Below are 69,733 nucleotides of genomic sequence, written 5' to 3' on the forward strand. Positions count from 1 at the left end.
AGTAATATACTCAGCTTAATAAAGCAATTCAATTAATACTATTTTTATTATTAATAAAAATATTTTGAAATAGTTGAAAATAACTTAGCTGGTTTGAAAAAAAATCTTCCTAATTGAACTATATTATTATTACAAATCTAATCAATTTGAAGTTGATTCATATAATAATATCAATTGAGCTCTTTCAAATATACTAATTAGTTTTTTAATAAATAATAATTGAAAAAGTAATATATATTATTGAAATGCTCTTATCAAACGAATTCAGTTCCTCACCAAAAACACACTCAAATACTCTCAGACTCTCGAGGAGATAAACGTCCCCCCGATCCCTGATTGGCCGAAAAAATTTCGATCATTAGTAAGCCACAACACCACCATGAAAAAGATCAAGATATTATTCAAAATTCAATGAAATACGTTCTATCGACGAAGAGGGTCTGAATATTGAGATAAGTTCTGGGCTAAGAGCTCTCTTAAGCGACGATTATGTGATTTGATCATGTGATCCTGTGATTCGCTCCTAGTATACTATATGAATATAGAACTATATATATAAAGATATATTATTATATTATTTTTTATATAAAAACAATACTTTCAAATCTTTCAAATCTTTCAAATCTTTCAAATCTTTCAAATCTTTCAAATCTTTCAAATCTTTCAAATCTTTCAAATCTTTCAAAAATATAATACTTTTTCTTCTAATTTCCTTTTAAATTTTTATCAGTAGTTACTTCTAATATTAACATTCTTTTTTATTTTATTTTTTACAATAAGCTATATCAAAATATCAGTTAGTGAATTTTAGATTCATAACCATTTTGAGTTGAAAAATCCGTATGAAGTGCTATACATCTCTCTCGCTTGAAAAAGGTCTTTCATATCATATTCCCATCCTCGAAATGTCTTTTGATGGCTACGGTTGCAAATCAACCGCGAGAGAGTACAACAAAATAAGAACGAATAACTTCCGGGTATCCAATCATGAACTCTTCTCTTCTCAACATTTCAAAGCTTGAGATTCTATATATCCTGTTTTCCCTCTTCTCATATCTCAACATCTGACGACAGGGGGGGAAATTCATGGAAAAAGCTTTCGTCATACGAGAAGTATAGCCTATCTTCTATCAGTAGATTATAAATAAATCCTTCAATACATATCATTCCAATTCCCATCTCCCTCGACTAAACCTTCTATAAAACATTCACCTCATAGCAACTCCATCTACCCACCTCTCATACCTCTCCCCAAGCTACTTTTCCATGTAAGATTACATACTAGGTGCACAAGTAACATACCTACACTATTTACATAATAAATACAAAATAATCCCACAAACTCTCCTTCTTATATCTCCAACTTCGTCCACGTGAGAAAGACGGAAATTGGATAGGGGTATACTTATTAAATAGTAGGTAGTGTGCGGTAGAATGGGAAAATATGTTATATATATATATGTCAATATTTTGTGGGGAGTGGTGAGGAGGTTTATTGGATTATTGGGTTATGATTATGGGATGGTAGTGGATAGTAGTGGATGGGACGGGAGCGGTGTGTGGTTTGTGATGTGTGATGAAGGGGTTTGGGGAGAGGGAAGGAGATGGAAGAGGGAAAGAGATGGTTGGTTGGGATAGAGGGATAAAGTGAGGTGGATGGATGGATGGATGGATGGATGGATGGGCATGAGAGTTTGAATGGAGGATGAGTGGAAAGTGCGTAGAGTGGAATTTAGGTTGAGGGTTTATATACTGGGCGAGACAGGTTGAGTTGTTCGCTTCGACATGTGTGGAATCGTGTTCTTGTATTATCGAGAATGAATAGAAAGTCATGTGAAACCGAAAATCAAATTCTCCACGTATATAAATCTTAAATTGGATCATAAATAAGTCCCAGTAATCATTGTAACTAACTCCATAAAGGGTATCAATCCCAATACACTAACACCTTCGCTATGCTGCAATATCCATCACATTTCCATTCTTTCCCTCTTTCTGTAGCCGTGCAATTTTAGCCAGGATATTCCTTTTCCACGCCTTGTATTCAGCTCTCTTCTTCTCTGTCAAGTAGTCTACTTTCGCTTGTCGCATTGTTCCGAGTCCATATCTCATTTCGTCTTCGCGAACTCGCACTCTTTGGATTTCATCTAGAGCATCCTCTCGTTCTTGATCATCTTCCGTATCATCTGAACCGTCTGCTCTAACCATATTTTGATACCAATCCATTTCCAGGCATCCTTTATTGCAAATCTCGGCCATCCAGCCATTGACATCTTTCGCATTACTCCTCTCCTCTTCATCATCCTCATCCTCCTCCGGTAAATCCCAACCCTCCCATCCTCCACTCCCAACCTTCCTCTCCACCTCTATATCTCCTCTCGCCAATCTCAACACCCTCAATGTCTCCAACCTCTTTTCCTTAAACTCCTCATCGCTCAACACCTCCTCCCCCGTCCTCAACTTCCCCCAAACAATACTCCAAACCGCCATCATCATCGCCGGCCACCTTCCATCATCTCCTCCCCCTTCCTCGGCTTTTCTTCTTCCCAGAATATCAGACTCTCCACTCCAGCCAAAACATGCGGCGTCGCTTCCTTCATCCCCAATTTCGCACATAGTTCTCTACCTATCACACCCACCCACCTTGGTATCTTCGTCTCATCTCTCTTCTCATACCGTAATCCTTTTTTCGGAGTGCGAAAACTAGCGAGACTTTTTGATTTTGATGGCGTGCTTCTTTGCGGGAGCGTAGTTTTTATAGGTGTATCATTATGACCTGGTGTGCGTTTTTTGGGAGTTTGTGCTAATGATGATTTTCTGCTCGGCGTCGCATTTCCACTTTCAATTCCACTTCCTTCGACTCTCGCGCGTTTCTTCGGTGTGGTGCTAGCTAGCGTATCCTCGATATATGCGTATAATTTTTTATAAACTCTAGGAGGAAGTGGGGGTCGAGGTTCGATTTTGGGGAGATTGAGGGTTGTTTTTAGACTAGAATTTGGTCAGTAAATAAATAAGCAAATTTTGATCAATTATTTAGGAAACAAACCGTTCGCAAGCAAGATTAGCACAAGCATACGTCCTCCCGATCTCCTGCTCTTGGCTTAATGAACATCTCAGGCGCGATTGTGAAACGAGAGAACTGGTTAGAGCGAGGAGCTCGGGGGGGAGGGTGCCAGAATGTCGGGGGATGAGATTGGAGAGGACCTGAGAGGTAGCTTGATTCATTTTCTGAGTGCTACAATTATCGCGAGAGATTCAATTGCTGTTGTGAAGGAGAAATATTGGGTGTAGTTAAAAACTTATGGCATTGATAAAGATGTCGATATATCGTATACCTGAGCTTAATCGTTATGAGTGATTATACGGCAGCTCAAAAAATAAAGGTCCAGCCCAGCCTCGAGTACACACCCTGTCGAATCCTTGTACTGACGTCGGGCCCGGAGCTTACCCCTGAATTCTACATCCAAGCGTCTCGTCTCGAAGATGCGATTCCCATTTCAAATAATCCGATACCGACTTTGTAGTTTTGCGACAAAAAACACCTTTCATCATAATTACCTTTAACGACCTACGATAATGACTTTGGGACTTGGAAGGATAGGCGGGCTTTTGGCTTGTGTCGGATTGGTCGTTGCACATGGAGGTGTAGCTCATCAGAAACCTTTAGCCGTGGATCCAGACGCGGATTGGGGTACTAGACATATGGCTGGTGAGATTCCTTCCAATTGCTTTGCTTTGGACTTCGAAGCCGATGTTATGTATCAATTGACTAATGTATAAACAGAGGAACATCATATAGAAAATTTCGATGCGGGAGCCTTCTTCACACTGCATGATTTCGATAATAACGGTGTATGGGACCAAGCGGAAATCCTCAAATTCTACGGCATGGAAGACGAAACCGCAAAAGATGTGCCGCAGGATAAGAAGGATAATATATTGAAGGAGATATTGAAGTTGATGGATAATAATAATAATGGACAAGTGGAAAGGGAAGAATGGGATAGATATTCGGGGACTGGAGGACTGTTACCGGATTTTAGATTGGGACCTGGTCATCATTGGGATATTGAGATGGAGTATGAGATTCATCATTGGCAGAAGTACGTATCACTTCCTTGGGAGAAAATAGATGGAGGGAATGTTATCATGAAGAATGCCGGGCTAATTTGATGCAGATACCACGACGAGAATACAAAAGAAGAGGATCTAATACACCCGGAGGATATTGAACATTTCAAGAAACACGATGAATTGGAAGATGAAGCCGACAGAGTTGCAGCTTTGGATAAGATGTCCATTGTTGAACAAAATATTCCTGATAAGTTCAGAAAGGATAAACAATGATTGGTTATGTTTAAAAGTATAGACATAATGTTAAGACGTTAAGATGAATAGACCTAATAGATAAGTATCAATACATACAGAGTTACCTTCCCCATTGCCCTAGGTTTACATGCAAACACTCTTCCGAGCCATCTCAACAATCGAAAATGCCATGCGCGTGCAGTCATCATCTATTCATGCCTGGCCAGTGGCAGATTATCTCCTCTATCATTTATGTACTTGTTTCAACTTCAAAAACTGCTGGAGCTTTCCTCCCAATATCATACTTTTCACTCGAGCCAAAATAAGGTTTATCCAACCACCCTCTTTTTCTCATACAAAGTAAAAATAAATTCAGCCATTCAAAACGGCAAAAAATCGTCTAGAGGGAAACCTCTCCGAGATGAAGTTAATTTCCAGCTGCTCTCTTCGATATGAGGGCATCACTGTCGCTTCGCTGCTCAGACACTCCACCCACCCGAAGGTGGTTACAACGCAGCGGTCGACCAACTGCGCCAAGGCGACCCGAATGGAGTGCTGATGACCGAAAGAAGCGACGTTTTTTTTGAATATATATCTGAGGATATAGCCGAATTTGGTGGTGGTGTTGGAGAGGCGATGGGTAAGTTTGTGTTGACGAAATGACTTGTTGGGTATATCTTTTATTCCCCCTCTTGTAATCGGTAAGGAGTGATTAGACCTTTGGATTTTTGGGATTTAGGTATGAAATCAAGTTCTTATATTGGGCTTATGGTAAATCTTTCGACGTCTCCATTTGGGAGATGAAGAGGGTTTGCGAAAGCTCGCTTGTCTATGGTAAAGGATATACCTATGAGTTGTGTATATGGTACATCAACTCCTCCACTCTCTCGTGGTTTGAATATTCACTCTTTAATCTCATCAACACGGAAGGCCGAGTCATTCCTCTATATTTGAATATGTGTTCTAACCATTCTCTAGAAATAACCTTGGTGAAAAAGATGGGCTCGTCGCCCTTTATGCGATATTGTTGGATAAGAAATCGATGCCGACTTCCATGGTGCTGCCGGTGTGATTTAAAGACATTTGGGGGAGTTGAACATCTTTTCTATTCGATTATGGAAGCATTACGGTGAAGTCACTGATACATTGCCATCGTTCTTGGTATATATCCATGATAAGCTTTAGCCAAAGATTAGTCTGACCGTATGAATAATATAGTGACCATAAAAGGCAGAAAACTCGCAAACGATTTGGATGGGCTCATTAAGAGGATTTTTCGTGACGACGATCATTCTGGAATTTAAGCTCATTTTGCGCTTGTGATGGTTGGGGTGAAATGGGTTTATGATTGAGGTTATCTCGAGTTTGACTATGAGTCTAACGGAAGGAAGGGAATGGAGAGTTTGACGTATTGAGGGGTTTGAAGTATTCTTTGGTGGATCATGTGATGAGATGCGCTGAGGAAATTCCTTTCATATTACAGAAATCGATTGCGTATTGCAAGTGCAGCTCCCGCAGATTGGCTTACTCAATAACTAATCACATTATCCTGTTTTTGGGCTTGAAGATCTGCATCAGTTGGATATCATGACGTCCATAGTTTATCTACCGATATAGACGTCAAAAACACAATGCCAAACATCGGGAGCAAAAGTCTTAACAAATTCGACATGCTCAACCTTCACACTCCTTCCATCGGCTTGTTCCTTGAGCCAGGTTTGGAACATCGCCTCAATCTCCCCCTTCCTTCTTTCCACATCTGCAATCCCGACATTCTCATGTAAATGTAACCATCCATCCTCTCCTAGAATATTCATGGCCGGTTTCCATGTAGGTTCACTCGTAGGCAAGAAACCACAATTTACATGTTTCACTAAACCAAGGCCCTTTATAGTTTCCAACTTTCTTTCAGCCTCCACATTACTCTCCAAGAACACCACAATCTTCTCGTCTTCAACTTCTTCAACCACTTCCCCCTTCTTCACAACCCTTATCTCCCACCCATTAGCTATCGCTCCCCTCCTCAATCCCTCAACACTCCATCCATTCAATTCCCACCCCACTACCCTTCCCACCCCCATCTTCACATAGCTAAAAACAAAATATCCAATTCCCGCATACAAATCCACCGCCGTCCAATCCCTCCTCTCTTCCTTCCCTATCTCCCTCTTCCCATTTCCACTCTCCATCGAACCAGCATCGTGAAACCCCAACAACCGAGCCTTCTCCTTGACATTCCCCCTACTAAACATAGTCCACCTAGGCGCCCAAACCTGTTCAATCCCATTCTGTTTCGTACTCACCCAAAACGCCTTTTCGAAATCCTCTTCCGTAGGTTCATCACCTTTGAAATCGGGCCCAAAATCTCCATGTAACATAAGTAATCCACTAGGACTTCTCAAAATATTCTCTTCTTCGGATTCTCCCTCCTTATCTTTCTCATGAAGAGGTATTCCAGCATTAATAGCAAGATGCGTGAGTTTCTTGCCTTCTTTCTTCGATACACTTTGCAGAATTTGTGTAAAAAATGCTTCTTTTTGGGAAGGGGAAATGAGAGAGAGGAGAGAAATCCAATGTGGCGAGGAAAATGATCCAGAGGGGAGAAGAAGCATGGGTGAGTATATGACCCAGCGCTTGGGGGAGGTGGATACAAGTAAATCGAGAGAAGCCGAGATTTCTGAAAATGATGTGGAATGGAGTGTTTGGAAAAATGATCGGATGGTGGATTCGATAGGATTTTGAGGATTAGGTTTTGGGGGACGTTTGGCTTTGGGCGGGGATGTCATATGTGATTCCATGATGAATAGTCTGAGAAGTACGAGACTTTGTGGAGTTATGTTTATATTCGAAAATTGTGATCGAGGAAAGAGATAATCTATTTACCTCACGTTTTGCTTCAGTTCAATTTCTAGTGATTTTCAAGGTGTGAGTTTATTGGTACTCGATCACGATCACATGATACGGCAGCCTTCGACATCGCTAAGTTTACTAAAGCCGCACCGCATCTTGCGAGGTCTAACACCACATCTCATTATGTAAGCCGTGGTTTTGGGACTTCATGTCTATCAAACTCGAAGACTAAGAAGGCTGCTGGTCGCAAAGGAGTTACCCAGCAAGTATCTTACAATGGATTAAACTCTTCATTTGCTGGTGTACCTTTTATCAACTCTTCAGTTCCACGAAGAATATTGTGACAAGCCTGAAGTTTAGCAGCTTTACAGAAAGGTTGAAATCTTGTGTACTCGTCTCGGAGAGAATTCAAGATACATCAAAGAAGCGCAACATAATGGTACTGTATGATCAAAGTTGTACAAGCTGTATAAGTCCAGTCAAAAGTCCGTGATACTGCAAATCCCAATGAAGCTATTGATCTCAAAACGCTATAGGTTTCGGGAGCTAGAACAGTTTCCAATGTCTACTGTTTCTTTCCCGGCTTATACATATCTCTTGTTGAACCCCCAGTGAGCTTCTGGCAACCTCTCTTCTTTCTACTAACTGTACTTTATGCCCAGCTTCCGATCAGCTTCGTAGGAAAATGTTGTGAGCATTAAGTATCCTCCTTTCAGAACATTTTTCTTTCCATTTTGAGCACCAATTGAATTTGATTGATATGCTATGGATTTCAGATTTTCAACATCAGCCTCTGACAATGATCTGTATACTAGAGTTTTCCAGATACATGCCAGAGATCTGAAGATCAAAAATCTTTACCGCACATCTCACATCTTTAAGCTTTCGAGATATTATTCAATCAGCACTCAAGACTAAAATTGGGAAGCCATAAGCTCCAGTGTACCATTTCAGTCTTGAATTGTCTAGAGGGATTTTGACTTTATCTTCTTGAAATGGTTGTTTCCTGTCTTGGACCTCAACTTATATCAGTTTCTTAAAAGGGGAATTTGATCTAGTACCTAGGTAATATTGTTTCCACAATAAATACTCCCATCGAAGTTCGAACGTCGCAATGCAAAAGGACGAAATACTAACATCGTGTATCAATTTTCGTCTTCTCAAGTCAGTTGGCTACCATGTACTAGCTAAGCTCCTAGCTAATTAACTTCACTCAAGTCAAGAAGAGAACGAGGGAAACTCCAACTCGTCGTAGAAGCGAACTGTAGCAGCCGCTCGAGAGAGACGATTCGGAACTTTTACAACTTCACTTTAGCTTCTCTTAAGAATACATCTGCATATACACCAATAAGATCCTCTCACTCCCCCCCCCCCCCAAGAAAGATCTCGAACTACTCGCTTTCGAAGGACACTATCGCCACATAGATAGTTTTCCCTGAGAAGTACAAGATCACTCCACTCTCCGTTCAATATCGTTCAATATTCAAACAAAAACAAACTCCCATAAAAATCTCCTTATTAAATAAACTATACTCTCAAGCCATATTCGATCTCTCCCCCGTTGCGTCACAAATATATACACACACACTAGAAAATTCAATGAAAAATCAATATCACAAATAGTCTAGAGCGTCTGTATCTAGGAGTTCGCAAAAACATCAAGACTTATTTATATATTATAGTTAACCCGTATCCTGGGATCTCTACTGTGAAATTGTGAAGCTTAGAGTAAGATGCAAAACTTGCTACCTAGATACCTAGGCTCGTTTTATGGATTCTTGAAATATATCTCTATTCAATCTCATCCCATCAATCCATCCATCCTAAACAAATTTGATATAAAAACGCAATACATAGCCCCCTTCCCCTTCCCCTTCCCCAATCCCCATTCCCCATTCCCCTTCTCACTTTCATCATCACCAATCCTCAATCCTAACTCCTCACTCCCCAAGAATCCCACAACCTCCTACTACCTACCCACCCACCTACACACCTACCTACCTATCTTCCTGCCTACCTCCCTCCTACCTACCATCCACCCCATCCACCCCCATCCTCCCACCCAATCAGCAATCACAAGCTCTCAAAGAATCTACCACATCCATTCCTACTGCGCCGCATGCTGTACTTGTACTGCCTACATACAGGTAGTAGAAATATTCACTTCTTTCAACTCCCTTCAACTCCCATCAATCAGGATCAATCTTCAAGTGCTACTACACAAACCGTCCCATCACACCCATCACAACAAACATTTCAAAACCATCACAAAATTAGCAACTAGATTTTAATATTTAAAAGACTTTCATTCAATTCTTTCTCTTCTACTCTTTCTATCCACTCTCCTCTCCTAAATGCCATTGCTTAATCTGTGTTACATACAACTAACTGTTCACATCGGGTATTATTCTCAAGTCGCTCGCTCCACCTAACAAAAAAAAAAGTAGTATCACAATACATATCATTCCCATTCGCATGGCCATCCATCCACCACTCCCAATTTCCCTTCTTACCCAACCTCAGAGTTGATACCTCTCTATCAACTCCGTCTTTCATCCACAAATCCAGTGAAGAAACCTCTTTTGAGAGAATCTTGTAAGAAAACTTAATAAAAAAAGTAAAAAGGTGATATAAAAGTGTGATGGAGAGTGCTTAGCTAGCTAAACCCAGCAAAAAATCGACAGATATTGCCTCACCATCCAACGCCTCCTCCGAAAACACGCTTGAGTGAAATGAAAAGGTGAGATTGAAAAATAAAAGGTAGAGGCGTTGTTCTAGAAAGTTTAATGCTTTCAAAAAGATTCGTCCATTCCGAGTTTCTTCAAAAGCATTAAAGGCTGTAGTGGCTAATGACCACCAAGAGCGCTTATCCTAGCTCCTGCAGGGCGGCCGAGTAATCCTCCTGGCTTTCCACTCATGCTGTGTCGTAGGCTTCCAGTGTCGCTTCTGCCACCAAGTTCCTCATCGCTGTCTTCGATGATTCTCGTTGGTAAGTCATCCCGGACATGGTATTGCTGGCTATGTCTTTCGGGTGTAGTGACAGAGGAGCTAGCGATAGACATGGCGGTGCTGGATCTGTGGCTGAGATCTGGAGTTGGAGGAATGCTGGAACCGCGACCGCTTGGATGAAGCATGCTGTCTTCCCCTGACTGTTCACCATCACTGGCCATTGTTGAAAGATTGCTTTCACGATGTCTTCGTTGCTCCCTCATGGCAAGTTCCTCAGCTTCGGCATCCGCATCATGAGCCATCATCAGACCCTCAACAGCAGCTGCACATTGATCGCTAATGTTTCGGATGATGTGAGCGATGGCATCAGTCTTGTCTCGAAGGTGACGATCGGCAACATCGGCAATGCTGATTGCACTGTAGCGTTTACTATTTCGTACGCTACCAACTAGTCTGGACTCCATCTCAGGAGTCATATCATCGCCGGATCGGCTGATTCGGTGGGAACGTGAGGGTGTACGAGACGAAGCACGCGATGATCCACGCTCGGAAGGTCCTCTGGATGCGGGTCTCTTGCCTTCGGCCTTGCCCTCCTCGGCAATCTCGCTCATCATTTCTCCCTCTTCTTGGTCGAATTCAGCATCGAGATACTCAGTGATATCTGGACTCTTCTGGATAGTGCGGACCAAGTGCTCCAAGTGGTGAGATTGGCCACCGATAAGACTGCGGAGATGTAGCACAACTCGCTGTGCCTCATCTCGTTGTCGCAGTAGGGTGGAGTTGGTGCGTTGAAGATCTGCAAGCTCTTTCTTGTTGCGCTTGCGTTCACGCTCGAGTTCTTCAGCAATCTCTTGTTGGAGAACAAGCGCTTCGAGGGCATCATCACGCTGCTTTTCTGTACCAGAGAGACGGGTGTTGAGACGAGCTGCGTCGTCTTTTTGTTGGTCAATAAGGCCGGTAAGACGTCTGTTTTCCCGTTTGTGGGTTTCAATCTTGACCTTAAGATCTTGAGTCTCCTTAGTAAGTTGCTCAGCAAAGGCTTGGAACTTGAGGAATTGTTGTTTCCAGCTTTCCAGTTCTTCAACCAAGAAATTGTTTCTCTTGGTGACTTTGCCGAGCTCTGTATCCATGCGACCCTTGAGGTTGATGAAATCTTGCCATGCCTCAAGCGCATCTCTGGAGTATTGATTTCTCTCGCGTACAATCTCATTCAGATGTCTCATAGAAACCTTAGTCATTAAGGGTTTCTTTTGAGCTCCTCCAAATACAGCCTTGATTCCGGTATTTCGTCCCTGAAAAGAGTTAGTGCATTCCAGAAAAAGCATGTTCAAATTTTACTCACCATCTTCTCACAAACATGATCCATCACGGCCATAGTAGCATCTTGATTCCACCATTCTGGGTCTTGAATAGACTCGACTTCACCGCGCATAACAATTATTTGACCAGCTGGAATTAATTTACCACCGCCATAAGCTGAGCGTAGATGCTGTGGTACACCAGAAGGTGTGACATCCCCGTTGAGAGCTTGAGTAATGCGATTGACCATCTTTGTGCGTTGACCAGCAGTCAAAGCGGTAGGTGGGCTAGAGGTTAGAACGAAGTTGCGATCCAAATCCACAACCAAAGCATCAGTGGGTGCGGTGAATAAGGATCGACATTCTGCTGTGATTCCAAGAATGTATGGCCCAGGCTCCTGAACAAGTTCTTGCGCGTGTCTTGCATGAACAACTGGAACATAAAGACCACTCCATTCGTAAACTCGAACAAAGTATCGAATAGTCTCTGAAGCCACTGTGAGCATGGCAGGGTAATGGGAGACGAAGATGATCCGACGGGTGGGTGATAAAGCTGCTTCAATTACTCCTACAATGTTAGGAATAGATAAGCAAGAGAACAATGGCCACATGGCGAAGTTCTGGAAGCCCGTTGGAGAGGATGGGAATTGATAACAAAGCGCGTAGTCCTTCATGTCAATTCGTACGAGATCATTGAGTCTGGGAGCTGGAAAGCTCAATATTCTCGAGACCTCTTCCGCGTGGAAAAGATTGGTAGCTTTGTTCCAATGAATCCACATTCCTCGGAGGTAGTCACCTAGCAGATTATACAATGGGTATCTGGAAAGGAAAGACAAGCAGTATGGAATCCAGTAAGTTTCGTCTGCCGAGTCGTAGAAGTCCGATTCTGTCCTCCTTCTCAAATCACGAATCGTCTCTGCACGCTTCTCATCTGCTCGGGACCAAACTCGTAATGCGATACCGTACAAAGTATGCGAAGAATCTTGCTGAAGAACGAAGGAATGGTGAACGCAATGAGGTTGACTACGTCCTGTACAGATTTCGACATCGTGAGGGAAGCATGCCTACTGTCAATTAGTAAAATCTTACCAAGGACTCATTTCAATCCTTACCCTCATTGCAGAGTGGAGAGCTCTGGCGATTTCATTATCTTGCTCCAGTCGAGGACTGCTACCGAGAATCTCAGGAAGCCAAAATTGACCCACGGCGCCTTTCATATGTTGAATCTTTCCTTGCGCTGGAGCTGGAGCCTTCACCCATTGTGCTGGTTCTCGACCAACACCGCATACCATGTAGGCATGAGTGAGGGTTTTTGGTGTGCGAGCTTGAGGTTTTGCGTTGAGTGAAGAAGGAATGGGTTGTGTAATTCTCGAGTGGAGAGATGAAGTTCGGCTAGGAATTATGAGATTGTGATCCTGGTTATTTTCCCGAGTACTAGGGCGCTCATCACCGCGGTCTCTGGTTCTGGGTCGAAGGTAATTGGATGAACTTGTAAGAGATGGAGCCATGGTTGGAGATTTCAAGAGAAGTTACGACTTCTCTGATTGAATAATCCGAGTATGATGCTCCTCTGAAAGAATAGAAGACAATTGGAAAGAATGCTGAAGATATGTCGCGAAGCCGATAGATGCCGACAAGAATAGTATGGTCGTAGAAGCGTTGAAGAATCAAAGGAGTGTAGTATATTGAGTATATTGCGTGAATTGATTATATCGTTCGATCATGGAAATTCACTTTTTTTCTTTGGAAACGAAGTCTCGAGCTCTTGACGTTTTGCAGTGGCCCCCTTTTTGGTACAATGTGTGTTTCTTGTTCCCTTCGTAGTCCAGGTTGGTAGAATTGACGATGGAACCTTTGATATCTTGATCCTACCTTTCTGCTGCTTTCTGCAAATTGCAGATTGTGGTGCAGTCACGAAACTTAAAGATTGAAAGAATGAAAGATAGGAAAACGAGTGAATGTAGGGAAAGGAAAGGAAGAAATCCAGATGATGAATAGATATGGTAGACCAGCAAGCAAGCAATCAATCAAGCAGGCAAAGGGCAGGTAAGGGAAAGCAGGCAAAGTAGGTAGGTAGGCAAAGGACCCAAAAGAGGAGCATGCACGGAAGGTTAAAATTGACCAGGGGGAGGGAGAGAGGAAAGCATTCAAAGCGAAGCTCATGATATTATTTATTATTTATTATCTCGGTCTTGTTCATTGATTATTTATCCCAAGTCCCAAAAGGGATTTAGCGTGGTTTTAGTTTAGGGTGTGAGGTGAGGGTCTAATATAATTGGGTTAAGATTTAGGAAGATTCGAAGAGTGGGTCGATGTTCAGGAGATTGTATGGAAAAAGAAAAGCTAATGTGTAGTCAACCGTCAAAATGAATGAGTGATTGATTGAAAGGTCGTATACTTTTGATGCCGATGATAAGTCATCCGTCTAGATATCTACCGAGTGGGCAATTGGGTAGTAGTACCTAGGTATTTACATATATAATATATAATCACAATTATGTATACTTATTTAGTATATCTTTTCAAGTCGTTTTCTTTGATAGTAGGTAATCATGAGTAGTGAGTATAGTGATGGAGAGAGAAAGGTCAGGAAATTCCAAGGACAGTGAAGAGAAGAAAGGAAAAGAACGACCACCAAAAGAAATTCCCGGAAAAGTAAATCCCCTCTCCCAAAATAAAATAACACCCAAACATTTCCAACACCCTATTCCACATCAAGGCATTGTTATTGTGCAATTGGAAGATTCAATTGGAGAATGGCGAATGGACCCAAATGCAGTGACACTGTGACGGGTAGCAAAATCGAGGGGTGCTTTGATGTTTCTTGATGTTTCTTCTCCATTTCCCGTACCATTTATTCATACCATACATTAGTGTGATGTGTACTTACATTAGTCTCATGCGCGATATTGCAGCTGTTTGTATCTTTGCTCCATCAATTGGAGATCAAACAAGAGAAGCAGAAGAAGAAAATGTATCTAATACCCAATCCCCATATCTCCTCCCACTTTCTACCTCTCTCATCCAATCGATTCATCATATCATAATCATCAAAAGGAACGAAATCTCGAACGGTTCGGTTTCATTTATCCATCAACCCTGCCCTCGCTCACGGGATGTTTCCCTTCCAAGCTTCTTCCCCCTTACTCTAGTCCACAACAGGGTCGACACAACTTTACCAAATATCGTAACGATTATCTGCGATTATACGAAGGAGAGACGTACCAACGGATACAGATCCAACACAGACATACATTATTGGGAAAAGGAAAGATTCAGCTCATGGCCGTTTCTAGGTTTGCCTCAGAAGGTATTTATCCATCAAATCTCCCCTCAATTTCTGATATATGACACAAAAATTTTAACTCATGCGCAAGCACGCCCGGACGCGTAGTACTACTACTACCACCACCATCACCACCACCACTACCACTAACGTACCGTCCGTCTACAAAACATCAACCTATATCGTGGTCAACATGTGGTTTTCCGCCTTCAAATTTGATTACTCCGGACTTCGTATGGATGTGCGAATGTAACCAATGATCCAAAAGGAACTCTAACTCTTTTCCAACTGGTCAAGGGTCGAATCCAGGCACGGATAGCAAACTTAGGTACGCCCATCCCATCATACAGGGCCGCCACACAAGCCCATTCACAGTGCACAGTGCACACAAGCACACGCACATGAGTCTTACTTGAAGCACAATTGATATGAATCGAAGCTCCGTAGTGTCTCCGCACATGTGGCTTTTGTTATTATTGTCATCGGCAGTCAATCAAATTTCCCCGACACGAGTGGACTTCTGGAATTCTCCTTTGGGTCATTTAAGATTTTGGTATTCAAACTAACCATTTGGAAAATGAAAACTGCTGCCAAAGTTGATCTGTGCTCATTATTGGGATCCATTGGATATCTACCAAGTATCTACTGGGCCCTTGCATGTGTTTGATTTTGATCGCAAATTACTATACAAATCGAGGCTGGAACACCGGAACAAGACTCCCTCTCCTATACATTTTCAAGAGGAAAGACAATTGACGTTGGGCAATGGGCAATGGGCAATGGGCAATGGGCAATGGGCAATGAGCAATGAGCAATGAGCAATGAGCAATCCAAGAGCCCACTGTTGGTTATTCGGAACAAAATAAAAAATCTTCCCAAAGCAGCAACCGTTGAACCATGGATCATTGATACGGCTCCGGTCGGCACCAAACTCGAGACTTGACACTGACCTCGATTCGTCACCATCCCGAAGTTCTTTTATATTAATATTTGATCGAGTCAATAACTTTAATTCATTACAAATTAACATACTTCTTGCATGAGTCTTTCGTCTCCAGATTTTGCAACCAAGCATGAAATTCTCTCCCTCATCTACCAGTCTCAGTGACAGCAATACCGGTCGGTCAGCACGATCAAAAACATTCGTATCACGGTATCACGACACAGATATCACGCACGCATTGACCCAACCAACCCAAATAGTTCTTTTTATCCGCGTCCATGCAAAGCCCACAGATGGCATGGAGATTGCCACCACCGATTCACCTATGTACATATTTATCGAACCTTATTGCCTTAATACTTTGTCGCGGCAGTTTCCAAGAGAGAGTGGCAGCTCGGCATTTCAACAAGACGCGAAATGCATCAAGGATGAAATCATGTAGGATTCAGTTTTTCATGCGCTATAACCATGTGTTTGAGGGTTCGAAATTTACGGTACAGAGTGAAAGTCTCCCAAGTACAATTTTTTGGTCGATTTTTTGGCCCGATATTGCCCCAAGATCGCTTAGATACCTTGGTGAGATAAAAAAATCGAGTCTAGCGTCAAGGAATCTCCCCAAGTTCCCGCATCTAAGCATGCGGGCGACAAGTCTAGCCGGCGACGGCGAATAATGGCACATTTCATGATGGTAGAACCATGTGCGCCGAGGCTGCGCGACTTCTTCATTTGAGAGCTAATAGCTGAGTAGTGGGTACTCCCTCGATGATGTGTGGAGAGTATCAAGTAAAAAGCTCCTTCGCGATCTTTTCATTCCTAAGTAAGGATATGCTTGCTCTTGACCAGTGGCACCTCCAATTACTACTACAACAAACTTTTAATCAGCAATCTCATTGGCCAAGCTAAATCACAGATCTGAACATCCAAGAGTCATGGGTATCGAATAAACAAGCTACCAGCCTGCAAATTGGTCACATTTTGAACATCAGATGAAATGGATGGTGACAGTATGACTTCTGACAGCTTGTGGCGGCATGCAATTCTTAACAGTATATTATCGTAGGATGTTTTTGTCTGGTTCATTTATATTGAGTCGTATTCGTATCAATCGTCCCAACTTCCAGACGACTGGATTTCCCCCTCGCGGTCGTCCACAATATCGATTTATGCTCCGAGGTAGATTCGTCTACCCCACGACGGTACCTTTATTCCTGTGCTCTAGATAGGGTTTCCTTGTTGAGCCGCAGTCTAGCAACAGCAATATTGAGTAAGAGGGAGGAATACATTAGCATACTAATACAAAAATCCCTGAATCAGGACGGTTAAGATCCGCACGACATAAGGATTAGAACACGACTAGACTACGCAGCCTTGTCTTTAATATATGTAGTAAAAACTTTATCTCGATCGATTCATGACGGATGAAAGTTTCTTTCTTTGATAGGTATGTAAAGACGATTGATTTTCGTTTTTATATTGGGGCGGGATTGAGGTCTGACATCTCTAGCCGAGAGACTCATCAGCTCAGATATCGTTTGTTTGCATCTCGAATATTCAACTGATATGTCGTTGATGTCTTTGCTATACTCTGTAGATGCCAGTACTGGACTCGTACAAATTCGAGTATGGGAATCTCAGGACCTGGATTTATATGGATACGATTATTCGAAAGAGTAAACCATTGGCATCATCCTTAGCTATGTTTCAAAGTTCATTCTTAACTTCAAGAAGTCACTCCAGCAAACAGATAGGTAATATATTAATTGTTTGATCTGGAGTATTGATGAGTACTAGGAAGGATTGTGAGGGTATACAATTGAATCTATACTCTTGACAATGGAGAGGTATAAATAAATGTTTCGCATTTTATTGCCTATAATTTTTTGGAGACAATAGTGAACACAGTGATAATATTTAGATCTTTTCAATCGCATTATACGGATATACATGTTGAGCTATTATAAAGATTATTTTTTCTTATAGAATTATCATTGTTGTCTTTGAAAGCTATCTAATAAACACGATATCTAAAACCAATTAGACTAAAATGCCTCATCGAAAGGCACATGAACTACTACTAATAAAACATTGATTCCATGTCAGACAGCAAAATATCACAGAATCATGGTGACAATTTCGCGATGTGCAACATTCGTTCCTCTTCATTGATTGCATCACATCCCTTATCTCACGTGCTTCAATCAGCCTAATTTCTAATTGTCCTCAGGACTTTGAAATATAACATTTGATGAAACGCAGCTTTCAGATCAATAGGACCGCTGGCGCAACGGTAGCGCGTTCGACTCCAGATCGAAAGGTTATCCGTTCAAATCGGGTGTGGTTCAATACCTCCTACATTGATTGTTTTTTGTACTTTTTTTTTTTTTTTTTTTTTTTTTTTTTTGGCTCCATGATTGATAGTGATGTATGTGTTGAGTGAGAATTTAACTCGAAGGGTGATTGACTCGAGGGTTGATGTGTGCGATGTGTTTGCCTTTTTTGGATGATGATGGTGGTGGACTTGTTTTGGTGTGGGTTCGGGGGATTGTCGGGTAGCGTCGGTAGGCGTGAGTAGGTATTAAGTGAAGTGGTTTTGCTCAGGTTTTGTCAAACCACAACGAATGGTTTGAAATACCATGAATATCTACCATCTATTTCCTTGCAAAAAGGCATCACAATTGTCCAATCTTCACTTGGGTGTTGTAATTGGTATATCCAGATTTTTCCCCGATGACATTGTAATATGCAAATGTCTAGGAATTATATACTGTCTTAAGTAAGCGCAACCAATCTTGTACGATGTAAATGTCACTCATACCTCAAGTACAAGTATGAACTCATATCACATTTTGCTTTTGATATATAAACCTAGAGAGGCTTCGTCAGCTCTCTAGATCATCCCATATCTTTCTACTCATCCTTTCCTTCTCCAGGAAATCCTGCATCTGCCGGCAGTTTTTCCTCTGCGCGGCTAATCACAAGCAATTCGAAAGTCATTTCATATGTGTCTGTATATGTGCGTAATTAATGTTGGGGTAAGTTCCATCCTTCGGTATTGCAGTTGCCAAGTACTATCCATCGCAATAATATCTTCTAAGGGCAATCACCAAGCAAATATTCCTCTTACCTTCCCGTTGAGAAATATTTCTCCGACGGTGGAATGTCATTATTGAAAAGGATGTTCCAATCAACTTTCTGGCATTAGTGTTCTTGTATGACGAATTGCATATGTCTTTGATCCTCCCCTATATCGCCAAGATGGCGCTCCTGTAGGACGGGCATGGAGAATCTCAATTCTACATGGTTTCGACAGGTATCCCAGGCGCTTTGATATAGAATCACGCCTGTGGTTGTGGAAATATATCCTCAAAACCAATCCAAATCATTTGGACGCGTGTACCTTTGTCTTGGGATGATCCTCAATATCCTCCAAAATCAATCACCTACTCGATTCCGTCGACGTCGTTCGCGGGAAAAGTATATCCTGTCTGGATGAATTGGAATTTGCCTTGCTGGGAAGATCGTGAAAGCCTTGGCGCTGTCGACATCAAGATGTCACTTCGTTTTGCACGCTGGCATCTGAAAGACGTGATTTAGAATGTTTTTTGTTTTTTTTTGCTATGGAGCTCTTAATACGGGTCAAAATTATGTGTATATATGAAGAACATCGTCCTGTAGAAATAGAAGAATCCATCAGCTCATCAACTTCTTTTCTCCTGAGTACTTTATTCACCATGCATTTCACACGTCTCGCCATCCCCACGGTGGCCTCCTTGGTTGCCGTGCAAGCACATCCAGGGCACGACATTAAGGAAGAAATTGCTCATATTGCAAGAGCTCATGAATTCCACAAGAGAGATATCAGTAGCTGCTACTCTAAGCTCAAGGCTCGAGGTCATCATCAACGCACTACAGATAGAAGACACGAGATCCTCCAAAACGAGCGAGCCAAGCGCGGTCTTCCCACTGGTAACCTCTCATTCACACGCCAATTCTCTATCTCTCAACCCAAGCTAACTATTCCAGACACCTCCATCATCAAACTCCGCGATCTCCCCGAACTCTCCGCCCGCGACTCCGGCACCGTCCTAAACACCAGCCACCTCTCCACCACCAGCTACTCCCCCACCGACAGCTACAGCGACATCTTCACCGGCAACAATTCCTGCATTCTCGTCCCGGAAGTAACCGAAGGCCCCTTCTACGTCAGCGGGGAATACATCCGGGCCGACGTGCGCGAAAGCGCCGTGCAATCGGGCATTGATCTCATTCTCGATATCCAAGTCATCGATACGGCTACCTGCGAGCCCGTCCCCGACGTGTACATCGATTTCTGGTATGCGAATAGCACGGGAACGTATAGTGGGGTGACGGATGCGTCGGTGGCTGGGAATATTAATGCGACGTTTGCGAGGGGCATTCAGGCGACGGGGGAGGAGGGCGCGACTCAGTTTACGGCGTTTTATCCAGGGCATTATCAGGGGAGGACCCAGCATATTCATGTTGCTACTCATGTTGGTGGAACGTATGGTTTTTCTCTCTCTCTTTCTCTCTCAATCTCAATCTCGGAAAAAAATCTTGGTATATGGGAAGATTGAATGATGCTGAAGATATAACACACAGAGCTTTCCCAAATGGTACATATCAAGGCTCAACAGTCTCGCACATTGGCCAACTCTTCTTCGATACCTCGCTCTCGAATCAGATCGAGGCGTTGACTCCTTACTCAACAAATCCTAATCCAGGATCGACTACTAATGCTAACGATGGAATTTTTCGTACGTCATCTATTTCTCTCCTCATTCACATTCCAAGTCCCAATTTCATTCACTCCCTTTCCCATCTCCCTCCCCTGTTTCTCACAAAAAAACATCTCCTCAGCTAACACCCTCCCTCCCTCTAGTCCAAGAAGCCGCCCTCGGCGACCCCGTCGTCAAATATTCTCTCCTAGGCTCCACTCTCTCCGAAGGCCTCTTCGGCTGGATTGCCTTCGGTATCGATCCTACTCGCGCTGGGTCTATTCAAGCTGCGGCCGCGTTGACGGCGAATGGGGGTGTACCTGTTGCTGGTGGTGGTGGTGGGGGACCGGAAGGACCTCCTCCTAATGGTACGTTTCCTGGTGGACCGAACGGGACGTTTCCCGGAGGACCGACACCGTCGACTAGTGGAGCGGCGACGCTGACGAGTAGTAGTGGTGTAGGGACGACGACGACTGTTTGAGGAGGATGAGGGATGAGGGGAGGGGAGAGAGGAATGGAACGGACGGGTGGGCAGGGGTTTGAAATGGGATGGAATGGTGAAGGTGAAGGTGAAAGTGGAGACTCGAGCCAGCGAAGCAAAAGGGGAAATGTTGATGGAAGCGGAAATGGGAATGAGAGATTTTTCGCTAAAGTAGGAGAAGTGTTTTTCCATTCATTTCCACACAGGCTGTGAGATACCTATCCTCTGGAATATCCCATTTGGACTATTCTCGATCATCTCACATTCAATTTTAAACACATGTTTTTGTGATATTTTGAAAAGGGGATGGGGTGTGTTAGTTGAGGTTTCGAAGTCACTCGTTTGTTTGAGGTTATGTAGGTAGGTAGCTTGTTTTAGGTAGTTTTTGAAATTATAGTCGATGTCTCGATTACGTGTATGTTTTTATTGTGTATATGATTTTGGAATGGAATATTGTTATTATAGCTTTAAATATTAGGAATTTATCTTTGGAGGTTTGTATATAGATTATCTATGTTGAATTATTTAAAAAGGGGTTGAATTGTTAAATATACCTAGGTATTTATTAAAAAAAATCTCTTTCTTTCTTTATGTATTTAAAATCAGTTATGTCACGGTGTGAGCTCACGTGATATGCTGGTCCTATCGGAGAGGACCGAAAGGAGCGCTCGCACCGGAGCGCAAGCGAGCTAGGGCCCGATCGGGCTAGCTCGCTGTGAAAATTCCGTATATCTTCAACTCAGAAGATCCTGTATTGTAGCTCTTTGAGCTACGTCTTAATCCTCAATCTGAACCTATTACCCGAATCAGTATAACTTTGCCAGATTAGGGTAAAGTTATTAGAACCCTATCCCGCCCGCCTGCCCCCGTGATAAGTTATCGGGGAATAAGAAACCTTTAACTACTAGTATAAATTTGTAGAATTTCTTTTTTTCTTATTAGTTATTATAAGGATTTTAAAATTCTTTGAGTTCTTAATCTTTTAATTATTTTTTTATGATAATTGATATTGATATAAATTCTAATTCTAATAGTTGAATGTAGTATAATATATAAGATTAATTCTTAAGTTCTTATTATTCTTATTATTCTTATTATTCTTATTATTCTTATTATTCTTATTATTCTTATTATTCTTATTATTCTTATTATTCTTATTATTCTTATTATTCTTATTATTCTTATTATTCTTATTATTCTTATTATTCTTATTATTCTTATTATTCTTATTATTCTTATTATTCTTATTATTCTTATTATTCTTATTATTCTTATTATTCTTATTATTCTTATTATTCTTATTATTCTTATTATTCTTATTATTCTTATTATTCTCGGAGTCTCGGTATTCTCAAAGGTCCGCAGTTTCAAATCACATGACATTCGAGTTAAAAACGTTATAATGTCAACGACCCTCCTCCACGCAGAGTTTAAATGTGCCTTGTCGAAATGCCTGAATCCGCTCCCTCATCGCGAAAAAGAGTTCGGACATCGATAGGAAAGGCTTGCGATGAATGTAGGCGACGTAAGACTAAGTGCAATGGTGGCTTGCCCTGTGATACTTGCAGGAAGTATGGTGGAACATGTCACTTCCGATCTTACGTTCGGCGACGAAAGAGGGGCCTAGCATCCTCTTCCCGCGAACATTGTGACCCACAGGCAGAGGAGGATGAAGGAGTCGAGAAAAACTTGGAGGTGTCTCAACAGCCTCTATTACCTAGCTTATTACCCGGCGACGAGCAGTATGGCGATCATATAACAGCCACCGACAACAGTTGTCTATCGTCATCACCTCAACTATATTACGGCCCTCCGTCCAATTTTGCATTTCTGCAACAAATATATCAGCAGCTCAAGTCCATTGCAAAAGCTCCTTTCAGTAGTACCAACCCTAGAGCAGATGACGGCGATACGGCTCTAGACTGGTTCGGCTATCGACGACTTTTTTTTGGGAATACGTCTTCTGATCTCATATCAAGGAGTTCAACACAGATGCTGATTGTGCCGGAACATCTTGCGAACAGCTTTGTCGACCTTTTTATATCAACTCTTGGGCCATTCTTCCCATTCATCTCACGGACGCGAATAGAGGGAATGCTTCAAACATTCTACTCTTTCCCAAACACTTCGAGTGGTAGCGCTCTAGAGCGCGGTATCCTTATGGCTATTTTAGCTTTAGGAGCGACCTTGACAGAGCACGTGCAATTAGGTGAAGATCTCTTTTTAAGAGCAAAATCTGAAATGCATACCATTGAAGATCTCGTTAATGTTCAAGCTGTTCAGCTGCCCTTGTTTTTGATAAGTTTAACTTTGTCAGATATCCTGATTTGAGTTATAGACTAACCTATGATTACGCCCACTATCAAGCAGTAGTTGGACGTATAAATTCTGCGTATTTACATCTCGGCACCGCAGTCCGAAAAGCTCATGCCGCCGGTCTGCATAGAGCAGCCTCGTCGCTTTCAGTCTCTGAGTTTAAAGAAGAGAGAGTCGAGACATTCTGGTCTCTGTAATCATTCGAATGGTATACACTGGCCTGAAATGTATATGTGCCAATAATTTAACGTTCTAGTAGTATGACATCCTTTAGTCTGGGGAGACCGGCGGCCTTGTCCGAGAATACTATATCTGTCGGCTATCCTACTAAACCATCATTCTTACGGATTTGGGTGGAAATTGCATCCTTAGCATCTACAGCAAGTCACACTGTCTACAGATCAGGTGGTATCCACTCCAAGACTAACATTGAAGCCGCTTGGGATATACATCGCAAGTTACAAGCCATAAAGCTCACTCTTGAACACAAGTTGCAATTTGACTTACAATCCTCAGCTCATCCTACTCTTGAACAACTGTTCTTGTCCAATTTTCACAATCATACTCTCATCCTAACTTTTTGACCATTCTTGATCTTTCACATCAGACAGCAGACTGCTGAAAAAGTACCGGCTTCAGAGAATATTGCCCCTCCGTGGCTTCTTAAAGCATGCCAAGTGGCAGTCTTTGCCGCTCAAGAGCTGATAGCTTTTGCTAGCAGAGCTGCGAAGGCGAATTCTTTAATAAATGTAAATGCATTTCAAGCTTCTCACCCTCGATTCAGCACCTCAAGCATGCAAATCAACTTAGCTAATCATTCTAGAATTTGAGATACAACGCTTATTACATCGAGAGCGCTTGCTTTGTACTTGTCTGGGACACCTTGAGAGATAAAGATACCACAGACAAGAACTTCTATTTTATCAATACTGCCCTTTACCATCTTCGGCAGATGATACCTTCGGAAGCCATTTCATGCAGTGTTTTCGCTATTGAGCGGATGTTGTCTGCAATATCGCAACTAACATCCGAGGCTACAGCAAGTGCTCATCAAGCCAAATCTTCACACTCCGTCCTGGATATGGAAAGTCTTGACTCCGAATTATTACAACAGCCGTCAACCGATTGGATGCTGGACATCATAGAGTCGCAATTGAGCGTGGATGATCCTGCGTGGGATTTTAATTCATGGCCGCTTGATCTTGGCTTATTTGTATCTTGATTTTGGATTTTGGATTCGAAATTTCACGTGGGAGGTTGGGTAGATTCAGAAGTAGCGCATATTGCACTAGTGAATTTGACACATTTTTTACTTCGAGTCGCAATCTTTTTCTATGCTAATCACTTTATTATCACATAACTCAAGAGTAGCATTGGTACACTTTCGCATACTGGGACACCGATGGGTGGAGAACGTATGATGAGTTGCTTTTACTCAACAGCTACAAATACACTAGCAATCAAGGCCTAATTGATTTCCGGCCGAAAAAGATGTAGAGGGAAGCGAGGAACCTGATGAAGTGCGATGGGGAAAAAAGTGGCGGTAGGTTGTTTCACATTCACAAATTTTCAACAAAGCATAACAAAAATCGCCAACTGCTTAATGATATATAAACGAAAGTTTATAGCCAGTCTATCTAACATCTTCTCAGAGTTAAAGAACGGGTTCTCTTAAAAAACAAAATATACAGGCGCATACTGGGAACAGTTGAGATCCTCTTCTGTACACAATTTTAATGACATTATGACATACAACTTGCTCCAGCAGGATTTGAGTATGAGAATGAACCATTCCATCTAATCGGACGACTCATTCTAGTGACTACTCGTAGCTACTAGAAATGACGATGGATACTGACCGCCAGAATGTATATTATGACGACCTACATTGTAGTTGGGAAGGTTGTCTCGCAACTTCTCAAATTCGGGTCGAATCCCGTAAAATCCGCTGACCTCCAATGCCATTGATTCGTCTTTGTCGAATATCATGCCCCCTGGCCAGAGCGAGATTTGCAGCTCCACAATCTCATTCTTGCTAAGCTTCTCCTCATGGTCATGAGGATGCCAGACATAGGCATCAGACAGAAGTTTTCGCTGACTTGAGGAAAGTCCAGGCTCAGGCAATGTAGCTCTGTGCGAGGCTCGCAACCGACCATTGGGGCCAACATACCTCCAGACATTGTCCTTTGGGATAGCTTCGGGTTTTGTACCTTCAGGTAGGTCTTTGAATGGGATGTTGAAGTACTCCAATGCGTTACCCTTGGAGTCTAGCTTTCGTAACAAGACAAAAACGTCCATGTCATTGTGATCTGGAGTAGACATAAAAAGTCGCACCTTAGAGAAACCAGAAAGTTCTGTGTATTTGTCGAATTTGAATTCAAAACGGCTAAAGTTACCGCCCCTTGCTTCTGCATCATAGCTCGTGGAGCAGACTGATTCGATAGGACGCATTGATAGACGATTCGTGGCTGTATCGAGATAGAAATTCTGATACTGAAATTCTGGTGGTGGGTAAGTGGTGACTGGTCGGTTGACTACATTAGGCCTGTTGTAACCCAACAAAGACAAGCGAATTCGGGGAGTGTTTTCCCATCCATTGTTGGCAGAAATCATGAAATGATCAAAAAATCTTTGTAAGTCGTCGTTGCTGTCTGACTGATATAGATCGTGCCATTCTTGAGTAGTGTGAATCCGTAACCTATGAAGACTGATTAGCACTTACTCTGGTAAGGTAGGTGACTTGCTGCTGAATTCTTGGCGTACCATTTTTCAGACGAGGATGACATGAGATATCCACGAAAAGAACCCTCGGTATGTAGACCAGTCGAGTAACTGGCTGTAGCATACATTGGTACGTTGATTCTGCCAAGCTTGGGTTTCTTATCTTCCCAGTACCAATTCCATAGCGGATATTCATCCACCATAGCACACACATCTTCTCTTTGGTTCTTGCCACCGAAAGTAGAAAACACTTCATTCCAGAAGGCGCGGTCGGGAATACCTCCCCGACAAATTGATTCGCGGTAGAAATCCCCAAGCCCTTCCCACGGCGCAATAGCCTTGAGATGAGGCGGGTTTTCGGCAGCTATGAACCTAAACAAGATTAATCAACAAGAAGTTGGTTAGAAGCAGAGGATAGACTACCATTGGGCTGCGCCGAGCCAAGAGTTCCCCGCCAGTGCGACAGATCCGTTGCACCATGGTTGAGCAGCAATCCATTCAATCGTATCATAGCCGTCACGACCCTCCTAATTTTCGATCATGTCAGTGCTACCACAGTTGATTTGTGGTAGATACACCTACTTGAGTTCCGAATATCTGTATGTCTCCATGTGAATTGAAGGCTCCACGAGCATCGACGTTTACAACAACATAGCCTCTTTTGCACCATTCTGCCGGATCAGGGCCTTCAAATTTTTCCAAGCCACTCGTAGCTGCTAACGGGATACCAACGCGCGAGGGGAACATGTTGAGTAAAAAATGTCCTAAGTAAAATATTAGCATTCCCAGAACAGCACCCTGCACATCTGATAGAAACACTTACCACTGCCGGTCTTACCATAAGGACTCCACGGAAGCAATGCGGGCTGTGGAGAGTTGTCGCTTTCCAAGGCGCGGAACACATCTCCATATAGTATCACTCCATCTCTCAGCTTGATTGGTACATCTTTCTCCCAGATCAGGTCGATCGGCAGTGGTCTTGTGCCCGCAGCTTGCGTCCAACCTTTTTGCAATATACGTTTTTCAGTGGTGAAAGCGTATCTCTCGACGAAGTCGCCGGCTTTGACGAATTTGACTTTGTGATTCACTACAGAATGAGACATACTTCAAGATTGGAGTAGCAAGGAAGGGCTAAGTGAAGGCTACTAAAGGAAATGGGAGAGGGATTATATGTTATTTTCCAGCTAGCGCAAAGACCAAATGTTATTCTAAGATATGGCAACAGCCATATCTTAGGCCTACACCTCTCTGGTCTATGTAGTTCCGGTTTGTCATGTAAAAGCTTAAGATACATTCATTTAGTAACGAAAGCACCGTTATTATTTCTCTTGAATGGTTGAGTAGACTCTGATCTACTCCACACGGAAATGTCCGCAAAGAATTCCAAGTTTCTACACTTGTTTCACGGAATTTGGCTGGTTTTTGGGCTTTGCATATTGCATGAGGTCGATGATCCGGAAATTTTATACGGAATTACGGAATTATGGAATTATAGATTTTGCTGTGAAACTTTGTAGTATGTGGTTGTAGTTGACTACTTAAAAATATTCGATGGAATTACGGAATTACGGAATTATAGAATTATGGATTTCGGAGTGAAACTTTGCGGTATGTGATTACAGTTGACGATCCAGTAATGTTCAACAGAATTAAGGGTGTATAGATTTTGCAATAAAACTTTATAGTAATAGTCGGCTTTCAAAATTCTATGTACATGAAAATCCTGAAAAATCGTAAAAAAAGAAAGGATGAATATAACGTCGCAAATGGTAAAAACCAAGAAGAAAAGATGGAGATGAGGGAGATGAAAGATGAAAGATGAAAATGGATACCGCGGGATTGATTTATGGGAGAAGTTATAGACTGATTACAGCAGTGGAGGATATTTAATGATGACGAAGGGAACTAGGAAAGATTTGTAGAGGATGAAATATTGTAATTGTAATCATGTATCCTTCGAACAAAAAGAAAGATACATAAATCCATGCTGCCGTCGCGATCTGTCCTTGTCTCCAGGGACAGTCAATTCTCTCGACCCCTTTCCTTATGCAATCTCCATGTATCTTATTCTGTTCAATCTTTCAAATGTTCGTTTGCCTCGAGCTTGATCTTCTCCTCCTGCTCCTCCGCTACTGGTTTCTCGCTTACTTCTCGTTTATCTTTTAGAGCCTCTGGTATTTGGTTATCACTGGCTTCGCTTTTGGTTCCAACGGTTGGACCCGCGCCCTTTCCCTCATATTCTTCCCCGCTTTCCCCCCCTTCCTCTCCTTCGGAAGTCAAGAAAAGAGATTTCTCTATATCCGAATCAGATGACCAGAGTAAATTTCGCTCGTATGTGGAGAAAAAGGATTCATCACCGAGCTCAGAAACTTCAGATTCTGTATCGCTTTCAGAATCGGAGCGTTGGCTTGCGGATGATCCCCTTCTGGCCTTTCTCTGTTCTTTCTGTGATTGCCGTTCGAGATTCTCGCGTACACTCACGCAATTACACTCCGAAAGGAGTGTTCTGGGATTGTCGGGGCCCAGTGTTGCTAGTTTGTGTGCATAAACACTTTCAAAGCAGGCCAGGGATTCGGAATGTCTTCCTTGATTTTCGAAAATGAAGGCCAATTCATTTATATGGTAAAATGTTTCAGGATGATTCGTTCCAAATATTCTTTGGCAGTCGTGGACCAAATTCCGGCAAAGGGCTTCAGCTTCAGCAAATTTCTCTGCAATTCGGAGAACATGAACAAGGGCAGAGGCACTTGCCATTGTCTCTATTTTATCGTGTCCTAAAATCCTTTCACTTACTTCGATGACTCTTCTGAAGATCTTCTCGGCTCTGACAAGTTGTCCTCTTTCTACTAGACTACATGCCATGTTGTGTGTACCTCTCAGTACATGTGGATTTTCAGAACCATATTTTTTTCTACGGACCTTTAGCACCTCTCGGTTTATGTGAAACGATTCTTCGGAATTATCTTGCTTTAATAACGCATCTGACAACCATACACGAGCACTTAAAGTTTCTGCGCCCGCCGGTCCATATTCCCATACACACGCTACCACCCATTGACGAGCAATCTTCTCAGATTCTCTATATAAACCGCTATGAATGTAAAACCGCGTGAGATTTAGATAAAATCGATACAACATATTTCTACTGAACGCCTTATCTTTCTTAAGTGTAATCATCAGCTCTTGAGCCTCTTCATACAAACTAAGATGGGATAGGAGCTCCTGCTGTAGAGATAAGGGCATAATGTACGTTTGATGAGAGTAGCACTCTTCGAGAACTGTTGCCACGAGATAAGCGCTGAGAACCGCGGAGTCGTAGCAAAGTTCCGAAGAAGCGCGTATGCGAATCCAGTCCTGAACCAAAGGGTGTAGAGACAGATGACAATGGTCATTCTCGTCTCTATACCAGCTTTGGATCAGGGACAGTCGCGAGAGATCATTCAAAATATCCACGAATTTTTGTTCATCCCATTTATTATCTTCATCAACAAACAAGAGTAGAGGTTCTTCGATCTCTAGTATGTCGGGCTGAGAGAAGAGGCCTGTTGTGCAATAAGTCTCAAATAATTGTTGGGATATTTTTTGACGGTCGAGAAAAGCAAACAAGGTCAGAATCCTTGACTTGTATTTCTTCTCATCATCAAGCGTCTCTAGTTGTTGGTAAGAAAGTTCCCAGGTCGTAAAGACGTTCAATGCCGTTTCGTCCGCAGCCTCCCCAATCTTACGTCGATACTGTGACATTCGTGGCGTCTCCCGCAAAATTGCTTCTCGTTGGCGATTATATTTATCCATGAATTGGGATAGTGCAATCTTTTGACTTTGGATATATGATCCTGCCTGTGTAATAGCTAGTGCATGATACCCCAAACGATCAACGATCGCGTGTGCGTCGTCGCGCGATGCGGTATTGCTTACCCGGCTTTGTTTAATGAGAAGATCACAAGCATAATCTTTCGGGAGCCCATGTAGCTCAATGTCATGATCTTTTTCAGCTAGTAAAGCAGTATCTGCGTGTCTACTCGTGATCAAAATTCGTCCATCTTGCCCCGATGGTATGAAATCAGGCAGATGAAAACTTGATGGGTCGTCATGATTATCGAAAATGATTAGCCATGGCTCATTCCAGTCCTGAAGTCTGTTCAAAACGGAGGCAACTACTTGGTCGTCTTGCGTTGAGTCAGCTGGGCTTTTGATATGCTCCAGTACTGACTTGAAATCTTTCTTGACCGTGCTCTCGGATGTTGCATCAATCCAGAATACGGCTCGAATATTGTTCTTTCTTGCACGATGGCAGTACTCAAGTGCAATTTGAGTTTTACCTTGGCCTCCTAACCCTCGAAGGACAACAACACGAGACTCAGATTCAGAGGATAATCCCTTTCCGATCTTGTTCAGGATATCTTCACGCCCAATAAAGCCACTAACACGGCGATTTGGCACGATGAAGTGGTTTTTGTTAACGTTTTCTGTGGGAGCGACAACATCCGATCGAGAATTCATCTAGGTGAGTATTAGTTGGAAGTTGTATGGAAATGTAGCAATTTGTTTGGCTACCGATATAAGTATAGATTTGACATCCGTAACATCATTTGCAACCGCGCCAACTGTCAATTTAATTTCTTTTGCATTGAGATCAACTGTTTGCAATAGAGATCTTTGAAAATCAGTAGAGTGAATGTGTCATAGTTGGGCGCTCTTACAAATCAATCTTTTGGATATGGAGACTCAACAAGGACTTCTCTCTTTCGAGATCCACAATCATAGAGGATATCTTTTTTTCCGATCTCACCGCTGTAAATGCTTTTCGCAATTTTACTCTTCTTCCTTCATCCGGAGTAGCAAGATAACTTTCGAGGCTGTCCTTAATATCTTTTGCAGAATTAGAACAAGTTTTCACAACCGAAGACACTTCGGAGGTTTGTAAAGAGGTATTCTTAATAACCAATGCTAGAAGATTGATGAATTGCTCAATGTGTTGTATTTGTCCACGAATCTTCTTCGGACCATTCTGCATTTGCGTTTTGATATCGTTCAAGAATTTAATGGCATCGTAGCTTTGTTGGGCGATTTGAGAGGAGGCTGCGATGGCGCCCAAAATAGATAATGGATCCATATTCAAAACACAAAATGATATGTCTTATAACATCCATACACACACACATAGTACAAAGGAAGTAAAGTTTGCGATAAAGTATCAAATTGGAAAATTCACGGAATGCTTGAATTTAATGTTAACATAGTCAAACTGGAAGAGCGCAAAGATACAGAGATCTTCGTAATATGGTAATTCAATGTGGGCGACCCTCAAGATGGAACAACAGAGAACAAAGTCCAGCCTTGTCGGCTGTCACTGCAGTGCAATCTGTAGACCATAGTAAATTGAAGACTTTTCCGATATATGCAAGCCAGTGATCGCCGCGTCAACCACACACTTCATTGGTGAAATCGCATCGCGGTTGTGTGAACTAGATGGGCTATGTGATCTAAGCCACTGAAGACTTCGCAAAATTGCAGCTTACAGTTGATCATATGATTCAAATACTTTGAAATGGAGGACTGGCGACATGTTACGATGCTAGAGAGTCAAAGCAATACCGGGTCAAGAAATGCGTGCCAGTGAAATCTGGCGGACCCATTTTTTGTCGCAGATCACGTGATAACGAGCTCTAGCGCGTATCAGTCGCGTTGACACAAAGTTTCGCAAACGAAACACAAATCCAATTAGAGTCTGTCTATGCCACCAACTGTCTTGCTTTGCTTTCTTTCAATTCAACGTAATACTTTCATATGTTCTGGATTGTGCGAACACAATCGCCGGCATTTCTACCCGCATATTCCAATTCTAATCTCAATAAAATGCAGGACTTTATTGATTTGATAAGTTCGAGTCCAGAGCCAGAACTACCGAAGACTTGCGCCAAAGTCGCACCTATTGTCGCCCCCAAAGCTCCACTCAAAGATCTATCACAGAATATCTCCAGACCACCTACAGTCCAGCTCTTTGACTTCAGCTTTGCAAATTTCGATAATTTGACTAGTATTGAGACAGCGAAGGCCCCGCCACCAAATCCGCCGATACGATCTCCCAAACCAAAAGCTTCCAAGACAATACACCTTGATGATGGCAACGAGCTCCAATTGTGGTCTGATGATTTCGACACGACTATTGGTTCTGTATTGAATAGTGCATCTACAAAACGGGATACTGGAAATTCGAAGCAACGACAAGGCGCCAATGCTCCTATCGAAATAACAGACTCAGACGACCCATTCACTTCTCCGCCACCTGCGAAACGACAGAGAGCATCATCACCAAAAGATAGAGTCCCAAGGGCCGCAGGCGGATACCACCGCACTGTTTCGAATATTGAGTCCGTCCGAACAAGTAAAGCAAGACCGCCCAAATACAGGTTGAATAGATCAAACTCTTTGGGCGCAGATCCTTTATTGTTTACAAGCTCGCCGGATACGTCCGCTGCTCGATTGAAATACGGCAAGGGAAAGGCATCTTCGACTCGATATGACGACGACGATGATGATGACGAAGTGGAGATACCCCGGAAGAAAGCCAGCAAGCCAATTTTTTTGGATGTCGAGGATGAAGATGACTTTCCATCCATTGAGAATCTGAAATCCTGGAATCCGCCACCAAGGCGACCGAAAGCGATTGAAGAGCCAATGCTACATCATTATGATGATTCTACACCCGAGAAGAAGAAGCGAGAGAAGGTTGATAAATCTAAAGAAAAGGCTTCGAGCGCAGCAGAAAAGAAGGCGGCAAAGGATGCTGAAAGGGAGCAAAAACGTATCGACAAAGAGTATGCCAAAGCAGAGAAGGAGCGAGAAAAAGAAAAGGCAAAGGACCTGGCTAAAGTCAACGTCGATCGTACCAAACCCGAAATTTCGACTCCGGAAATGATTGTTGATTTACCTTCATGTATTCAAGATAAAAGCCACATGGCATTGAGAACTAGAATCGATGTTTTACTGAAGGAATTGGACGTTCAACAATCTCAATGGGAGAATTCAGATCTAGTCATCAAGTGGCGTCGAAAGGTCATTTCGGAATACAATGAAGAAAGTGATATATGGGAACCCAAACCACGGCAAATCAAGGACGAAAATCACATTCTATGTATCATACCAGCCAAGAAATTCGTTGATATGGCTTTAGGAAGAGGAGATGTGGATCTAGATACTCATATTTCTATCCTCAAATCACAATTCGAATCATGCAAGCTGATATACCTTATTGAAGGTTTAACTGCATGGCAGAATAAGAATCGGAACATAAAAGACCGTCAGTATCAAGCTGCAGTGAGAAGTCGAATACCGGAGGATGAAGGGGCTAGTAGCAGTTCCAATCAGAGGAGAAAAGCAACACAAGCAGACGAATACATTGAAAACGCAGACAGTATCATTGAAGACTCTTTACTCAAATTGGAAGTCCTCCATAAAGTGCAGCACCGTTTGAGTACCAACGCACAAGATAGCGCAAAATGGGTCGCACAGTTTACCAAGCACATATCTACAATTCCGTATCTAGCCCAACGCGAAGCTCTCGGTTTGAATTTCTGTATGGCGGGTGGTCAGTTCAAATCTGGAAAAGATACCACAGATACGTATATCAAAATGTTGGAGGAGATACACCATGTTACAGAGAAGATGGCAGAGGGGATAGTCGCTGAGTATCCCACCCCTCAGGCCCTGTTACAGGGATTCAAAGAGAACGGTTCGTCGGCATTGGAAGGATGTCGAAAATTGGCGAACAAGAATGGAGCACTTACGGATACGAAGATTGGGAAGGCAACTAGTAGGAGGGTGTACAAAATTTTCATGGAAGAAGATCCGGAAAGTTTTGACATATAGGGGTGTGTGGATTTTGGATTTTGGGGCATATGTTTGGGGTCTTGGGAAGAGGGAACGAGCGAATATCATGAATGTGTGGGTCTTTAAAGGGAGGGTACAGAAGTCATTCTCCGACAGGAGGGGTTCGGTGTCTTTTGGTGGTTCCAGAGTCTTTGGGCTCAAGTTCAAAAGGAGTATTGGGGTTAATAATGTCTCGGTAGGAAGTTTACACGGTAAGGAGTATTAGACATGGTTTTGTATTGTATCGATATTCACCACGAGTAGAAAATATTTCTTGTCTTACAATGAATGAATATTCACGCATAATGCAGTATCGTAATTCCTTGGGATCATTTTCCTCTCCAAAGATGTGTTTGTGTATGTATGCCTGTGCGGAATAGTTATTTATCACTAAGTCCAAATGCAGCTGCAGATAATTATTTAGGAAACAGTTCCATCTCTCAAGAACCCAATAAAGTTATTAATTAAAAAGAAAATAAATCTACGCAATCGAAAATAATCGGTTTTAGAGCCATCTCCAGACTCGATAAAGAAAGAAAGTTATCCCTTTCCATGCATGTATCATAATATCATCTCAATCCTCCATTTCCTAAACCGTCATTCCGCATGCCCTCGTAACCGTGGGCTTGGATGGGATAATAGCTAGAAGTACCCAACTTCTGCTTTATGTACCAAGCTACCCATATTCCTCCGATTCCTAAGCCTTCCCAAAGATGTCCGTCCATTTCCTTCCTGGATAATTTGGTACCATGTGAATACCTCCTAAAACCCGACCCAAAAGAAGTTTAAAGTAAAGTAAATCATCAGACGGGAAGCTCCTCAATCTCATACTGTTCGTCGAACCGTCTATTGGCTTCCCTCCTAGCTCGTCTTTCCCGACGTCGTCGATCATCTTCATCGTGAGTATCTCGTCTTGTTCTCTCATATGAATCATATCCATGTCCATATCCATGCCTCGTTCCTCTCGTTTCTCTCCTATCTTCTTCTTCTCTAACCCTCTCCCTTCGATGTCGATATGCTCTTTCATCATCATCCTCCACATCCCTCCGTCTCCTCTCCTCCTCAAACCCCCTCTCACTCCTCCTTTCCCTTTCCCTCTCCCCCCTCTCCTCCCTCTCCTTAACCACCCTCCCCTCCCCCTCCCCCTTCCCATCAAAAAACCCCCCACTCTCAAGCATCTGCTCCATCCCCACCACCGTAGCCGCAGCAGCCATACGACTCTTCCACGGTCCCCCCTCCGTCAACAACGTAGCCCCAATCGCCAACCCCATCATTCCCAATGTCGCCGCTAGATTTTTCGGCGTAACTTTCTTTTTCTCATGACGAGTTTCATGGCGAGTATCTCGTCGAGAATGGGAATGAGGATGTGATTTCTCATTTCGAGAACTGTGGTGATGTCGTGACATTTTGATATTGCTTTCGACCTCGGTCTTAGTCTGGTCTTGACGCTGTAACCTTATCCTTCTGTAGAATCTATCGCTTTTCGACACGCAAAAAATCGCAATAAAACCAACCAAACAAGCAAACAGCAAGCAAGAACTCTCCAAAAGCATCCAAAACTACCATCCAAAAGAATCTCACTTCTTCATCCAAAATCTTTCTTTATGAACAAAACCACACTCAAAAGAATCCCACAATCGCCAGCAGAGTAAAACAAATGAATCACAAACGCGGCTGAGCCGCCGCAAACCGTTGCCTGACGATCTCGAGTGGATCAAATTTTTGTGGCGGGGGCGAACGCGAACCTATGAATTTTTGCTCATCCCTCACACTTTCAGGTGTGAAGAATCTTTTCCCTAGGTAATGCTTCGTAAATGTATGACTCCCAGGCTGAAAATCCTCGGTGAGCAGAATGGTGAATGGTTGAATGTGAAATTTATGGGGTTGTGAGTGATAGGTACCATGTGAAGATTTTCGGGGGTGTGGAGGCTGAATACCAGATTTTTTGCGATAAGAGGTTGTGCGAAGGGTGTAACTTGTGAATTTGTGGATTTGGGTAGGAAGATGGGCGTATTTTATGGAGAGGGTTGTGAAGGATTTGATTTAGGAGAGAGGCTGCGTGGGTGGAGGAGGGTTGATGTAGGGAATCTGTTTCTTACTCATTTGTTGGGTATCTTGGTATCTTTCTTGGATATCTACCTACCTACGTATCGTTGCAGGTTATTCGTTGTATGAATAAGACATTGATACCAAGGTAGATAGGTATGTGATCTGATTTCATGCACGCGTGATATAATACGATCTCATGATCACGCGACCAAACCTCTGGACTCTCCTTTTCAAGAGTTGATTTGCAGAACTTTACCAATATGTCGTACTCTACCAGAGGATCTTAAGAGGGGTTAAGAGTAATGTACTGAAGAATGTCTATGCATTACCAAAAACATCAGATCTTTGGGTTTGGGACATGTACAAGTTTATATACCTACCTACTCTTACTCCACTCGATCTCACCTCATCTCCAAAACCTAATCATCTCCCCCTTTCCGCAGCTAGTTAGCCAGCTACTATTTTCTATCTACTCTACGATGTATCATGTATGTAAGTTACTATATCCACTACACATCCACCTCCCTATCCATAATCCATTATACTCCCTTCAACGGTTCAACCACACCCTAGTCTCTAGTCCCTCCAATTAAACCCTTTCATGCGGGCACTTCTCCGTCCATCATTCAAACAACGGGTAGCTCCACAATCACGAACAAGCTTTAATTAACCTTCTACTAACACCAACCCCAGGCGAAGCTCACGAGCAAATCATGTATTCTCCATTACTCTTTCCAACGTTCTGGCGTTCGCATAACAAACTCTAAGAACATCCAAAATTCCCCATGCGGACCCACTCCATTGTGAAAATGGAGTCTTGACTACTTTTTGGCAGCGGTCGTATTCTTTCGTATACCGGTACACCTTCCACTTCGGAATCGTAGGCTGTATGATTACTGATACTTCCATCGTATTCTATCCACCCTTATTGATCGGATTCCTAAACCCTTCCACTTCTTTTGATGGCCCTGCTTTGAAGAAGATTAGACATATGGATCCCAATGTATTTCAGGAAATACGAGGGGACTCGGTTCAGAGAAGAATGGGACAGGAATCAGTCCCTATCAGTAATTGATTTAACACACTTGCAGTTGTGTTGCTATAAAATACCTGGTATTCCACTCATCTTTCACCGATATATAATTGCATTCCCATTCTACTGAATATTGAATATTTCAATCAGTCACTACAATCGTTTACGTCGTCCGACTCTCTATTGTGGATATTGTTCTTTTCAAGTCGTCTTTAAAAATGAAGGGGGCATCTTTAATCAGCACGGTTTTGCTACCCGTGCTATCAGTTAATGCGGTCTACACTTGGCCGTCCGAGTATGATCAACTAGAGGATATTCTTTATCTTCAACAAGGTTACATACGTTTTGGCTTGAGAGATGGTAAGTTTTCGGAAAAGATATTTCAAGTTGATAATGAGAATGAATGGTCTACTAATTTTCGTATCAGGTGTGACGCCGTGCGATTTCTCATCGACAGGAGGTGGACGCCAGGCAGCTGCGGAATGGATTAGAACTGCTTATCATGATATGGCTACTCATGATGTAGAGACTGGCCTTGGAGGACTCGATGGTTCTATAGCCTTTGAACTTGGCCGAGCAGAGAACCCTGGTGATGCTTTTAATGCTACCTTTGCATTTACAGAAGACCGTCGCTCAATTAAAGCTTCGTCGGCCGATCTTCTTGCAATGGCCGTTGTCGTTTCTTCAATGGCTTGTGGCGGTCCAATCATTCCATACAGAGGTGGACGAGTCGATGCCATGAAAGCTGGTGTTTTTGGCGTACCCGAACCTGATCAGGATTTGGCGACACACACTGCAATCTTCGCAAAGCAAGGATTCAACACCGCCGAGATGATAACCATGGTAGCATGCGGCCATACTCTCGGAGGTGTTCATGGAGTCGATTTTCCTCAGATTACCGGCGACGGCAGCGCAGAAAACTTTCCAAAATTTGACAGCACCTACACCAAATTCGACAACACTATTGTGACCGAATATCTAGGGAACAATTCGACCGACCCGCTTGTGATCGGTCAAAATGATACGTTCAATTCCGATAAACGCATTTTTGGTGCCGACAATAACAAAACGATGACATCTTTAGCAGATCCAACGAATTTCCAAAAGCAATGTTCTGACATCTTCGCTCGAATGATCGATACTGTTCCTGCAGACGTCACACTTTCTGAAGTCATCACACCCATCGAAGTGAAGCCATGGGGAATTTCTCTTTTCTTGGCTGGAAATAACACTCTTTCCTTCGGAGGATACATCCGCGTTCGCACCACCAACCGCAACGCCGATGATGTGACCGTATCTCTTCAATACCGTGATCGTAAGAACAACACTTCGACCACTACAATTCCTGCCACTCGAGAACGTTACTTGTTGGGCCAGAGTTATGGCTTCGCTTCAGAGGTCTTCACTTGGTATGGATTCAGCACTGTTCTTGATGCTACAACCAGTATCTCGTCTTTCGATGTCATCTTACATACCGTCGGTGCAGCTGATGAAATCATCACCAATAACGGCGGGGGTTTCCCACTCTCAGACGCCATTTTATACCAACCGGCACAATCCTGTCAGCCACAGGTAGCCGTCAATGACGCAGGCCAGTGGAATATAACAGTTACTGCAGCCGTTCGTGCCGATCGTATCAGCGAACCTGTCGCCTTTGACTGGGTGTCTGAACGTGCCATACCAGGCGTGATGGTGAAATCATTAGAAGTGCAACGTACAGCTATGGAGAAAGTAAGCGAGGAGATCGATGGATATTATTTATTCAGCGGAACGAAGTCGATCGATAATGTGCAATGGTCTACCACGTTTGATGTGGTATTGGGAGAGGGAGATAACGTATCGAAAGTAGAGTTCCAGTCGACGTCGACAATGGCCACGAGCTGTACCGCATTTTCTTGAATTACGAGCGAGTCGAATTTAGTATTGATTGATAGCGATAATATTTCTTAATGATAAATCGGTTTTTGACCCAATGAGACACTGCTGTAGATTTGAGTTCGCTGAATCATGATTGTGAGCTCCGAGATATAGTCAGAGCAGGTTAGACAGTATGTCGGACAAAACAATACAGACCAGGGAAGACATGCACGCAGCATCCTAACAATGACGAGAATGCAAGGATTGGTGGATGTATCCAGTAGAACATGCTCAATGTTGTTCGTCATAGCTGCATAGCACAACATTTCCTCGGGCATTAATAACATTCCACAATATAACATCACCTCTCAATTTTGCCTACCATTCCCACAATTCCAAACCGATCTACAATCTTCATTTTGCAGACCTTTTCCTTCTCCTCCTCCATGAGTATCCGGTACTCCTCTCCCACATAGAATGGACTCGTAGCTCTATACGTAACCTTTTTTGGCAAAAGTACTGTAAGCTTATCATTCCCTGTGCCCCCCTCACTCTTTCCTATAATATGCCTCCAGAAATCAACCATGTGTATCAAGTTCAACGGGCCATGTACGACGCAATCTCGATGTCCCTCAACTTTCCGACACCAGTCCCGGTCATAATGTATTTTATGCGCGTTGAAAGTTAAAGCAGAAAAGCGGAAGAGGGATATTGGTGTATGGGTAATAGTGTGCTCGTATTTGACGGAAGGAACTGGAATGATGGAAGGAAGTGGCGGAAGGGGAGGGGGATTATTAAAATCAATTGCTTGTCTAAATAGCCAATTTCTGATTGTATTTTGATTTAGCATATATTACCAACTTCCCGAATCCTCAAATCACTCTTCCAATTGAATGACAACTTCAATGTTCCAACAAGATGATATGGCGAGATGAACTTCACTTACCTTCGATCCACAAGCGCAAGTCCCTTGGAATTCTTGAATGTCTTTTCGACCCCTACAACTATCATCTCATCCCCAGCTTTCGTCTTCTTCACTTCTGCACTCTTCAATGTCGTCGTTTCCTCTGCCTTCTCCCCCGTCACCAGTTTATTCCCATCCACCCATTCCAATTCCCCGCCAGCCCACATTCTTCTTGTAAAAGGTCCTGGCGGATTGAATATCGTATCCGATCCATCAAGCCCCAATTTATCCTCGGCATCTGGTGGTGTGAAATATACTAGATGGTGACAGGGAGGAATTGGAAGGGCATCAGGGCTCGACTCTACTGCGAAACTGGAGGAGGGATCAGACGAGCTATGAGAAGCAAGCGTGGCGCTCAATCGCTGGAGTTGATTTACATCGAGGTATTGTGAGCGGACCAATGGACCATTTGTTGAATGTTCTTTAAGCAGCATAGAGGCCGATGCGGATGCGATTGCATCTTTTGCGTGTTTGGTCGCCCGAAGGCCATACTTGATGAGTGAGGGTATCATTCTGGATTAAAGAAGTTGGGCTCAGTATGGGGCTCGATATGGGTGGTTGTTAGGGTTGAAACTACTAGGCTCCTAGGTAAGCTCTCTAATACCCCACGTCATCCACGTTAGTAGATGCTTAATTTATAGTTTATCTTCGGGCTCTATCGTAGAATCTCCACTAAATAAGAGTTCGGACAATCCACATGGGCCTGGGCAACCGAGGTAACTTTCAATCAACCTCAATTTCAATCACCACTACAACCACAAGCCCTTTCTTTTTTCCTGGTTAAAATATGGATATTATTGTATGGAAAAGCTCTGTATATCCACAACGTCTCTATTCCAAATGGATATCTCATATGTTTCATCTGATCTCCAAATATGCATATTGTGGACGCAAAATGTTTTAGCCGCAATCTATGGTCTCCGAAAGATACATATGAAACCATAAGGATGTTTTATGTCGAAAAGTACGGGGTTTAAGAATAAACAAGTGAATGGCAGTGAAACAACCGAGACAGATAGAAGGCAGATGGATTTGAAATTCAAAAGTATATTCAGGATTCGCGCTATTGCGATTAAAGCTTGCTACTGTACTACACAAAATACCCCATTGGAAAGGTTGATAGATGGATTTGAACGAATGCCCCATAACTCCCCTCCTTGCGCCGAGAAGAATAGATCATCGTGCAAATACCCTCTGTTCCCAAATCGTATCCAAAGTGGAGCTCGAACTCCTCCCCTCGTAACCATCATCCAATTCGTGTCGTGTCAATAAGATTACCATTTCTTGTGTACCACCTGACGAATGAAATCGTGAATAGATATAAATGATGAAGAAAGAAAATTATTTAACACATCTCCCTACTTTCCTCCAATCTTTTGATCATCTCTCTTTCCTTAGGACTACGGGGACTAGCATCAATACCGAGAAGTGCCGAGATACTGGTAGCGTTGTTCTTGATCTCTTGGCTTGGTGATGGCAATCGTTGAGGGGCTTGGCTGTTGTAATGATGGTAGCTTGCTCGGTTGAGATTTGGCATGTCTGGGGAGACACATGGGGTTGGTGGTCCATTGGATGCGACACCTTGCTTCCAGGTCTCCTCGAGTAAAAGAGGAGATACGCCTCCGCCATACTCGGATGCGATGACGTTCCAGAAAGAGTTGCGATGAGCTTCGTATACACGACGAAGACGTTCTTTGTCAACGCTGGCAACAGTGACTGGGGTGGAAGTCATGACGCAATCGAGACGGAGAGCTTGATCCGATGAGGAATCATTAACTGCGTGTCGAGAAGGGGTTGGCTTTGGGAGAATAGCAATGGGGTGACCAAGAGTTCTAGAAGGACTGTTGGAAGCTGAGCGGGATAGAAGTGAAGATGCAGATGGGAGTTGAACGTGTTGAGGTGATTGTGGTGAGTAATTGTAGACAGGGGATATAGCTCGGAGATGAGTAGCCTCATCAATTGGAGATGGCATTCGGAGAGGTAAAGTCGAAGATTCTGAATTGGAGCTACCGGAAGAAGTCATGGAATTGGTACGCTTGCGGCGGTTGCTTCCATGGGACAATTGATGATAGTGAAGACGGCAAGCCAATTCAGTCTTCTTCAAATGAGAAGCGATATGCTTGTAAGGCATTTTCTGAAGGCGAGTTTGAAGAAGATAAACTTCCTAGAACAAATTGATTAGTAAGTTTTCTTATTGAAGGTTTCTGTTTCATTCATACCTCATCCTCACTCCAAGCTCTGCCGCCACCAGTGGAAGCCGTTTTACGGTTCTTCTGGATGCCATATTCGTGTCGTTGGGCTACGTCGACTGGAACGTATGTGGATGATGCCACTTGGGTGTTCATTTGGTTTGAAGACATGATGATAGTCGTTGATTGATGATAAATTGAAAGTATATTGTGTAAAAGATGGCTGAGCCGGCAATCGAAGAATCGAAAATGTTGTTAAAAGTTGGTATAGAATATAATCTTTGTCAAAAAGTCGGAATAAGATAAGTAAAACAGGATATAACTACAATAAAGAATGTAAGGCAGCCAAACCAGTTGGTGAAGAAAGGAAAGTAAATATTAGCTGCGAAATAGGTAGTCACGTCAAGTGTAAGGAAAGAAGAGGGAAACTTAAAGAGCAGAACGTTGGGTGTTATATGAAGAACCAACTTGGTCGTCTGGAATATCGATAAAACCAAGTTCAGTAACCTCTGAGGTTCAAAACCATCTTACAGGGAACGACGAGTAGTCGATGGAATCACAGTTTCTGATTGCGCATGGGTAGAGTTGCATATCTCTATGAGTTTTCATCCCGTTTCTGCATCAAAATAGTGTTTCTTAGGTACTGGGGTAAATGATGTAAATCTCTGTTTGACGTTTGAGGCGGGGTCTCAAGTACGATGACCTTGATGACATTCAAAACTTGCGTCGATATTTCATGGGAGAACTCTCCCAGATGGCCATCGGAAATTGAAATCTCCGCAAACGCAAACTTCTGGATGGTTGAATTTGTACATACTGCCCATGCGACTTCGCAACGAGGCGTTTTCTCATGGCAACATCAAGATGGGTAATGTAATTATTGCAATGGACGATTTCTGCAATGTTACAAGACCTGGAGGGGTCGAGGGGGAAGCGAGTTTCGAAGAGTTTCGTACCGGGATTATGGTGACCCTCATTGACCCTCGAGCCACCGATACCAAGGACTTTAAAATTCTTATCTCACTTATCCCTCCTGGGAAAAAGCTTCGAATGCATGAATAATCGTGGAGATGGGACGTAAATAGACCAAAGTTGGAACAATCGCCGCGCGCCTCGGTGATCATGCTTGATATTCCAGTGTTTGGACCATTTAGAACCGTTTGGAGTGGCTCATTAGTACGACGCAATTTGCCCTACACAACAAGGAGAAGAGCAACCAAGAACGGCTAACAAGAAATGACAGGTCAGGAATAGGAACAATTAATATCAAAATAGAATAGCGTCATTAAATTTGTCGTCGCACCGCACAGGCACAACACTATCTATCCTTAGCTGAGGTACTAAGAAACGTTGTGTTGACGCAAAGCAATGGGGCTCGCAGGAGATACTACAAACGTGCTCTCCAACATTCTCTCTAATCTGCATTGAGCGTAGAAATACTAAGAGGTCGAGAGGTTGGTTGATACTGAATACAAGTGGACAGTCAGTTCGATTAGAGTCTGAAATTAATGAAATATCTTTGCATAAGACGTTTCGAGGTATTTTGAGATGTGATAATGAAGCTATTGAGAACTTTTCATGTCAGATACTTGAACGATTGATTCGATTTTTTTTTCATCGTTCGTCTCAAATCATGTAAGATACTTGAATTTCCAAATTGAAGCAATACAAGTGTTGGAAAAAGAGATTGGCCAGTGTCCGGAAGGATGAGCGTCCGATCTTTTGGTGAGCTCGGTGAGGTGACATTCCACCAAAAAGGTGTGTACTGACGGCCCGTACTGAGTCCTGACTTCCTAATACATACCTACCTCCCTACTAGATAGGTCTAGGTAATTAGGGGGTAGGTAGGAGGTAATCGATCACCAAGACATCAAGGGTTCTAATTCTGACAGCCACAACAGCCCTATAAGGAAAGTAAGTAACGGGAAAGTCTAATCATGGATGTTGTTAGTGTATTTGGGTTAATATGCTTAACTTTCAATGGATACACTTGTATGAGTCGTATCTGATTCTGATCATCAAGGGTCGGAAAGTTTCGACTCAAAGGGTATGATGGAGAGTCTAAAAACATGAAAACTGGACTAATTGGGATTTACTTTTCAGATGAAGGGGAAAAGTCGTTAATCAAACCTTGTCACATGAGCACTTATTTGGAGTAGATACTCGGTAGATAGGCTCGATAGGGACCTACTTGAGCACCCACCTTGAATTGAACACTGGTACCTGTAGAGTGGCTTTTAACCTTGTTATCATCAACGGATCATTCGACCCTTCTTCTTCTACTACTACTCGATACGTACCTAGGTGCTACGTAATATCTACTTTATCCCTTGACTACCTAGCTAGGTATTCAATCAACTTATTCAACATATGCAGGCTGACCATCGTATCTTCCATCATCATCACCTAACTTGGTAACATTCCAATTACCCCATATACGATGATATACATACCAATACATGCATACGAGATGCGATACCAAGAACGGATAATGAATCGCCTAACTACATAGCACACATTAACGCTTGTTATTCTAAATTGTTCGACTTGGCAAAGTAGTCACTCTGAAATGGGATTTGAGCAAGTATTGGATGAATATGGTGGCGTGGCCTCAAACAAAGTCGATCGAATTCTGTCACTCGTTATGTCTCGAGGTCATCGCATGAAAAGAAAGAGTTTTCATAACGGTGAAGGAGTATAATATCAGGTACATGACCCTACTTTGGTAAGCAAGAACATCTCACCAGTAAGAATGTCTAGAAATGCTCGGAGGATAAACTGTTAGCTTATTTATGCGCCTGTTGCGCTGTTGTACTGCGGTTACGACGTTCTGAGATGTAATGATTTGTTGGTTAAGGTTCATTTGAAGACATGTTGTGTTTTGATTTTCTAAATCCTATCATCATTTCTATTCCGCAAATCTCCACCATGGAACAATTAGAAACTTGTTCTATCTTTCCCCCTCTTTCGCCCCCAATTTGTCGGATTCGACCCATCCGAGTCGAGGGGTCATGTAGAGCGCATCGAAATGAAAGGAATCAGAATGACAATCCAAATACTATGTGATAATGTGATTCGAACTTTGTGATACATATCACGTGCAACACACGTGCTCATACCAACCATTCCTCTTTTTTCTCCCTCTCGGATTTCAATGTTGACGAAATCCAGAAGATGGTCGGACGTGAGTGGCCGACGGACTTTTCCTCCGAGTATTATTCCATAGTTTTACAACTATGGCTAGGTGCAGATATGCCAGGATTCATACGCCGTTACTTTGGTTAGCCAAGATCATGCATGTATCCGGAGGTATTCAATTTGACAGTCTCACTACAGTTCATTGTTCACGAGGTATACTTGCTTTAACTTCCACAATATAGCCGTCAAGAAGGGAAGAGTCACGAGTCCCCTTGTTTGATGGAGAAACAAACTAGTAGAATCGACCATCTCAAACTTCGGAGGAACCTAAGGGGTTGTTACTTTGGAACATCAAACAAAACAAACGAACGAAAAAAGCCGTTTGAACAGGAAACTACCACCTCAAGGTTTTCCTCAATAAGTAACACCTGTCCGCTCTTAACCCTCTTCGAGATCCCCTTGAAACAAAACACATGAAGCTAAAATTGTTTGTTTGCTCTAGTCTTACGCTTTTTTCTTTTCTTTCCAGAGCCCAAAACCAAAACTATCCATCTCCTGAAGACAATCCAAACGGTCGGGTTCACCATTCATGTTGTTGGGTATATGAATCCCAACCACTCTTTTCCAATCACGGCCCGAGGATCCCGTCTATCATCCAATAACCGGCACGGAAGTGTCAACGAGTCCATGTACCGCTTTTCAATTCATTTTGCATTTAAAATTTGAATTACATGTCGGCGAATGCCTGGTGCGGGCTGCGGCGAAGCAACCCCAATTTCGAATCATCGGGAACGCCTTGCAGTTGATAGCCAACATTTCTACCATTCACAATGATCTCTTTGCGCCGTTTACCTTGGCCTCATTATTTGATTGCATTATCAAGGTAACCCAAAGGTCATTCCTTGTACTGTACATACGGAGATATATGTAATTGATGTCAAAGGATTGAAGATGCACAATGCTGTCAGATTAACCAAACATTGCCAACATGATGCCTCGTACACGCATGGGCCTGCACATGGATTTTCAATTAATAAAGGGACGGAAACCAACCTAGAGGGGAACAGAATTAAATAGGGGAGGTTCCACGAAAGGTGACGGACCAATTCATATTGATCAAATAGTGACAACAACTCAAGCCAAGATCTGGATGAGAAGGAAGAAGTGCGATAGCCTCGTCTAGAACTCGAATTCTCTATACACCGCTTTGATTTCAAGGTGTTGATACGAGGACGGTGATTACTGGGATATTTCCAATGATCTGAGATATACTCCCATCACACATCTTCTAGCTTGAAAGCAATATTGATTAATACGTCTGGTACAGGAATGAGTACAGAGAAACCATGGCACATTGGCAGGAGAGTGGATTGATCGATAAGCTCCAAGATGATAATTTCATTTGTCGATATGCTTCTAAACTAGGTAGATTGCGAGATGTATGGGATATTGTGCTAAATGTTGCATACCCCGCAGCTTTCGGTTCTAGTTTAAACGACAGGACAGCTCTTCAACCATTCAGATCTCCCCTCTGACAAGCATCATTTATCAACCTCCAATCAGGAAATTCATATTCCCACCATTACATGCATCTTACTACTGCACATCGAGCTGAGTCAAAGCAACCAAGCAAAAGCCGGCAGAAAATGTATCACGATGACTTACTTCTCTCCGGGGTCAAGGAAAATTATGAAATGCAATTGACTTTGCATCCTCTTCACCAACAACCCACGTTCATCCCCTGCCCAGTGTAACCAAAGCGCCGGAGAAAGACGAAAGAGCTTCGGGGCAGGTCGAGTTTCCTCATCTTTGATACCTAGGGATGACTTCTACAGACCCTTGGATTTGGTGGTAGCACAAAAGTTTACAATAAACGCAGACGTGGATCTGACGATCTTTCCACTAGGAAAATACATGGATGATGACCATTCATGTATGCTCATTTTCTCACCCTCCTCATCCACACCACTTGTCAGCCTGTTTTTGCAATTCGAGCCAGCCATTCCCCTTGACCTTCCGTCCTCGCAAGCCACGCTGGAAATGAGAAATCCAGAAGTATGCTTGGGCTAAAGAATATATATTAATACATGGCCAATACTTAAAATTATGGAGATGCATCTCAGGCTCTTGTAGTGTGTGCGATAGACCTATGATTGGCACTTCAGCCGCTCAAAGTCACTGCAAGGACGGTTGGTATCGTGTATGTACCGTGGCCCGATCGTAGACAGGCATATTTATTATTGTTTCTTCCGGCTTCTATTCCTTGTCCACATGTCATGTCCTTGGAACATGTACCGAGGATACTTAATGTCTGGATGTGGCCGCCCCCCTCTAGTCATCAGATCACACCTATAACAACAAAATTCCCCATCATCAAACTTCACACAAAATCTTGCTTGTCACACAATATTAGATGAATGGGCCATCAACTATATCATTAACATCTCCACTTCCCCAGACGCCTTACAGGTTGTCCTAGGATCCGAAGTGGTGCCAAGCGCTTCCAACGGTCTTCGGCAAGATATGCAAAGAAAGGGATGTCAGCCCTGTTGACTACAATCAAACGTTCCCAAGTACATGAGAACGTAAGTATCTTTGTATCTATACCCCAGCCTCACACGGTGATCTTATGAACCAATCCACACGCGAGCCTGCAGCTCCCTCCGACACCTCTCTCGCGCAACAACCACCTAAAAACTTCTCGAACCTTCCCGACCTCGAAGATTTCTCTGCATTCTTTACCTTTCCCGCGCACTCACCCCCGACCATCCATCCAATGTCTAAGCGTGTAGATAGACAAGAAATCGATCCTAACGCGAGCTTTCAACTCTCACATAATCACCCATCGACTACCGACACGTCTACCCTCAAATCCGAGATTCCTTCGCCAGCTAGCTCGCGAAATAAGAGACGCGCCACGGGCCCTGCGACGGCAACGAATACTTCGGTTTTCAATATGCAGGCGGGTTCATCTATTGCAGGACCTTCTTCGGCGGGTTTAGATGACCCCAATATGGCCTCGTCGACGGCACCACCTGCTAAAAAGAGTCGTACCAATACTCCTTGGACACCTGCTGAAGAGCAGAGATTGAAGAATATGAGGGATGCAGGTAATAGCTGGGCGGATATTGCAAAGGTGAGATCAGATGAAAGTCTACTTTGAAGTGACCCAAACAGACTTTTCATGTCAAGTCGCACAAAGCCTGGAGACGAAGCTAAGACCTGAAATTTGTGTTTGTAGACTTTCCCAGCAAGAACTGAAGGAAGTGTAAAGAAGCACTGGTACAAGGTAAATATATACTTTCATTCTCATCATTTTCTCCCCATATATCTGTCTCGCTAGTACGAAAGTAGTATGGGGTGGTTGTTATGACATAGACTAATAGAGTTTTAGGACATGCATTATGCGGAATTCGCGGAAGATGAGGTACGTTCTATCTTTGCAGCATATCATGCATATGGTACGTGCTGATGCTCAAATAGAGTCAGGCTTTGCTCGCGGCCATCAAGGATTACGAGGCGAATAAGTGGAAGGCTATTGGACAGAAAGTTGGAAAACCCGCCAAGGTGAGCTTCTATTTCTTGTTGTGGTTTGACTTTTGTATCTGGGACATCTGGTCTTGTGAAATACTGGTCTTGGATATCAATATGTATCTGTTGAGATGGAGAGACTAGTATCGATACACTAAATAACCCATAACTAATCAAGCTTCCTATCCGTCATCTAGGCTTGCGAACAGTACGCCAAAGATAATTTTGGCGGGAAAATATAAGGGGGGCGCTGGATGGAATCGGGTGGGATACTCTTGGCGTGCTATTTTTTTCTCTCTTCTTTTTTTTTCGTTTCTTCTTCAAAATATTTCATTTCGGTACATGGCTTCGGAAGGAAGTACAGGATGTTGGCTTGGGTATTGGATTGGCTCGGCTCGGCTCCTGGTTTGATCATTCGGGTTGAGGAGAAAGTTATCTTAGCTTATTTTATATGTGCAAGCTTGCATGGATGTTTGTTTGTCCATTGAATTTATGTTGATTTTTCGTGCGCTTCTGTCTTTTTGGTTGCAACTTCTATGCTTGGATTGGATTGGGTTGGGTTGGTGGGTTTATTGCATGATTGGTGGATGGATGGACGGATGGTGGGTGGATGGTAGGATGGACGGATCATGGTTGGAAAGAAAGGCGCGTTTCTATATCACTATTAAGGCGTTTGAATAAGAGCTCATCTCATCTCGTCTCATTTCCTCTCCTCTCTCCTCTTCTTTCCCTTCCCTCTTTCCTCTTTCTCAAAAATTTGGAAAATGATCATGGATGACAACATCAACAGAATACCACGTAGCATACATGTGTCCATGGCGTATCTTTTGATCTGACCGGCTTGATATCTTTCGCTTCTCGTCTCTTTACTTGGATTCTGGACTTTGGATTCTGGATTCTGGAAATGAATATTTTCTTGGGAGTCTGTGGTTGGAGGTTCTTGGGCTGGACTCTGGATTGTGTTTTTTAATATATATCTTTAGTTTCTCTTTTTTGATCTGTTTTTTGATCTGTATTTCGTTTTATCTCCTAACTTATTTATATCTTTCTTTCTTCCCTTCTTTTCTTTTCCTCACCTACCTACCCACCCACCTACCCACTTCCTTATCATCCACTCCACAACATTCATTCATCCCACACAACCAAGTTTGAACTTTAGAATCCTCGAGTAAGCGGGTTTGTGAGGAGATGAGGTGGTGAGGTGGTGATGGGATTGGAGGGTGGGATTGGAGGGTGGGATTGGATAGATTGAATAAGGTAGGGAATGAATGGTAGGATGTGAGTGTGTATTGTATGGGATGGGAAATATGAGTTTGAGTTTTGAGGTTTGAAGTGTGAAGTGTGAAGTGTGAAGTGTGAAGTGTGAAGTGTGAAGTTTGAGGTTTGAGGTTGGAATGGAAGGGAATGGGAGGGAAGGGAAGGGAGGAATGGAAGTTGGAAGAATAGGAGAATATAAGAATATAAGAATATAAGAATATAAGAATATAAGAATATAAGAAGTGAAATCTCAGCATTAGTGTGGAGACGGGGATAGGATAGGATAGGATAGGTACTATATAAGTAAAAGAATTAAAACTGGAAAGACGTTTTGGTATATATCTATTAGTATGTATGTATCGAGGTGTGCTTGAAATAGGTAGGTGGGTATAGGTAGGTTTGAGTTTTATTGTATTGTATTGTATTTTGGTGTGAGGTGAGTTGGATTAGGGTTGGAACGAAATGAAAATTGAAAGTCTTGTTTGCAGCTTGAGGAATTTGATGAGGAAGGGGGGTGTGGGTGGATGGAAGTATATATGATATCTATCAGGAGAGAAAGATATTGGATTTTTAAATTCCGGCTCCGGAAAGATTGGAGGTAGTTGATGGGTTTCTAGATTATCTATTGCGAGACTGAGCGATGGGGAAAGAGATGGTGAGATGGTGAGATGGTATCTATATTGTGTGTGGTACATAGGTACATAGATACATACATGTGTGGTATAACATACACAGTCTGTCCAACATAATCTCGACTCGTGTAGTCTAATCTAGTCTCACTTGAGAGTATCGATAATCTGGAACTAGAGGATGTTTATGTGCTACCTACGTGTGGTTATATTTGTACTTGTATTTGTTGGTTAGATTAGATATGATATGGGTATTGTTCTATAGGGTATAAATAGTTGTCTAATCAGTATCGGCTGGATATGGGATATGGGATATGGGATAGATGATAGATGTAGATATACACGTATATACAGTGGGTATGTATATATATATATATATAGTTTATACATCTAAGGTTTTGATCAAACTATAATCCTATACTTTTCGGGATACTATAATATACGGTATTATAGGTATCTATCTATCTATTCACCTATCTAACTCCAATGACGCAAACCTACTTGGATAGGTATATGTATGTATATATGTATATATGTATCATCCAGGAACATGGATTCGCGGGTTCCTGATTTAATATCATATCATCGCATATCTCATATCTCATATCTTATAAGTCATCTCATCTCATCTAATTTTTATGATCATTTGACTACCATAAAATATTTAGTAAGGAGAGTGAGCGTACAAGTACCTAGATAGATCCCATCACTCGCGTGCCGCGCCGTGCCGTGTGGTTAGTTTGTACCTGGCTAAGCTAGTATGATCTGGAGATTAGATTGAGGGGTAGGGAGTTGGTGGGATTTGTGTTTGGTGTACGGAGTATGGGTATAGATGGATTGCTGGGTGGATGGATGGATGGATGGATGTTGTGATGATTTGGTGAGATAGATGTGGATTTGGATATGGAATCTGATGGTGAATATGAATATGGATATGGATATGGATATGGATATGAGGGTGATGTAAAGCGTAAGGCTGATGTCGGATGTTGTTTAGTAAATACGAACTAGATACTTGGAGAAGGGATTGATGATAATTTATAAATTATAGATTATAGATGATATTTATTGGGTAAAAACGATAGTCTTGGCATAGATAGGTACGCAATGGATGTTGTTATTATGTGTACATCGTAAATACCACATCGATGTCTTGAATCGAGGGGTACAGTAATACATTGTCCTTCTCGAGAGAAATTGTCGTCTACCAAATATGTTTATTAGCGGTATATGTATGTATATCAACAAAATTACCTATGCTCTCTTGTATACCACACATGATGTAATACGATACGAAGATCACTCACTTCCCACTTCCCCAGAACCATTGAAGATATACTTTGTACAAACTCCTCAACGCGGTTATTGACAGAACAATTTCAACGTTCGTGTCCACATATTTTCTTTTCTTTTTTCCTTCTTGTGATCTCGTGGGGAGGGATTTTCAGGGGGTTTTCAAGGGACTAGGTATGTAGTAGGTAAGGTTAAGCGCTTAATAAAGTAAGTCAAAATCAAAAGAAAAGGTTCTCCCCGGAATTTGAGTGGAGTTTGATGGGGGAAAGTGTAATTGCGTATTTATGTACCGTTGTAACTTCCAGGTTGTACCTAGTATGTATGTCAAATTGTGAATCAGATCTAAAGCTAAGGATTAACTTTCTGTGAGGTTTCATGTTGTTGTTGTTGTTGTTGTTGTTGTCATGTGATGTTTTGATGTTTTCATGCTTTGATTCTATGAATATCCATGGATATGCTTCTACGGTTCTGTGTTTCTATCATCTATGATTCTATTTCTGTCATAAATTCATAAGTAAATCTTGTCATTCAAATACGAGGGATATCTCCAAGTTACCTACCTCTCTACCTTACTCATACCATTCATTCATCAGCACTACCATTCCTATTTCAAACCCTCCTTCGTATTCCCTTCATGGCCACAAAATGATTCAAAAGGACTCACCTTGTATTGGCTTGTCCTTCCACCCAATTCGCAACACTACCAATGGCTAATCGCCCCGATTGTGCAAGTCTGTTATTTCTTCTTCATTATTTGCCTCCCTCCTGGTGTGTATGCATGTCGAGTACGAGATTCTCCATATTTACACGTGCTGTGATTGGAAGATTGATGAATGGGATGATGTGAACACTCCACATTGGTCATGCTGAATGATCCTCCCAGCCCACTCTTTCGCAAAATAGAAATCTCCTAGTGGTGACTAGTCGGGACGGGTGCGGAGGATATGCAGATCGAGATTAGGGCGAATTGGGATTGTGGTCTGGAGGGAGGGAGGGATGGAATTAGATTTGGAGAGTTTTGTACAAAGTGCACACTCCCGATACCACTAGACTGTGCTATTGAGTATGTATTGAGTCGTAAGTCTTGATCTTTGAGGCTTAATAAGACTGGAGCGAAGTAAAAAAGTAATCAAAAAGATCAAAACAACCAAAACTAGCACCAAACCCGTTAATACATGTAAATCCAACACAGCCAGCCGTCTTTCAATCCCTCGTCCTCTGTCAAAATACTCGAGGTACTCTGTACAATGTCGAGCACTACCTACCTAGTAGTCAATAAAATAGTCACCACCATGGATGGATATTGCATGGATGAAAATAGAAAATAACCCAGAACTCCCACTTCCGTAGACCCTCTTTTCCTGGTCTTGTCCTCCTTAAGCTTGTCTTCCCCATTCAAATACCTCTTTCTCCCTTTCCTTCCCCCCTATCCCACTTCTTTCTCCAACTTCTTCCATTATTCACAAAAGTACGTAGGTAAATCAATAAAAGTATTCACGACATCATTCGTTATTCGTCGTTGAGTCTTATTGTTCTCTGGTCATTTTTCTGCTCAATCACATTCGCTTGGGAATCCATTCTTCCATTACACTACATCTGCCAAGCAAGCAAGACCAATTTAATAATCTTTCCATTTGGAGGAATTTATGGGAAGGAACCATACGAAGAAACAGTTAGACGCACAGTTAGACGCACATAAAACGGTCGACCAACAGATTTTATATCACGACAAGGAAAGAATTCGGGACTCTGGAATTTCGCGGGGAACTATAAATTCACTCCTCAATTTTCGAACAAGAAATTTCACCACGCCCAGCACATACTTATTCACTCGACACGGAGATATTTTAATTGCAATAAGCCGTTAACCTTACACTTTTATCGTGGACCTTTTATATTTCTTTTCCTGTTCGTCGTACACTTCGTACTACCTCAAGGCGCCTCGATATCGCCAATCGCTTCGATATCCATTTGGGCGGTTCTCTTTTTTGACTTCTGCATATACATATACATACACATACATATACATACAAAATGGTTGGAAAATCAACATTATTGACCGTCCTGGCCTCAGCCTCGGTGGCGTTCGCTGCTTGCAGTCTCGACAGTCATTGTCCCGAAGAAACTCCATGTTGCTCTCGTGAGTCTGCTCTCAAAAGTACAAGGATAAATATGGAAGGTTGAACTAACAGTCACAGAATATGGAGAATGTGGTACTGGCGCATATTGTCTAGGGGGTTGTGATCCTCGAATGTCATTTTCTGTCGATTCCTGCGTTCCCGAACCCGTCTGCGAAAGCGCTTCATATACCTTTACGAGCATGGATGGTATAACTTCAAACACAAAATACTTGGGCGATGCATCAAAGTCGAATTGGGTCTACAGTGGAAGTCCAGTTATCTACGATAATAATGTATTGTTGACCATGTCGGCAAACTCGGTCGGAACGGTTATGGCTTCTTCGACTTATATGTGGTATGGAAATGTAAAGGCAAAGTTCAAGACTAGTAGAGGTCGGGGTGTGATTACGGCTTTTATTCTTTTCTCGGATGTGAAGGACGAAATCGATTACGAATTTGTTGGTTCGGAATTGACCACTGCCCAATCTAACTATTTTTTCCAGGGTATTACAAATTGTGAGTAAATCTCTCATGGGCGCACGAGAATATGCTAATCGGTTGAAAGATGACAACGAGTTAAATATCACCCTTTCGGATACATATGCCAATTACCACGAGTACGAAATCGACTGGACTCCTGATGAGATTACTTGGCTTGTAGATGGACAGGTTGGACGTACAAAGAAGCGTGTAGATACCTGGAATGCAACCGCAAACCAGTGGAACTTCCCACAAACTCCTGCTCGAGTCCAACTTTCTCTTTGGCCCGGTGGTCTCGCGAGTAATGGTGCTGGAACTATTGCTTGGGCAGGTGGTGAAATTGACTGGAATTCTGAGGATATTAAAAACAACGGTTACTACTATGCCGCTTTTGAATCGGTCGACATTTCATGCTACAACGCAAAATCTGCTCCAGGAACGAATTCCGGAAAGTCATACTATTACAACAGTGCTTTGGGAACCAACGACACCGTGGTCGATTCAAAAAATGCCACTATCCTCTCTTCTCTGTTGGCTACTGGAACAAATATGACCGCGGGAGAATCAGCAGCAGCTTCTGGTTCAACTGCCGTTTCCACTGCCGCAACAGTTCCTGGACTTACAGGTTACGGTGGTGGAGGAGTTGGAGATAACCATTCTGGTGATGACAGTAGCAGCAGTGATTCTAGCTCGGGATCAGCAACTTCATCATCCAGTGGTTCATCTTCAACTGGCAGCAGTGGATTTTCTCAAGGAGATGGCTCTACCACTACCAGCAAAAGCAGTGCAGATAGCCTTGTCGCAAATCAAGAACGAGTCCTCAAAGGCAGTGTATTTGCAGGTATTGTGGCAGTCGTTGCTATGATGGCTTTGTAAAGTACTGCATTATCGTATACGGCGGGTTTCTTTTTTGGCATTTGCATTTTTTGAACATTAGCTTGGCATTGGGTTGGGGATTTACTTACATTACAACAACAGCTTGAACATTTTTTCTACAGCACCCTGTTCTTGTTTTTTTTTCCGAGAGTAAATATGGAGAGTGGGGTGGTTGATATATCACTTAATGGCGTTTTTAGCTGTCCGTTCCTTTTTGAGAGGGTGGTTAGTAGGCTAAGGGGGTTTAATAACAGTTTATTCTTGTGAATAGTTTTTTTTGGCTGGTGGATGAGGATGGATGAAGGAGGGTCTGATAGATGACGACTCAAGATGAGATAAAAATGAGACGAGTTAGTGGGATGTTGAAACGACATGAGATGAGCTGATGGATAATGGATAATACATCCTCAGACTTGAATAACCCTAGCGTTGGCTCGAAATAGGTATTCAAATCACTCTTTCGAGCGATTATTATAAATAAATACATCAAATTTAAGAATTTGATTCATGGCGTGAATTTTGAGTATTGAATTTGAATTTGTGTGAGTGGATTTGAAGGGTTATTTATATATGTGTACTCATTTTGTAGGAGGGTATGTAAGAGTTGAGGCCCCGGCTTATCGCACACTAGCCGAAAACACACCAAAAACCTTCATTTCTTCAACTTTTGAATTATATATTATTTCAATAAATATAAAAATTGAATTATTGAAATTGATATATATTATAATTAATTACTGTAATTATTCAAAAGAATAAATAAATTATTTTAAAGATTTCAAATATAGTAATTTCTTATATAAAAGATTTTCAAATCAACTTTCAAATTGTTAAATAAATTATAACGTGGTTTATCACCGAGTGGGCCATATCACCGAGTGGGCTACTTTCACCTCAATTCACACCTTCAAACCTATATTATTCAATAACAATTGAATCAATTAATTAAAACTATTAAGAATCTAATAATCTAGGATCTATTACATTATTTTGATAGGTTCTTGTATTATGATTTATCTTTCTATATTTATTACAACACCGAATAGAAAATGCTTTTCTATTAGAATTCCTTTCTTTTTGATACTCATCATATTGAATCTGAATATCAATCTTTTACTAAAATAATATATCAAGAGTTTCTTGTTTAGTAAATACTCCTTCTTAATATAATTAGGTTTTTTTTGTGTATCGATATTTGTTTAATATCTTATTTGCTTTTTGAAGTATATGAATTTCTGTATTCAAAAATATATTTTCATAAGCTAATCTCTTTGTATTTTTAGCTAAAATTAATACAATCTCGAATATAGATATAAGAGAACTTGATTAATATTAAGTTATTTGAGATTTTACTAAAGTTGATTAAGAAAGAGCTTTAATTGAATTGTGAGGGGTTTGAGAGATTTATTAATTTAAATCGAAAAAGGGGGGGATAGGTGTACAAATTCGAATATCCAATTTCGAAAATACAGCATTAGGATTAAAGGATATTAAACCTACTTTTCTGAATTTTGATTTCATATTCTAAAAGGTGATTGATTTTTCATATATAGCTTTAAAAGCTATAAAGAATTTAATCTTTGAAATATAATTGATATGTGCCTTAATAAACTTATCAATTTAATCACTATATAAACATTTCAGATTCCTAAAACAGTTTATATTAAGTGATTGAGTTAAATAACTTGAATATAATAATAGATTTAAGTATATAATATTATTCTCTTTGTAATATATCTGAAAAGCTCTTATTCTATGGCTTTCATACCCATCTAATATCAATATTCGATATCTACCCTTTTGTGACACTTTGCCTTAGAAGAACTGCGAGAGCAGGGTACAATTTATCCTTAGAATCTACAACTACAGAATCAGAAGCAAAGCGTTTGTAGAGCGCTTCTATATACTAGCTATATACACATAATCATACACATACACAAGCATGCACATAAGCGATTGCAACTACGATTAGATGCAATCCATAACACTATTTCCCCTTTCGAAAAAGCTTGCCTTTAAGCTTCACAATTATCTAATCTGTAAATGCATCGGCAATCCCAATAAAGCATTGTTATTTATATTGTAATATAGTATAATAAACAGACATATGCACAAATTTTGCTTTTTTCGCGACGGAAAAGCATATGGGAAACGGAGGAAACCGTCCTGTAGTCTAACAACAACGCAAAGCCTTCGAAACATATAGATTACCCGAATTTCCCTCTTTTTTTCCAAATCTTTTCTGGTTATTTACCTTTTTCGTATCCCTCGATTAATAATCAATATACCTTCTACATTATCAAGAAAATACAGCAGCAAGAGCAAGTTATCGCCAGCACAGCTAAAGCAGTGGAAGGATGCACATGCAGCAATGAGTTGTTTATTTTTCTTTTGTATTTGCTTTGCTAATATGCTTTTTTACAGCTTATAACGAAGAGAGCATCTGCCTCTTCTATTGCACAAAGCAAACGTCCTATTGAAGAAGAGGAGGAATCGAGTTACAGCGGGAGTAGTAATGATTCTGTCGGCAAGGAGGAGGATGATAAGGAAAATAAATTGGATGATAAAGATACATATAAGTGAGACTTTCTTTTAGTGTCTCCAGCTTGCGATTGGCTTGTCTAATAAGTGCGATTACAGATGTCAAAGGCAATATACCTAAGAGTAGGGTCGATCTTCGATATGCTTATTGGATATATCTATTCCATCGTTTTCCGAAATAGAATTCAAAGGAAAAATACAATTCCTTGATCGATCGTGTTAATAATTATGAAAAGAAGTTCGCTAACAAGTTGATTGTAGCAATATATCATTTTCGTAATCTCGAAAATGATAATAAGATAGTTGAGGAAGATATCCTGAAGGCTTTACATCAAAATCAACCTGGTTGTAAATTCGATACACCCCATCACAGAAGTGTTAGTTTTATTGATATTGATGAATAAGGATCTTTAAATAAGAGATCACCAAAAAAGATAGTATCACAATAGGAACAATACATTCGGGAGAACAGCTGGATTTGTACTGACTGTATACACAATTGTATTTCCAACAAGAGAGATAGTATCTATTATCGATTTCCTGAATAATCATCTAATCAATCTCATTATCTGCTTTATCTAACTAGTAAATATAAGTATAAATACTCGCCTGATAAGAATACACACAAAATGTTTCTCCGATACCGATTAGCTATTACTGAGTATAGCAATATGGTAGAGATAAGTTATAACTTTGCCAGCTTTTAGTAAAATTAACTCTTGAAATAACTTGATATACAGAAGAAGCTAAAGAGTTGCATTTTGAAAGAAATGCTTCCTCTTACCCTTGCTCGAGAAACCGCAGAGCGTCACGTGACGGAGGTTGTAGTGCGGGGAAACGAATTGGAGCAGCAGCATCAGTTTATCCTAACTCAAATGGAAACAAAGCTTTCGGTAGCTTGTAAGTAGTTGAGTACGACTAAACACAGGCTTGGCCTTGTTGTCACACGTACTGCGGTTAATAGTCGTCTTGTCTTTCGGCTTATAGTTGTTCTGTATATGCTTATCGTCACTGTTGACTAGGGACTTGACTAGTATTTCGATTTAAACCATCCAGCTTTTACTATCATGCCTCACCCGACCATAACCGTTAATGCTTATAAAGGCTTTTTTTAGCTTGATTTAAATCTACCGGATAAAGAAAAAGACTTTCTTTATTGACATTTCATCTTTATCCAATCACTTTTAGTTTTTTATACAATTAGGATTTTTTTTATTATAATAATAAATTAAAGAAGTTCTTTCTATCTTTTTTATTCATATATTGATTATTATCTGTAAAATCATAATCATCCTTTCCATTCTCATAAAAACGAATCCATTTCGATAAATGTATAGAAGATCCTGGCAGAATGGGATTTCGTAGATAGAAATCATGGAGATAGTGCGAAGCAGTTTTTAAATTAGAGACAGAGTACTAGGTGAAATTATCATCAGTATTTAGCTACAATACTCTGTATTTAAGCTATCAGCATATTTTCTTTACAACTAGAATATACTCCACTTCCTATTCAATATCACTAATGATATTTATTAAGGGTAGTGGTTCGAGGATTTGTCCAAAAAGTAGATCGTCTGCTGCTTTGTGGAGCTTGCTAGGTGGAAATACAGAATAGACTTTTATAATAAACAGTAAATCCAATCAAAAGGAATCTCCGGCTCGATTAATAATCTTGAATCTACCTTGAATAAGATAATCCAGTTTTTTGGATAATTGTTATATCAAAAAGTCCCTTATACTGAGTTATATATAGTTTCCTATATCGAAGTCAACTAAACAGTAATACAAATTAGCCAATCGAGACATCTTTTCTTGTATATATAAGATATTTTCTTTTACTCGATCAAATACTAGTTTATTATATTTGGCATACTTTCTAGTATCAATTATATTCAAATTATTGATAGGCATGGTGGAGTCGAATTTCCAATCCCAGGGATTGCGGGGTAGGTAGTTATACAAAATCTTATACAGGGTTTAACCATCTAATAATTCATAAGAAAGTATAAATTAAGCATAGTCTATTATTAATAAGAATTCAGATTAATCATCTTGATAATAGCTTATAAAGAGTCGCAAGTGTTGTTAAAGATATTGATTATAAATCTCAATTTGACCATCAGTTTGCAGGTAGTAAGTGATAAATAACTTGATTTGTGTTTTTAAGATATTATTGAATTCTTGCTAGAATTTGAATATGAATTGAGGACTATAATCAGAGATTATAGTTTTTGGGGTATTATAGTATCTATATATATAGTATAGATACAAGTAGGCCTAATCTTTTGAATCAATTGATTTATGATAGAATATCGAAATAGCTTGTTTGATTAATTGGTCGATAATAATAAATACATTATCGTAATCATATTTATCCTTATTGAAACTACAGTAGTTCATGATAACATATTGTCATGCTTGTATAGGGATTGGGAGCGGGTAGAGGAGATTGGGAGTACGATTTCTTAATACAAAGCTGTATTTGTATTTGTAGCAATTTCGTATATATTGATTGATTATATTATTCATATTCTTCCAATAATATTGATTGGCCAAGAGAGTGTAGATCTTTTTAATACTAAAATATACAATAAAAACTGAATCGTAAACTTCGTAAATCAAATAGATTTGCAGATTTTCAGTATCCGATATATAAAGTCGATCGTTATAAAGCAAAAGTCCTTTCTCAAGCATGAAATACTTATACAATTTGATAATCTGAATACACAAAGCTTCTAAACTTGAATAAAATCTATTTACTTTAATAATACAATTTATAATATCGAAAAGCAATATAATTGTATATATATCGATATTTGTAATTACATCCAAGTCTTGCTATAAAGATTCGTGTATAATCTTTATATTCATCTAATTATCTTTTATAAGCTGCTAAAGATGATTCTTTTTTTTAGTACTGTTTTGTTAATCCAATTTATCAGTACAGCATATAAACACATCTACAAGTAAATTATTCTTTTCAGCATGGTATATGATAATGAAATTATAATCAGTGAATAGTTCTGCCCAATATACTTATCGAGCATTCAACTATTTAATTAACATGAAATACTCGAGCGCTTTATGATCGGTGTACACTTTGATCTAATACAGGGATCCGGCAAGTTCGGCTTTCTAGTAGCTTAGGGATTTGATGATTACAAGCATTTCTTTATTATGAACTTTGTAGTTTAATTCAGCAGCAATTATCATTTTCGAAAAATAAGCAATTGATAACCATTCATCGCTATACTTCTGAAATAGCATACTAGTAACTATACTATTGAATATATTGGTTTCCAGTATACAGAATAGTGTATAGTTGTAATGCTATAGGAAAAAAGCAGAGATAAATCTGTCTTTGAGTATATCAAATACAATTTGACAGATTTTGTTGAAATAGAATTTGACATTTGCTTTTGTAAATTTATAAAGAGATTTTGCTATTATACTGTAATCCTTAATAAATCAGTAATAAAAATTACAAAAATCTAAAAACAATTGGATACCCTTTATAGTAATAAAGTAAATCCAAATAATAATTACTTTAATCTTTTCTGAATCGATTTGTATACTATTTATAGAAATAATAAAATCTAAATACTTTATATATTTGATATTGAATTCACACTTCTTGAGATCTACCTGGAAACTAATAGATTCAAGTTATTTGAGGATACACTTGATATATTTCTTGTGTTTATCTTCGTTTTCAGAATATATAAAAATATCATTGAGGTAAATAATACAGAAATCATCTAAATAGTTAAATAGAACATCGTTCATATATTATTGATAAATCGCAAAGCCATTTATTAGTCCAAAAGGTAAAACTTTGTATTTGTAAGAACCATATCGAGTGCAGAAGATAGTATATTCTTCAAAAACTAGATTCATGCAAATGTGATGAAATACTTATTGAATATCTAATTTGATATACACCTTTATATCAGCAAGTTGTGCAAATATCTCATTAATAAGAGATAAAGAATATCTGTCTTTGTATATTAAAGAATTGAGTAATCGAAAGTCTATACAAAACCTTAAACTTTTATTTAGCTTTTTTATGAAGAGAATTGGTATTGTAAACAATGCTTGATTAGATTCTATAAATCCTTTAGTAAGGTTCTCTATAATATATTCTTTAACTATCTTAAGCTATTCAAGCGATATTTTATATAGGGAACTATATTTGAGAGCTTTTTCACCTTTTCCTTCAAGTATAATCTTGTGATTATATGATTAAAAGAGAGATAGAATATCGGACTCGTGTTTGGAGAACGCTCGGTGATATTGCTAATAAACTTCGGGGATTGGAGACTTCATTTTGATGTTTGTAATAATGCAATTGAGAGCAGCAATAGTTTCTGATTTAGAATTGTTTAAAGTAGCAATTACAATTGAGATTCGATAATTGTTGTCTTAATTAGATTTGTGAATCGAGATAATATCGTTAATCTCTGTATATATAATTATAAAGATCTCATAATCCTTGCTTCTTTTGCAGGTAAGTTGAAATTGAGTCGGCTTGAGTGTATAAATATCGAACATGTTGGAGATACGAAGTGGGAGGGATTTGTAAACAAATTGAATAGAGATTTAACTAAAAATAGATTTCTTCTTCAAATTAACTAAAACCTGAACTTCGATTACATCTAAGATTATTGTATTAATCTTTTGGAGAGGAATAATAAGTATTTCAGGTATAATCAATGCTATGGTTGGTTATCCATTATCAAATCGGTGATATATCTCTTCCAATTGGGTATTCCGATTATCAGCATCTTTTTGTTTCAAATAACTGATTCTAGGTTATTGAAGACTGTTTTTGATTAAAAGTATATTTTTTGATAAGGAAATAGTAGAAGGATGCTTGGAAGGCTATTCAAAGTGTTGATTAAAATAATCGATTTTAACTCAGATCTTTACCAACCATTTGTAATCTAAGATTATACTATGTGAACCCAAATTGGTGATGAGAAATAGCAAATAAGATTGTTGTCGAACATCAATTATGAAATTAAGAAATATGAAATGAGTGATAGCTTCACTTTGTATATCATTATAGCTTTTGATTTCAATCGATGATTCGAGTAGTATAAAGTAGGGTTTGAATATAGGGAATAATAATAAAAGGAGTGTTTTATTGATAAAAGCAAAGCTATTTATTTCGGAATCTATGAGAAATTGAGTATTATATAAATATCTATTCTTCGAAAGTATGTATGATAGATTTATAGAATCATTTTTCATTAGTTTTGTCAAATCGAGGAATTTCATATTCCGGATTGTATTTAGAAAGGAACTTCTATTTAAGTATATTAATTTAAACATTGGTCTTCGGCAGTGCGAGTGGACTCGACAGCTTCCGCTTGCACTTCTTGGTTTACATCCTCCTCAACATTTTCTTTTATATTATAAAACTCTTCGTTTTCTTCAATCTCTTGAATCTTGGCTATAGTATTTATATTATCTATATATAGCATGAAATTGCAATTCACTCTTGATATAGGGATAATAGTATTATAATTGAAATTATTTCCTAAAGATAGAGTATTATTTAACTTGAAGATTTCTGTATAGTTAGTAGAAATACAAGAAGAATATTAAATGTAAAACTGAATAGATGGGTTTGAATTATCTGATAAGCGGAAAATGCTTTTAGGGGTAATTGACAAATCGATATTATTAGATGGCTTTCTAAGAGATATCTCTTTAATTGTTCTATAACAATTATATTCTTAAAGTATAACTTCGAGTTTATTGATTTCAGTAAGCTTGGTAGTTAGATCCTTAATAATGTAGTATTCGTTAATATAGAGGCTAATAGCTTATCAAAGAAAATCGGATATTTTTCTTTCCAGATTGTGGAGAAGAATTATCGGATTAGTAATTTCTGTTTGTGTAACTAATAATCTAAATCTGTAATATTATATTAGGAAGTTTCCTTGTTGAATATTATTAGGTATAATCTAGTATTTGTATTTAGTTTGTATATAATCGGCTTCAGCCGGGTTCTTGTAAATGACTATAAGCTAATCAATCAATTGCTGTTCTGTTAAACAGAGTACTTGAATGTATAATAAGAATATATGTTTTTGTATTTCTCCTTTTGTTTGATCTACTATATAAAATTGCTATTGTACTTTCGAAATAAGCGAATTTTTGTAAAGTTCGAGTTGCTTAATGACTAATAGCTGCCAGAGGCTTGTTTTCGGCTTTATATTATTTTTGAGTTTAAATAAAAGATTGATGAGCTTTGGAATATATGGATGCTTTATTGTAATAGTAAATAAACGAAAATAGAGTATTCGGTGAATTTATAAGTCGCTTGGCAGGGCAACTAGGTTTAAAAGGGGTTTGCTATCAATATTCGAAAAGGATTATTGCGAAGATTAACTTTACGAGCAGGGGTTTTTCTTGTTCTTCCTTTTCCTGGTAATAGAAAATATCCTCTCAATAGAATCGACTGGAACATTAGGAGTCCGGACTTCGCGATTTGTAAGAAAATCTGTATAATATTACTATTGGTGTTTTGGAGATTGAGATAGATGAGTGGTATTAAGATTACACTATAGTAATTTGTTTTTGAGTTTTACAATTTTGTTTTGCAAATCTTCAAAGTCTTTAAGAGTCGGTACTTGTTCTTTTTATAACGGGAAAGTATACGTCAGCATACTACCCTCAAGAGTTAATACTTCAATCGAGGAGTCGTTTCCAGACTGTTTACCCTTTCCACATTTACTAGTATTTATATTAGAATTATAAAGACTATAACCATCGCTCCGTTGAGATTAACTATTATCAGCTGGAGACACTTGGCTAGCAAAAAGGAAAAAGTGATGGAATCTCTTTAAAATAAATAGATTAGATATAATAGCAGTATTTGTAATTCTGTATATTAAGGGTTTGTTATTTTCCATCGAATAGATTTATTTGGAATCAGCCCTCTTCCTATAAGTAATATCGAACATCCTTGATATACCTAAGAAGGTATTATGGTTATAAGATATTATTTGATCGGCCACCAGATGGCTGTGCGATTATATAGTGAGTTGTAGATAATGTAATACTTTGCCTTAAAAGAATTGTGAGAGCAGAGTACAATTTATCCTTAGAATCTACAATTACAGAATTGGGAGCAAAGCGCTTGTAGAGCGCTCCTATATACTAGCTATGTACACATGATCGTGCACGTGTGCAAACGCGCACGTGAGCGATCGCAGCTGTGATTGGGTGCGATCCGTAACACCTTTCTTTGATTTTTAATATACTTATTGAAGTATTTCAATCATTCTAAATCTGTTTTATTGTTTATCTATCTATTAGATATAAGTTTAATAGCCCAATCCGCAGGAAGATTGGTTTCAATATATTAATTGGAAAGGTAAACTTGTTCCTGAACTATTAGAAATAGGGGAATAGTTTCACCCTCTCCATTTTCATATATTATTACTATAATTCATTCTCGATTACCTAGCTATATTGATTTACTTCTGCTACATTTTTCGGTATTAATAATAATTATTGCTACAAATATAATCCTTATTATAAAGCCTGTTTCATCAAAATTATAAAAATCACTATTCAAAATGTTGTATTTCGCTTGTATATTTGTAACTATTCGAAACCAATCTTCAATAAGCTTAAAATCTTTGTAGAGAACTTTTTGGAAATTATAAACACAACTAAAACACATCTTTAATTCGATTCGACATTATACAAATCGATATGCCCAAAGCTTTCCAATATATTTCGAATCCCTCGATTTAAAAATATAATTTATTATATTTTCTATATTCTTAATATTAAATAGAAATCCTTTTAAATCTATATCAAGTATATATTCAATAATTATATCCTCTTTCAATTCTATAATTTTATAGCAATTCGCTCGAATCTTTGTATATAGAATTAAACTGTTCATTTTATAGCTAATTGTTATACAAAATATATTATATAGTTTAGTAATCTTTCGAATGCTTAATTTTTTATCTTTTTAAAAAACTTCGATAGCTAAAAGTAAATATGCTTCTTTATTTATAGATTCTATAATAAATGGTTGATAAAATGCATGTTGAATATAAAGAGTGCGAATTGAGGTGAAAGTGGCTTATTTGGTGATATGGCCTACTCGGTGATAAATGTCACGGTGTGAGCTCACGTGATATGCTGGTCCTATCGGAGAGAACCGAAAGGAGCGCTCGCACCGGAGCGCAAGTGAGCTAGAGCCCGATCGGGCTAGTTCGCTGTAAAAATTCCGTATATCTTCAATTCAGAAGATTTTGTATTGTAGTTCTTTGAGCTATATCTTAATCCTTAATCTGAATTTATTATCCGAATTAATATAACTTTATCAGATTAGGGTAAAGTTATTAGAACCCTATCCCGCCTGCCTGCTTCTGTAATATTATATAGCTTCTACCTATTAAAATATCGCTTTCGCAATAACTATTTTGCACCCACCTAACCGGCTTGGGGACTTCTTAGAATTTAGTGTTTTTGTATTGGAGAATCTTTAGGTTTGATATTAATATCTTTAGTCAACATCTACATATTATATCGAACTAGAAGAGATTAATAGATTACTTGAATACAAAATTTCTAAATCTTTAATTTATAAATATATTCAAATCGCTTTGTATGAATAGATTGTTATTCAAAACACCTATCTATTCAATTGCTTTACCAAATCCATATTTATTATACCTACTTGTTTAGAAACTATATCTCCCAAAACTCCTACTGATTATATTCCCGAATTCACTATACCTACTCTAACTACTCGATTGAATAAATATATCCCTAATCTGAAAGAGTTTGATAATATCTACTCCGATTTGTATAGATTCGTTTAATAGATATATAGAAAATTGAATACAAATAATAATAGATTCCCAATAATTTCTGTCCATTTGATTTATATTATTAAAAGATTTATTGGAAAGACATACAAGCTTATACTATCTAAAATCTCCTATGGAATTCCTCAGTTCACCAATTATACCGCATTTCTCGAATATCTCGAAAACACCTTTAGAGATTCTGATTGAATACAAAACATACAGAATAAATTATATATACTAAAGCAAAAACACTTTGATTTTAGCATCTTCTTTGTGGAATTTCAGAAACTTGTTTTAAAAAGAGAAATACCTAATAATACTCTAATCCCACTCCTTTTTCAAGGAATCTCTTGTGAATTATAAAATATACTGTTGTATAACCCTATTTCGACCTGTGAATTTCGTTAATACATTAATCACAGAAAAGACGTGTAGAATAGGTAGATTTATTGGTATTAAGTGTAGTGCGTATTCTATTGAAAGCTATGTATAATCCAGTTGATTATATCAATCAAGATGATTATGTAATACGCCTAATACGTTTAGCCTGCTTTCTAGACCGATCCTACAAGATATGCATTCTCGCATGCATACTCTAATTAAGCTAAAATAAGTCCTATTTCCATATTCCTTTTATATATGCTATAATGATCATATAGTATACTTAGTCCTCTTGTTCTATTGATCAATCAACAATTATCATGAGAATCCATTCATATACCAGCTTATCATTGTGTTTAAATTAAATGGATAGTAGAATTCGCTGAATTGGTAGCTAAAGTATTTGTAATTTATTATCCTGGTATAACTTTGCTTATTTTGGGCAAAGTTAGAATATAGATTCTATTTTTTCCTAAAAGGGAAAAAGAGAAAAGATTAATCCTATAAGATAGATAGTATAGCTTGCTATACACCAATTCCTTTTTGTAGATTAGATGGAAAAGTGGACTTATAAGTGTCAGCTTGTAGATTCTGATATTCCGGTATATCGTTCTCGAATGGTATGTGTAAGTATCCGGTTCGAGGCTTGAAAGGCTTTAAATGATCGATATAAAACGATTTGCGAATAGCTTTTCCGTTGATTTGTTGTAATTTATAGGATTTCTGATAATCTTCTGTGAAACCGATAATAATAAAGGGATTATGGTAGGAGGGGTGTAGTTTCTTCTTAGCTGAGGCGCTGTTATATAGTATTACTATATTTCCTGGTTGATATGTAAAATTACTTCGTATACTTATATTGTGTTTTTCCTTATTAACAACTTTCTTCCAGTCAGATCGTTCCAGAGCTTTCTGTCTGATTAGCTTCCGGTTGTATATGAATTCGAAAACTTTAATATAGTGTATCTCAAAAAGGAACTCCTTGTCAATATTCTTAATGGTAAGAAGATAACTCTATACTTTCTTTTGTTTATAAAAAGGGTATTCGATTTCTAAAAGACTAATTGATTGAAAGTCGAATATGATCTTGTAAGGGGAATAACCTAAATAAAATACTTCTTGCATATTGAGAGAGTTAATATTAGCTTGAACCTCAAATAGCCAATCAGTAATACCAGATTCAATCTTTTTAAGTATTCTTTGAAATAAATCGTTTTTTTTTTGGCTATTCCGGATAACTTTTTCGCTTCGACAGTTATAGAAATAAGGAGCATACCGGATTTTTTAGAAAAACTATATAAAGTTTTGTTTTCAAAATGTATACTGGGATTGTGTATTCCTTTAATAGGAACTCCAATTGTATTAAAAAGCCAGTCTAGATATCTAATAGTCTCTGCTCCTATAACACCAACTGTCAGGAATGCTCAAATATAATGAGAGAAATAGTTGATGATTAGTAAAATATAAGTGAAATTAAGATATTCTTCTTTATTGAATATACTATTATCATAATCCATATTTTCAATAATAAGTCCTATATTTATTAGTTTCTATATTATAAGCCAAGTTATATTTAAAACCTGAGCTTTATTGATTGATGTAAATAGGAGTAGTTCTATAAAATCAAATCCAATAAAAGTAAGTAAATAATCAATCTTAAAGAATATTAAGTGAGAGATACACTATCGAATACTATACTTGGCATACTTCAAATAATCTAAAATGTACTATTTGATATCTGAAACTAGATAAGGCTAATAATGATTTCTAAGCTTTTTAACAATCAATTCCGCAGCGAAGTATCCTTCTTGATTATATATATATGATAGGATATCAGATACCTTGTGTTTTTATATGTAACACTTATCAACTTTATAGAACATATAAAAAAGTTTGCCCTCAAATAAGAAAAAATCCTTAATATAGTATAGAAAAAACATCTTTTTGAAAATAGAAATCCTATTGGAAAATGTATTAATAGAAATATAGTTGAATATATTATAATATTAGGGATTATTCTTATACTTACTTGAAACTAATTCAAAAGAGATATTGTTAATAACAATCATAAGTTAATCTAATATTACAATATTCAGATTATCTCCAAAAGGTTATAATATATTATGGTCTATAATGACTTGAAGTTGTTCGATTTTATACAGGCGAAGAAGTTCTTTATAATCACCAATTCCGTTTTTCCAAATCCATTTAGGGTTTTTGTCGTTCTCCTGAAATAAGCCGAGAGAATCTAAAAGTGAATCCAACTTACAATTCGGATCGGGGAAAATAGTATGGGAAAGGGCGTTTGCAATCTTGTTACGAGATCCTTTAATATATTCAATAGTGATATCCAGAGCAGATAGCTCTATAGCCCAATGGGTGTAGATTCCACGAGTTTCGGTCTTAGGGGATAAGAATCTAGTTAATGGTATATAATCGATGAAAATCTTGTAAGATCTCAGGTAATAGAAGTAATAGTAATATTTGCATATAAATTTAATAATTACTAAAAGCTTATGTTTATAAGTACTATAGTTTTTTTGAGTCTTAGTAAAAAGAAATGAGTTATATAAAACAGGGTATACAATCAAAGGTTCTAAAGTAATTCCTAGGGGGTATTGTTTCTATACAATATAGCAATCTGATACAAAAGCACTAGAATCCATATACATCTCAACAGAAAGGGAGTAGTCAACACCATATAATTCGATCACTTCAGAATACTTAGCTTATAGAAACTCAAAGGCAAGCTGCTTATATAGTTCTCATTGCTATTCGATATTGCCGGTAAG

The 69,733-nt window shown here is 39.9% G+C and overlaps 17 protein-coding genes across 17 annotated transcripts; 9 read left to right on the top strand and 8 right to left on the bottom strand.

Annotated features, from left to right (window-relative positions):
• Positions 1-1,953: 1,953 nt before the first annotated feature.
• EAF02_001487 (uncharacterized protein) lies at positions 1,954-3,225 on the bottom strand (the record flags this gene model as incomplete). Its single annotated transcript, XM_038897535.1, has 3 exons — positions 1,954-2,590; positions 2,644-2,988; positions 3,047-3,225. The coding sequence occupies 3 exons, from the start codon at positions 3,223-3,225 to the stop codon at positions 1,954-1,956; spliced, it is 1,161 nt and encodes a 386-aa protein (XP_038762510.1).
• Positions 3,226-3,576: 351 nt separating this feature from the next.
• Positions 3,577-4,347, top strand: EAF02_001488 (uncharacterized protein; the record flags this gene model as incomplete). Its single annotated transcript, XM_038897536.1, has 3 exons — positions 3,577-3,709; positions 3,785-4,103; positions 4,179-4,347. The coding sequence occupies 3 exons, from the start codon at positions 3,577-3,579 to the stop codon at positions 4,345-4,347; spliced, it is 621 nt and encodes a 206-aa protein (XP_038762511.1).
• A 1,562-nt stretch (positions 4,348-5,909) lies between these two features.
• EAF02_001489 (uncharacterized protein) lies at positions 5,910-7,106 on the bottom strand (the record flags this gene model as incomplete). The annotated part of the gene is made up of 1 exon (XM_038897537.1): positions 5,910-7,106. The coding sequence occupies one exon, from the start codon at positions 7,104-7,106 to the stop codon at positions 5,910-5,912; it is 1,197 nt and encodes a 398-aa protein (XP_038762512.1).
• A 2,898-nt stretch (positions 7,107-10,004) lies between these two features.
• On the bottom strand, positions 10,005-12,913 carry EAF02_001490 (uncharacterized protein; the record flags this gene model as incomplete). The annotated part of the gene is made up of 3 exons (XM_038897538.1): positions 10,005-11,399; positions 11,450-12,469; positions 12,518-12,913. 3 exons carry the CDS (start codon positions 12,911-12,913, stop codon positions 10,005-10,007), a joined length of 2,811 nt encoding a protein of 936 aa, XP_038762513.1.
• Positions 12,914-15,268: 2,355 nt separating this feature from the next.
• Positions 15,269-15,502, top strand: EAF02_001491 (uncharacterized protein; the record flags this gene model as incomplete). The annotated part of the gene is made up of 2 exons (XM_038897539.1): positions 15,269-15,352; positions 15,389-15,502. 2 exons carry the CDS (start codon positions 15,269-15,271, stop codon positions 15,500-15,502), a joined length of 198 nt encoding a protein of 65 aa, XP_038762514.1.
• A 262-nt stretch (positions 15,503-15,764) lies between these two features.
• Positions 15,765-16,076, top strand: EAF02_001492 (uncharacterized protein; the record flags this gene model as incomplete). Its single annotated transcript, XM_038897540.1, has 1 exon — positions 15,765-16,076. The coding sequence occupies one exon, from the start codon at positions 15,765-15,767 to the stop codon at positions 16,074-16,076; it is 312 nt and encodes a 103-aa protein (XP_038762515.1).
• A 3,289-nt stretch (positions 16,077-19,365) lies between these two features.
• Positions 19,366-20,851, top strand: EAF02_001493 (uncharacterized protein; the record flags this gene model as incomplete). The annotated part of the gene is made up of 4 exons (XM_038897541.1): positions 19,366-19,600; positions 19,658-20,156; positions 20,255-20,409; positions 20,535-20,851. 4 exons carry the CDS (start codon positions 19,366-19,368, stop codon positions 20,849-20,851), a joined length of 1,206 nt encoding a protein of 401 aa, XP_038762516.1.
• A 1,449-nt stretch (positions 20,852-22,300) lies between these two features.
• Positions 22,301-24,507, top strand: EAF02_001494 (uncharacterized protein; the record flags this gene model as incomplete). Its single annotated transcript, XM_038897542.1, has 5 exons — positions 22,301-23,142; positions 23,190-23,360; positions 23,424-23,705; positions 23,775-23,916; positions 23,991-24,507. 5 exons carry the CDS (start codon positions 22,301-22,303, stop codon positions 24,387-24,389), a joined length of 1,836 nt encoding a protein of 611 aa, XP_038762517.1. The 3' UTR covers positions 24,390-24,507.
• A 475-nt stretch (positions 24,508-24,982) lies between these two features.
• Positions 24,983-26,991, bottom strand: EAF02_001495 (uncharacterized protein; the record flags this gene model as incomplete). The annotated part of the gene is made up of 5 exons (XM_038897543.1): positions 24,983-25,865; positions 25,931-26,260; positions 26,312-26,415; positions 26,471-26,652; positions 26,712-26,991. The coding sequence occupies 5 exons, from the start codon at positions 26,989-26,991 to the stop codon at positions 24,983-24,985; spliced, it is 1,779 nt and encodes a 592-aa protein (XP_038762518.1).
• Positions 26,992-27,961: 970 nt separating this feature from the next.
• On the bottom strand, positions 27,962-31,001 carry EAF02_001496 (uncharacterized protein; the record flags this gene model as incomplete). The annotated part of the gene is made up of 3 exons (XM_038897544.1): positions 27,962-30,388; positions 30,443-30,542; positions 30,589-31,001. The coding sequence occupies 3 exons, from the start codon at positions 30,999-31,001 to the stop codon at positions 27,962-27,964; spliced, it is 2,940 nt and encodes a 979-aa protein (XP_038762519.1).
• A 743-nt stretch (positions 31,002-31,744) lies between these two features.
• On the top strand, positions 31,745-33,757 carry EAF02_001497 (uncharacterized protein; the record flags this gene model as incomplete). The annotated part of the gene is made up of 1 exon (XM_038897545.1): positions 31,745-33,757. The coding sequence occupies one exon, from the start codon at positions 31,745-31,747 to the stop codon at positions 33,755-33,757; it is 2,013 nt and encodes a 670-aa protein (XP_038762520.1).
• An 803-nt stretch (positions 33,758-34,560) lies between these two features.
• On the bottom strand, positions 34,561-35,163 carry EAF02_001498 (uncharacterized protein; the record flags this gene model as incomplete). Its single annotated transcript, XM_038897546.1, has 1 exon — positions 34,561-35,163. One exon carries the CDS (start codon positions 35,161-35,163, stop codon positions 34,561-34,563), a length of 603 nt encoding a protein of 200 aa, XP_038762521.1.
• Positions 35,164-37,057: 1,894 nt separating this feature from the next.
• EAF02_001499 (uncharacterized protein) lies at positions 37,058-38,738 on the top strand (the record flags this gene model as incomplete). Its single annotated transcript, XM_038897547.1, has 2 exons — positions 37,058-37,199; positions 37,267-38,738. The coding sequence occupies 2 exons, from the start codon at positions 37,058-37,060 to the stop codon at positions 38,736-38,738; spliced, it is 1,614 nt and encodes a 537-aa protein (XP_038762522.1).
• Positions 38,739-38,890: 152 nt separating this feature from the next.
• EAF02_001500 (uncharacterized protein) lies at positions 38,891-40,307 on the bottom strand. The gene is made up of 2 exons (XM_038897548.1): positions 39,643-40,307; positions 38,891-39,523 (listed from the first exon to the last, which is right to left on the bottom strand). Exons 1-2 carry the CDS (start codon positions 40,170-40,172, stop codon positions 39,058-39,060), a joined length of 996 nt encoding a protein of 331 aa, XP_038762523.1. The 5' UTR covers positions 40,173-40,307; the 3' UTR covers positions 38,891-39,057.
• A 374-nt stretch (positions 40,308-40,681) lies between these two features.
• On the bottom strand, positions 40,682-42,976 carry EAF02_001501 (uncharacterized protein). Its single transcript, XM_038897549.1, has 2 exons — positions 41,880-42,976; positions 40,682-41,824 (listed from the first exon to the last, which is right to left on the bottom strand). The coding sequence occupies exons 1-2, from the start codon at positions 42,018-42,020 to the stop codon at positions 41,006-41,008; spliced, it is 960 nt and encodes a 319-aa protein (XP_038762524.1). The 5' UTR covers positions 42,021-42,976; the 3' UTR covers positions 40,682-41,005.
• A 4,341-nt stretch (positions 42,977-47,317) lies between these two features.
• EAF02_001502 (uncharacterized protein) lies at positions 47,318-49,701 on the top strand. The gene is made up of 5 exons (XM_038897550.1): positions 47,318-48,123; positions 48,229-48,276; positions 48,382-48,414; positions 48,471-48,554; positions 48,716-49,701. The coding sequence occupies exons 1-5, from the start codon at positions 47,617-47,619 to the stop codon at positions 48,758-48,760; spliced, it is 717 nt and encodes a 238-aa protein (XP_038762525.1). The 5' UTR covers positions 47,318-47,616; the 3' UTR covers positions 48,761-49,701.
• A 3,366-nt stretch (positions 49,702-53,067) lies between these two features.
• EAF02_001503 (uncharacterized protein) lies at positions 53,068-55,772 on the top strand. The gene is made up of 3 exons (XM_038897551.1): positions 53,068-53,837; positions 53,896-54,333; positions 54,383-55,772. The coding sequence occupies exons 1-3, from the start codon at positions 53,732-53,734 to the stop codon at positions 55,171-55,173; spliced, it is 1,335 nt and encodes a 444-aa protein (XP_038762526.1). The 5' UTR covers positions 53,068-53,731; the 3' UTR covers positions 55,174-55,772.
• The last annotated feature ends 13,961 nt before the right edge of the window (positions 55,773-69,733 follow it).

Source organism: Botrytis sinoallii (genome assembly GCF_014898435.1).
Source record: "Botrytis sinoallii strain Bc 23 chromosome Unknown BSIN_002, whole genome shotgun sequence".
Taxonomy (NCBI): Eukaryota; Fungi; Ascomycota; class Leotiomycetes; order Helotiales; family Sclerotiniaceae; genus Botrytis; species Botrytis sinoallii.

Coding starts and splice junctions, on each gene's coding strand:
- EAF02_001500 (XM_038897548.1), bottom strand. CDS start 40,172: ATGATACCCTCACTCATCAAGTATGGCCTTCGGGCGACCAAACACGCA. Junction 39,524..39,642: donor CTTGCGCTTGTGGATCGAAG/GTAAGTGAAGTT, acceptor AAATACAATCAG/AAATTGGCTATTTAGACAAG.
- EAF02_001503 (XM_038897551.1), top strand. CDS start 53,732: ATGGTTGGAAAATCAACATTATTGACCGTCCTGGCCTCAGCCTCGGTG. Junction 53,838..53,895: donor AGAAACTCCATGTTGCTCTC/GTGAGTCTGCTC, acceptor TAACAGTCACAG/AATATGGAGAATGTGGTACT. Junction 54,334..54,382: donor TTTCCAGGGTATTACAAATT/GTGAGTAAATCT, acceptor ATCGGTTGAAAG/ATGACAACGAGTTAAATATC.
- EAF02_001501 (XM_038897549.1), bottom strand. CDS start 42,020: ATGTCTTCAAACCAAATGAACACCCAAGTGGCATCATCCACATACGTT. Junction 41,825..41,879: donor GAGCTTGGAGTGAGGATGAG/GTATGAATGAAA, acceptor AATTTGTTCTAG/GAAGTTTATCTTCTTCAAAC.
- EAF02_001502 (XM_038897550.1), top strand. CDS start 47,617: ATGAACCAATCCACACGCGAGCCTGCAGCTCCCTCCGACACCTCTCTC. Junction 48,124..48,228: donor GCTGGGCGGATATTGCAAAG/GTGAGATCAGAT, acceptor TTGTGTTTGTAG/ACTTTCCCAGCAAGAACTGA. Junction 48,555..48,715: donor AAGTTGGAAAACCCGCCAAG/GTGAGCTTCTAT, acceptor TCCGTCATCTAG/GCTTGCGAACAGTACGCCAA.